At 36.6% G+C, this 69,132-nt stretch overlaps 1 protein-coding gene, 1 long non-coding RNA gene and 1 other non-coding gene across 8 annotated transcripts; 2 read left to right on the forward strand and 1 right to left on the reverse strand.

The window, feature by feature from the left end:
• The first annotated feature begins 15,316 nt into the window (after positions 1-15,316).
• On the forward strand, positions 15,317-15,389 carry TRNAK-UUU (transfer RNA lysine (anticodon UUU)). Its single transcript has one exon. It is a non-coding gene; the product is annotated as a tRNA-Lys (tRNA).
• Positions 15,390-26,689: 11,300 nt separating this feature from the next.
• LOC138130922 (uncharacterized) lies at positions 26,690-28,350 on the reverse strand. The gene is made up of 5 exons (XR_011159674.1): positions 28,217-28,350; positions 28,074-28,162; positions 27,866-28,024; positions 26,930-27,815; positions 26,690-26,823 (listed from the first exon to the last, which is right to left on the reverse strand). It is a non-coding gene; the product is annotated as an uncharacterized lncRNA (long non-coding RNA).
• Positions 28,351-29,656: 1,306 nt separating this feature from the next.
• Blimp-1 (PR domain zinc finger protein 1) lies at positions 29,657-54,363 on the forward strand. Of its 6 annotated transcripts, XM_069047612.1 has the most exons (11): positions 38,568-38,880; positions 39,263-39,525; positions 39,971-40,123; positions 40,846-40,904; positions 45,700-45,888; positions 45,938-46,057; positions 46,133-46,180; positions 46,596-46,848; positions 46,903-47,113; positions 47,167-48,638; positions 52,642-54,363. In XM_069047612.1, the coding sequence occupies exons 4-11, from the start codon at positions 40,896-40,898 to the stop codon at positions 52,863-52,865; spliced, it is 2,526 nt and encodes an 841-aa protein (XP_068903713.1). In that variant the 5' UTR covers positions 38,568-38,880; positions 39,263-39,525; positions 39,971-40,123; positions 40,846-40,895; the 3' UTR covers positions 52,866-54,363. The 6 variants fall into 6 exon arrangements, with proteins under 6 accessions (XP_068903712.1, XP_068903717.1, XP_068903713.1 ...); XM_069047613.1 differs by lacking the exons at positions 38,568-38,880; positions 39,263-39,525; positions 39,971-40,123 and adding exons at positions 40,150-40,260; positions 40,311-40,510; XM_069047611.1 differs by lacking the exons at positions 38,568-38,880; positions 39,263-39,525; positions 39,971-40,123 and adding an exon at positions 29,657-30,191.
• Positions 54,364-69,132: the final 14,769 nt, after the last annotated feature.

Below are 69,132 nucleotides of genomic sequence, written 5' to 3' on the forward strand. Positions count from 1 at the left end.
GTTCTAAGTAGAAACCACTAGGTCAAAGCGGTCAACGACCAACCTTCGTGAAGAAAAGTCCGGAGAAACCGACATCTATTTTTGCTTCTGTCTCTGTTGGACTCGCGCCTCGTCGAAAACAGAGAGTACTTCCGTGATTGGGTCGCTTCATCAAGGTAAGTTATAGAATATCTACAGGAAGGTAACGCAACAGAGTTGTTGACCTCGTTCTTCAAGATCAAGGCGAGAACGCAACTGGTCGTACCGAACGTAACGGTACCGCTTATTATTCTTAAGGCGCCTTCGAAATTAAGGGATGTTGGTTGATCCTCGCCCAATATTCGATCGGAGAGATCGTGTAGCGGTCCAAGACCTTTCGGACTAACTGTCGGCATTGTCTTGCGGTTCCTCTGTGGACTGGCGCATTTTGATCACTGCCGGTACAGTTAGGAGAAAAGTGTTAGAGTTGAGCAATCCTGTTACTTAAACCACCGTTACTGGATGAAAGTAAACTCACGTAGCGGTACTGTCCTGCAAACTGTACCTCTTACACACAATTCGGAGGGACCTGCACAAAATAACTGTTGATCACACTTTAGATAGGATTCACCGTTCGGCTGTGGGTGAGAGGAGCGTCCCGGTGCTAACGTTACTTTCATTTTGGGGCCCCGTCCGATAAATTCAATCAAGCGAGTCCAGTTGCATAAGCACTTCAAGACCAGGCTTGATGGCTCGTTAACGAAATTTATCATCCTCCGAGCTGTCCAACGCTCCCGGTGCGGGATTTATGCCGAAGAGCATTCGAAGACTCCGCCGCCACCGCTGTCTTGTTCTGTTCTCGTCCCAAAGTATCAGTTTCCTTGTGTAATAAGATCAGTTTCGTTCGGGTCGACGACCAAAATGTAGAGTAAAATTTTGAAGACCCGTTATCTGGTATTCGAAGGTGTCCAGTTGGTGGTAACCTCTTATTAGCTGGCACGGGTATCAATTACACCTCTGGTCAACTGTGTCGCCGTAGTGTAAGTCTCTAACGGTTCTTTTCGGGTTGAAAAGAAAATGGATTCCATTTCAGTTACTCAAATGACGCTTCGGAGCGGCTCACTTTTCCTCGCCATTGTCCCGGTCGGGGGAGGCGATTTACCGCTAGGTCCCGGCCCTGATAAATAAAACATCTAACATTTCATTAGTTCCACATTTAAAAATTCAATATTCCAATCCAGATTTTCTATAGACCACCTGACATGTAACTAAATATAGTGGTAAATCTGGGGGCTCTTGAAAGGTCGGGGGCAAAAAACCGACCCGAGCTTTTTTGGGGCCGGCGTAGGTAGATTAGGCGCTTCCTGGGTCGCGATGGTTAATAAACATGAGCACATTTTTATTATTACGAGGTGTACCGTTTGTCGGAGAAAGGGGTGCGTTCGAGGGTACCGTTAGGGGAAGACATGTTTCGGGTTGTTTACCGCAAGCGGTTCTCCGGTGTGGGAGAACAATAAAAGTAAGAAGGAATAGTGCATAACGGGGTAACCCTTTCACTGGCCACAGGGACCAGTTCTTGTTTACCACCACGGACAATAAAATGTTACTTCCGCGCCAAGTAGACTGGCGTTTACAACTAGACTACAATAATTTATGGTTCTAGTTAGTCGAAATTAAGGCCTAATTTTGCTTATGCGTAGATGAAGCCATAAAACTACTCGGATGTGCAATTCTTCGTGCACCGTTTCCTCGACGTTTCTTTGGCTGCGTATCGATTTATTTAGATCAAGGATCCTCAGTATCACGGCGAGATTTCATCTAGTTACCTTTGCATTACCCTTGTAAAAATACGAAATGCCGCTCTACAAAAAAAAAGAACCTAACCTCAAAATATATATCCAAATTCTAAATGTGATTTATTATGAAGGGATGATATGAATGCAAAGTTGAGATTGAAATTGAAAATAAGATAACAAAAGCAAGTCACAGCTAGTGTTGAAAGTGGCCACCAACGTTTGTTAATTCAATTTAGTAAATTGTAACAATTATCAATTCGATTGATGACATTTTTTGACAGAACTAATAGTTAGGCACTCCAAAAAAAAGTAGAGTGGTGCAGGAATATTTACATGTGCAAAAATTCCAAAGCAAACTAGATGACAATCATTTTGTTCCACACTGTACCTATAACGTCACTTTTTACGTTGTTTGTGTTTTTACTCTGCAGACTGACGAGTGGTGCGTTCACAATCCACTCTTCAACGCCAACTTTGACGAGTACCCGATATTTACGTGACGAAATCAAATTTTCAAAACGTTACGATAGTTAACCTAAAATATGCAAATTTCAATTTTCGACAAATCCCACTTGCAGTAGGGGAAATAGCATCCTCTAATCTTTAATAATGAAGGTTTAAAAATTACAACAAAAAAGTTACTAAAGTTACCAGATTTAGTTACCCAGGTCAAAAAAGAAACAAATCCTATACATAATTGAAAAGAATGAAACATATGAGCCTAATATTCGTTTAATAAAAATTAAAAAACATTTGAAAGAATGTAAGAAAAAATATAAAAATTACCGTTTTTTAACTTCACAAATTATCGTTAAAGATATTGGGCACCCTTATTAAATTTAATCATGACTCTAATTACCTTGGTGACGAATTCATCTCTTTCTGGTAGGTTATAACTGCATACATCTATATCGTTTTTGTTTACTTTAATCACGAGTTTAGTTATCGGCAACTTTAATAACGGTGTCGTGATACAGCCCAATGACAGATAAAAAAATCAACAAATTCCAATAAATTATAAAAGTCTTGCTCACATATTTTCCACTACAATGTATGATGTTTAATGTATTTTGTTGTAAGTAATGTAGTAATTTCTTTAGCCTTAAATTTCCAACCAGTATTTTAATTCTCAATTCTCAATTTTAGGTCATCTTATACTCTTTTAGAATGTTTGAAGATCCTACTGTTTTCGACAACCGCTACATAATTTACATAATTTGCAACCAAATGCAAACTCTGCAGGCAAAATCGTTTAATAATTTGTATACGCAAAATATAAGGAAATTACAGGTTGTTCTTGCGTAAAAAATATAACAACGGAATTATTATTTATGGATCAATTATAGTTAATTGTAAATAACTTTTATTTTTTCTTGGGGATTTTCTATTGTTTTGTTAATTTTTAATATTTTATTTAACTGGAAGAAAGTAATTTAGGTAGGGCTTGCCGCAGGGTTCTGTTTTGGGGCCATTATTGTGTGAACAAAGAATCCATTTGTTGGCTTTCCTGAACATCAACTTCTAAGAAACTGTTCTTTTTCTATTTAAAATAATTGAGAGAATTTTTGCGTTGTTGTTACATGTTACTAAATTTATTTATTTAGGTGCCAATTTCAGGAACAGATATGGATACTCTCCTCTTCGTAAGATTGGCAATGTAGGTACAGTCGCGAGCAATAAATTTTGGTCGTCACGGTCATTCTTTGACGCAATCGAAAATGTTCCATTGTAAAACAGTCGTAAATATCATAACCTATCATCATGTTTTATGACATTAATTGCCATTTTTTTCTCATTATTTTGACACTTTGTTGACATGCGCATAATCAGGCAGGGAAATTTTTTAAATTTGTAACAATCTAACCAAATTTTGAAATGACATTGACGACCAAAATTTATTGCTCGCGACAGTACACACTTGAAAAAAACATTGAACACAATATGTTGATACAAATAAATTACAAATTGTTATTTCATAATAAATATACAGGGTGTATTAAAAATGGCGCATATAGGTATTTACATCACATAGTTCTATGTTGAAATACAAGCAAAAAACTCTAGGAGCGATTTACTATTAACCCTCTGCTCACGGAGTTATTAACAGTCAAACTTGTAAATTTGCTTCGATTAAAATGGAGAAATATGTACATACATTTAAATAGTGTCAATAACATACATATAATTCAACAAGTAAAATAAATATTCTTGCAATAATTTTACTATTTTGATTATTGGTTTACTTGTAATTTAATAAAACGTAAAAACGTAATTTTTTTTTGTAAATATACAGGGTGTAACAGAAATAAGTGCATTAATTTTAACTGGTAATAGAACTCATCAAAAGGAACAACTTTTCTCTCTGCCATTTTGGCGAAAAACGTTGCGTAATGGTTTAAAAAAGTAGGAAAGATTTTCCTAAAACCGTTCATATCTCCAAAACTAAGCTACCTAAAAACGTGAAGCAACCAGATTCTTACGAAGTGGATTTTTTACTATACGGGTAGATTTATTTGAATTTCGATTTCGGCGTTAAAACACGTTTTCTGGATGAAAATGGACGTTTTTTTCATATTAGCGCTGATCTCAATTAGCGATTGCAGTATTTAGTGGCGTAGGGCTATTTTAGTGAAAAATGTCTCCAATTTTTTTTGGAATTAAACATCGTTTTTCGGCAAAATGGTAGATAAAAAAGTTGTTCCTTTTGACGAGTGCTATTACCAGTTAAAATTAATGCACCTATTTCTGTTACACCCTGTAGTATACAAAAATGTTAAAAATTATCCAGGAATTATTATTCTGGTAGTTTTTTCGTAACACTAATATATGGTGATAATTTTATGTAATAATAAATCCTGGTATTCACGTTCTGTCAAAGGAACATAACAAATAACTTGTTGTAAATGAATACATACTTGCAAAAAAACTTGTTTTAGTCATGTATCAAAAGATTAGGCAACAGAAAGTGATAGCTGCTTTGTCGTTACCACTGAAGAAAATAACGAATAAAGTGAAAAGGAAATTACTCTGAATTTTTTTTATTCACGTAATAACTAATAAGGAAAATATGGCATAGTATGTTTATTATTATTCTAATGAGTCAACAACACAATAAGACAAGAACCCATCAGATTAAATAATTACAAAGACTCTTAATACTCTTTAATGGAAATATTTGCTTTCCTTCTGAATTTTTCGAAAAGAGCTCGAACAATTTTGCTTTGCAAAAGAAACATTTTCCTCTTTTCTCCGTTTAGGATAGATTAATTTCGGTTTATGTCCACCTACCTGGACCTTGACCTTTAAACTGATGGTTCTTGATATAATCCACTTTTAAAGGTGAAGAAAATAGGGTGGCACTAAAATTCCAAAATCTTGACATTGATAAACTAAAACAACAAATTAAAAATGTCCACAATTCACATTTTTAAAACTTAAAAATCCTAAGTTTCAGGAATGCTATGCTATAATATATTTTTTCCTGGTAGGCGGCTGCGCGCGCCATTTGCAAAATCCTGCAACGAAATGTCACCTCCCTATTGGTTAGTGGAATAGAGTAACCAATAGGGAGATCGCATATCGTTGCAGGATTTAGTAAATGGCGCACGCAACCGTCTACCAGGAAAAAATAGACTATAGATGAGATTTATTGGGTGGTCCGCATGATCTCCCGAACTCACCCCATTAGAATTTTTATGGAGTTATGTTCAATCGGCCAGTTGCATCGAGCAACTAACTGAAAAAAAGGAGATGGAAAAACAGTTAGCGTACCTACTGTCAAAAAGAAAATGGCGATCAATTTTTATTGATTTATTTTGATCATTTGATTTTGTAGATTTTTTTTAAAGAAGTCTGTAAATTTGTTTTATAGTGAAATTTTTTTAATAAACAATTGTCAGTGTCAAAATGAAGTAAAAAACCATACTGTACCACCCTAAAATTTGGACATATGGACCAGCTGTATAACAATTTGACACGAAATCATGGTTAAGGTTATGTTCACTTCACTTCCCGTACCTTTCTTCCGTGAATTCATTTTCAAAACAAATTTAATGAGAAATCAGGAGAAACCTTTTCGAATTTGAAATAAACTCTCGCTCGTTAGGGCGCAGGCTCAGTTACATAAAAAAATGTTGACACTCAATGTGACCAATCGTATTATCATGAAAATCACAGTTGGGCTCATACCAACAAGACAACGTTTTGACAATTGTTTATTAAAAAAATTCAACTATATGTATTTAACACTTATAAGGTATAAATACAAATCTTTAAAAATTTAGTTACAGATGTAATAGTCTATTTCTCCCAGACGTTATTAAGTAGATACTCTGCAAGGATACAATGGATGTTCCTACAATTAGCATTAATCAGGATTTTATCAGCATTATACGCCATCCAAATAGGAATTTGTAATTCTAAGTAAGTAATGTTTCCTCCATTTCCTGCCTTCTCAACTCACTTAGATTTTTTTTATTTCCCTCTTGTACATACCTACGTTCGATTTTCCATTATTAGGTATGTTTCAAATTTATTCTTACACAGTTACGACAAACCTCACTTAAAACGTCAGACAAGACATTTCCGTTTCCTTATAAAGGCCCCGTAGCAAACAAAAAAAAAAAAAAAATCTAGTACCACTCAGCCAATAAAAGCATCCTGTTATTTGATCCCAAAGAATTACATCGTCTCAGTTCGTATCGAAGAAAAACAAATCTCTTTTGATTGTGTTTCGGTCAAAAAAAAATGTCTTTCGCCTACTTCAGCTGCTGTTGCAGGTGTCAACGCAAATCAGCTCAAGCAGTTTCAATCTGGCAAGTCACCTAATTCCCGCTCTCTTGAGGGTGCTGTCGACAGCCCCTTGTTGGAGCAAGCCGCACCAAGACCCTTTCGTGCAACTTTACAACCGTCTGGCCGCATAAAGAATTCAGAAACGGTGGAAAAATTCCCGGAAGAAAAGTTGCGATATGAAAGATGCACGAGAGACGTCTTACGGTGGGTCCGGAGTCTGGCGTCCGGAAAAATCGATCCGGTGGAGACGGCGAAGGTCCTGCCGAAAGTCCGGAGCGCCTTCGGAGGGGACTTGCGCAGACGTGGTTTGCGTATACACTTGCCGGCCCTGAATGAAAGTAGTAACGGGACGCTCACTTATGCAATGCATTACAGTTATATCGCGAAGTTCATAGACCCCCGGTGGGGTCTTCTCTTTCTGGTTTGTTGGTGGCGGGATGGCGCCGTCTCCGTCCGACTCGTGGAATTCGCGGGCGCTGCGCGAATGTGGACCAACGCTCCGGAGTAACCCGAAGAAAGGAGCGTATGCGGAATCGAACCGAATACGAACTCGTATTGTTTATTTCTCGACGTTCTGTACTCACTACTGTTAAATTATCAGACTGGTGGACTTTAGTTCTACTTTCTGATATAACGGTTTTGGTTTCGTTAAGTGCTTGATAAACATTATGCACTGTTTTTGTTTCCATTTCGCGGAGCGCTCGCCCAACTTTCCAACAGGCGAAAATACGCTCTGCGGAGTTGCATCAGAACGCACTAATTCAAAACCACCACTGCGACCACGTGCAGTCCACCCTCGAGCCACCACGATCTAGTGCACTTTTTGCCACTCCACCACCAATAAATTAAATTGCAACTCCTGCAGTGTCAAAACAGAAATTTACGCCAACTGTAATGACGTACGGTTTGCATCCTTGCTTTCTTCTCTTTTTTGCATTCAGAAATTCATATGCATCAGTTCATCGTACACTTCCGAAGCAATGACATGATTTTTTTTCCATTTAATTATTTATGTTTTTTGGATGCCATTCAAATGTTCCACTGCATTTATGTTGCATCAAAACAGAAGTTTTTTGCTGTTGAAGCAGCTGTTTGTGTTTTAGGTGAAGACAGAAATTTCTAAGCACTACTACAACGTTTACACTTTAAATTAACGCAATTACAATACAATTTGTACAAACTGTCTTCTTGTTGAGCATTGATTGAGTACTAACGCGTTTTTTTTGTATCGGGTGTTCATTTAAATTTATCCTCAAAGTTGAAGACTCGATTGTGAACGCACCACTCGTTCGTCTGCCGAATAAAAATCATATTAAAAACACAACCAAAGTAAAAAGTGAGGTTATCCGTGATCTGCAATCACAATCGCCCACTTTGAGGATACATTTAAATGAACACCCGATATTTCTTGCTTTTTAGATGTCATATGATTTCACATTTAACTATTTGTGTTTATATCTACTAAAGCCACGATATCTGCTCTACTTAATGTAATGCGTAATACTAACCAATGATGTCATTTTTTTGTTTACTGTAATTTCTGTTACAGAGAATTTGGACGCGTTGCTGTACTTCCATCGACTTCAGAAACTAGTATGTAGCTGCTAATCCTACTCCAGACAGTGACTTTATATGAAGTTAGTTTTTCGCAAAGATTGCAGTGGTTTCGTATCAGAATGCAAAAGTTTGCGAATACGACTACGACGACTAGTTCATTTTAAAGCAACGACATTACTTTTCTTTACTGCTCTACTTGAAAAGTATATGATTTTCTTTTTTTCACAGTTTTTCGGTGTAAAATCTATTTCAAAACATAAAATAACATGCTTTTTCACGACCGAGAATAAAAGTCAGTTTCTAAAGTATAAAAATTAGGACAGAAATAACAAATTATTCCCTAGGGTAGGTAAATAAAAAAATTAAAAAATTCCTCAAGGAGTTTCCAATATCAATAAAAGACGCAGCATTCGTTGCTTTCTTAATTTCTTTAGGTTCTTCTGCAGAAAAATCTTTTACCACAAAGAAACATCCTGTGTATTTAATTTGTGGAACAAAATAGAAAAACAAAGGTTATGTAAGTCCATTAATAACAGGTTTTTAATACCCTGTTGTAAGATGAAAAGTATTTAGAATATAGAAAATTGAATAAAATCACAAGCAAAACAACTAAGACCTCGAAGTTTCAACTGACGCTAAGATTTAATAATTTGACATTTGACTGTTGACACCTGATTTGACTGCTTTCACGGCTTGACGTAGTTCGACATGATAAAATTATAGAGCTGCACAATTCGGTGCTTTACAGTTGTCGGGCTTCGCCCCGTGGGCCAAATTACAAAAAAAAATATACCTATACAGGGTGTTTCTGAAATAAGTGCGTTAATTTTAACTAGTAATTGAACTCATCAAAAGGAACAACTTTTCTCTCTGCCATTTTGGCGAAAAACGTTGCGTAATGGCTTAAAAAACTAGGAAATATTTTCCTAAAACCGTTCATATCTACAAAACTAAGCTACCTAAAAACGTGAAACAACCAGATTCTTACAAAGTAGATTTTTTGCTATACGGGTAGATTTATTTGAATTTCGATTTCGGCGTTAAAACACGTTTTCTGGATGAAAATGGATGTTTTTTTCATATTAGCGCTGACCTCAATTAGCCATTGCAATTGGAATTAAACATCGTTTTTCGGCAAAATGGTAGATAGAAAAGTTGTTCCTTTTGACGAGTTCTATTACCAGTTAAAATTAACACACGTATTTCAGAAACACCCCGTATACAAAAACCATGCCTTAGATGTATCAGGTGTTTATTTAAATTTATTCTCAAAATACCAGTTGAAGAGTCGATTGTGAACGTACCACAGGTTACAGATCACGGATTAGCTATTTGCAATTGCAGACAAAACAGAAATTTATGTAAAAATGATTTATTTCATATGATGATTTATTTCTAAGATATTATTTTCTTCTTTTAGTGCATTTCTCTATACATACTTTGGCCAGACTTTATCCCATTCCGGATGCACGAAATTCATCATCACTACCATAGCACAATGTACAGTTAAATCAAATTTAAGCAGCGACATTACTACTTACATATTTTAATTAATTATTTTCACAGATTTAATTTAACAGATTCCATTTTCACGAGAATCAAAATGTCTTACTATTACTGGTTGTAGTCTATTTCAAACATTAACACTACTTTTTTCATTTACTGCACTTTTCTCCATTTTCATTTATCATTTTTCACTGCTTTTCCATAACAATGTGGAAATTCCGGAACATTAATTGCAGTCTGTTTGTGGTCTACTTTGAGTAATGACGTTAGTTCCTTTATTTGCTGCACTTTTTCCCTGTTGTTGTGAGGGCTCCCGACAAAAAGAAAACAATTATTCAGCGTGGAATGGGACGCTCCGGGTCAGGTCAGCCAGACCGGAATCAGCAAAGTCGACTCATTTCCGGAGCCAGATAATGATACTGCAATCACGCAATATTTGTCTTTTTTATTTGTTTATTGCGTAATGAGCTTTCTTTCATTATTGTGTCCGAGGTTTTTAGCACCGTGACCTCACCTGTTTACAGGAAAACTTCAAAAAGACATTTCTTTGCAATAAATTATCGATCATAAATTGCACCAAATTGCACATCAGTGCGATGCCAACTTGTCTGGTGACATACAAAGTGCATTTCGTTTTCTGCAAATTCCTACTGGTTTCAAAACATCTTTCTCAATATCTATCAATAAATTTCAAAAAAAACTTTACAAAATTAAAAAATATTTTTGTTTGAAGTTGTTTGTAAACATTTCACAACAAAATTTATTTTTAATCTGAGCGGCCCACGCTCACCTTAAAAGGTTTCTAATACACCTAAGCGTTGTTCTAAAAATAAAAATTCCATTATTCTCTTTCCTTGTTCTCATTTTTTTTAAGTTTTATTGTGATGACCATTTTAATTTTTATTAATAAGTACCCAATATGATTGAACGTAAATGATTTTTGCTTAATTTTTTTAATCAGAGTTGACAAAATCAGAGTTGGGAATTGAAATCGTATCTTAAAAAGTTAAAAATTTAATATGTATTACAAATCTAAAACGTAAGTAAAAATGTTACAGACGAAAGAATAATCACTGACAGAATCTTAAATATTTTGTATTTTTCCTCGATTATCTCTCGACCATCGGTGCCATTTGTCATCGGTCCATTACATAACAGTACCTTGAACCCATCCAGGATTTGGCCACTGCAACCAACCAAAGAATCGAACGTGGTGACAGTAAACTATTGACCCGCGTGCCCCACTATTACGCATTTTTTTTTTTCAATCCTGAATACAGATAAGTCCAGGAAGGTTTACAGCTACGCTATAACTGTTTTCGATTTATGACGTTGGATGGCGGTGACTTAACACATCACTCACGTCAACAATTTTCCATATTTGGGAACGAATCAGAAATTGGGCGAACCCAAATATGCACATTAATGCTCAGATTTGTGTTATTTACACAACTCCAGACAGCTATTTATGCAGAAAACATAAATTTGAAACTGTCAAAAAACTAATTTGTATTTGGTATGCCGCGACTGCCAAAACTCGTGTCTTAGCTTGGTTCGGCCATTTGACGGTTCTCCGCGCTTCAATTTTTGTCCCCCATTAAACGCACGTTTACCAACAAGCGGAAAGGTAAGTTTCACTGATTTTAATCTTATCATAAATCTACCAAGTTACACATTTCACCTGCGGAACTGCACGATGACATGTCGTGCTCCAGGATAATTTCAGAATGGTACCTGCGGTGCGTACAAGATGTACACTGCAGATGGACACCACTATCGAATTTGCACCACAAAAGACCAAATGAATTAAGTGAAACTTGTCTTTTGTTTGGAACGCGCTGCACATGTGCCCCAAGATGTCACTTCGCGTTTTTGCACAGCGCTCCATTATCTTGTGCATCTTTATGCAAATCGACTGCAAAACAGGAAAGCAATCCTAGACGCTACATATGAGATAAATTTCGGCTGCATCCAGATTTTCACATTCTATTTTTGTCTGGGAAAGTAAGATTACGGTGCAGATTCTCGATGGAAAGAATCGATCCGCCACCGCGTCTGTCCATGGGCATCTTCGTCTTTGTTCTTTTGCCGCGTGCTCCTAATCCAACGCAGTCTGCCGGTTTGAATTCCGGCGGCGCTTGCAGATGCTATTTTAGCAGATGAACATAACCTGAAAATACATGAAGTTCAATGCTACTAGTACGTTGGTGTTATGGAGGGGCTTGTGTAGGTAAGTGTGCCGATGTTCGCTGATGACCTCCGCGAAGACAACAGAGTTACGTTCGCGACCGACTCAGTTACTCCAGCCGCTGAGGCTGACTTTGCCGGCCTTCCTCTTCCTTCCATCGGACTTCGGCTTATCCAAGGGCCGGGTTTGTGACCTTCACACCTCTTCCAATCTCACATAATCGGTGCGGGCAGGTCTGCGCCTACTGTTTCAGCAGTACCAAAGCTTGAACCGTCTAAGATAGTCCTGATTTTATCAGCTAAAGAATGTGATCAAAATAAATCGAGAAATAAACCAAACGCACAAGAGCACACAATTTAATTTTGGTTACAAAATATTTATTGCACTTACAAATAGCAAAGTGTGTGATTCTGTCTTTTGTCCATTTATTTATCGAAGAGTTCGCGACAAATCTCGACCTAAACATGGAGAATAAAGAAGCTGGGGCCGAACGGAGATTAACAATTAATTCCGTTTAGCGTTCTCCACTTATTTTTAGTTGTTGGAACGACCGTTACGCCACGCGTGGCAATTTCCGCCACTTCGAGCTGTCAAAACAAACAAGCCAATAAATCCATCGAAGAAAAAATTGCGTTTGTTTGAAGTTCCCGTTAGGTTTCAATCATTCTAAATACATTAAATAATTTCCACACAAAAAAAAATAATTTATTGAACAATTGTGGTTGGCGATAAACAAATTTACCCTTGCTGGAAGCAACCACCAAATTAGCATATTCACATGAAGAACACTAGAAGTGAACACGTGTTCGTCGATAAAGTGGACGGTGGCACCGCCGGAGGTGATAAAGACATATCATTACGGTTCGATTGGGTTCCAGGACTACCAACTGACAATATTGTCAGGATCAGTTTACACCAGGAGTTACCAAGCTTTCCTCATTTCATCGCTAGAAATTTTGTCTTCGCTAACGATTCTGGAGACATTACTATCTATCGGGCACTTCCTTGTGTCTATTTCACAAAACTGTGTGGTGTAAATTGTCTTTTAGAGAAAATCTGTCAATTGTCAATTATCATAAACGTCAAATAAGCTTCTATAAATTGAAAATCAGAAATATTTGAATGTAAAAAGCAACAATACTTAATTAAAGCTTATAAATTCAATTGCACTAACCCTTAACAAATAAAAATTGGTTGCATATGATAACATCAAGACTGGCAACCACATAACGCAGAAAGCACTAGAAGCTAAAACCCTAATTCTGCCAAAAAAAAGCGTCTACTAAACGTGGAATCGGTAATCGTAAGAGCCTCCACCTCTTTGAGAGCAGTTTGTCGTCGACTTCTTCGGAAGCCCTTGGACCAAGATGATCGTGACTTCCAGTGACAGCTGAAGCACCTCTGACTCCCTTTCATTCTTGTAACATGTAGGCTAGCACCGTTTTCTCACTGAGATTCTTGTCTTTTCGTGACTTTAACAACAGCAACACACAGGTGGTATCGCTTAAGAGGTCGATAAAAAGTCCGCCATAATTTATGTTTGCCCGGAAGAATAGTTTAAATAGTGGTGACGTCAGGAATAAGTGGCCATCGGGGTCCACCCAGCTCGTTTGATTCCACCGAGATTTATTTCTCTGTGTTCATCAGCGTCTTAAGTACCGGTAGAGTTTAATATACCGTTTTTTGTTTTGTGCTGTAGTCGTAAATTATTATTATGAAAATTAATTCAGGAATTTTGAAGGATAGAAAAAATGGCAATTAAGCGAAACCTTGAGATGTGTCTGGTTTTGAACAATAATTCATTAATAATTTTTTAAGGAAGCAAACTGTAATTTCTGCCAGGAGATAAATAATGTATGTACCTATCTGTTTTTTCTGCGAGCTGTTAAAATTTATGGCATTTTTATCAAATATTAATTATCGGTGCTGGTAAAAAATCCTGCGCGAAAATTCGACACTTCACATTTTGTTTATGGTATGAACCAGCTCAGACTTTACTTCAAAGACCGATTTTGCCGAACAAATTAACTTAATTAAAATCTAATAAATCTGTTGTGCGGATATAATTATTTCATTATCGTAATGAGCCAGGTATGCGTTATAAAGTGTTAATTTTATTGTACGTCTACATTACACCATGATTATTTATATTACACAATGACATAATAAATATAATAAGTAGCGTTACTCGTAAAAAATTCCAACCTTGTGCAAGTATTTCCTAATTCTCAACGTATGAATACACATCGCAATTAAAATTGTTTTTTTTTACCGATGCTAATCACGAAATGAAGCAAACATAATGAAAGACCGACACTCAGATGTGATTATTATCCGTTATAGCGTGCACTGTAAAGGAAGATCATGTTTTCAACTAATCAGTATGTTAGATGGCTCCTAAACGATAATTAAATCTGATAACTGACGCACAAATTGCACACCTATAACACCTTGAGATATGCACTTCTTACACCTTCCTTCTTCAGTCTGACAATAAGTGTTAATGCAACGCTCCAGTTTTTCGAAAGATGCAGCTAACGACAGGATTTTGTAAATAATGATGATTGGATGGGGATTATTTCTGAAGAACATGTACGGAAAATGGGCTTCTCTCTACATGGTTACTCAGACCAGTTTAACTTCAGGTTTTATGACAATGGCAAAGTAAATTGACACTTAACGCAAATCTGGCGGAAAACTGTTTCTTCATGGAAATTATTGCTACGTTATCAATAGCTTAAAACATGTCAAAGACTGCTTTGGGGACGTTTTGCTCCTCTCCTGATGATGGTTGTTTATTAAAAAATTATAAAGATGCTTAGAAGTCAAATCTTTGGTTCAAGTTTTTTGGTAAACAAATTCTAGAAATTGTTTTATCTTCATGTAACTATCTTTAGAAGTACATAATGAAATGATATACAAAGATAAGAAAATTGGATTGATAACAGACGAGTCAACCATTGAACGACTGTGCTTATAAGTATTTTGTTATGTCAAAAGTAATCCCAGTAGTTTTATTGATTACATATTATAAAAAAAATCAGAATATGTATTAATAACTTGTCTTAAAATGTTTTTAACTTTTGACTTTTTAATATCGTTTGGCTCAAAACGCTAATTTTGTTTATAAAATTGTGGTTAGGATTTTATTTTTTAAATAAGTGAAGCGACGGCCATTTTGATACAAAAATTTTGTTTTTTCAAATACATATCCATTTTTGAAGTAAATAGTACGATTGATAAATATTTTACACAGCATTTACTTAAAAACTGCAGTTGATTAATTAACTTCCTATATTGATATCGAGTTTGTCCATAACAATACATATTAGCAGTTGCTACCACTGGTGAAAGTATTAAATATGTGAATCATTACAAACAACGTAAAGATGATCGCAATGAAATTAGGAAATAGTATTTAAGAATATATATTTATGTAATAAAAGTAACAATTGAGATTAAAAAAATATATATCTTGTGTTATCGTATATTTATATAATAGAACTCTTGACTTGCATCAGCCCGGGTAGCTCAGTCGGTAGAGCATTGGACTTTTAATCCAAGGGTCCAGGGTTCAAGTCCCTGCTCGGGCGGCAATATTTTTTTTTTTTTTTTTTTCTAAACAATCATATTTATTTTTTAGTTCATAAGTAAATACTTGATTTTAACATTTCAACCTTCCCGACAAGTGATTATAATATTATCATTAGAAGAAAACAAAACATTGATCGGTACACTATAGTTACAGTGAATTTTTACAGCAGAGCCATGGCGTATCTTTTGCATGATACAGAGTTAATTATATTTTCATAATTCATTAGAATTAGATTTGGATTAAAAAAGTATTTCTCAAAAATGATCTCTCAATTAAGTTTCATGACCATTAATCAGGACTGAAAATGTCTTCAACGGGAAAAAATATGACAGTTTTTCAAGATTTTGCCATTGATAATTTGCCACCACTGCCTCCCATAATGTCACTTTCCAAATGTTAGACCGACCCTTCAATTCCTCAAAAAGACCCTTGGTGGTTACCATTTATTTTAACAATTAAGAGAACACCTTTTAGGTATTCATTTTCCGGACGAAGAAACAGTGATGATGGAGATAAATGAGAGGCTCGAGGCACAAACAAAAGAATAATTCCAAACCATTTCAGCATCGTTACAACAAAATGATTATCGTCGTTAGTCAATAACTGTTATGTGGCATCTGCTAAATTTCACCAGAGGCAAAAAAAAATTGTTACAATGTTCATTTAAATTTATCCTCAAAGTTGGCGTTGAAGACTCCATTGTCAACGCACCAGTAGTCCGTCTACAGAGTAATAACACAAATAACGCAAAAAGTGAGGTTAGATTTAAACAGCTGATCCGTGATCTGTAATCCGTGGTGCGTTCACAATCGACTCATCAACGCCAACTTTTAAGATAAATTGAAATGAACATCCGATATGACGGAACAATTTTTCACGTTTTACACTCTACAGAGATACCAAAATCTGTCGAGACGTGGCAAGATTTCAAATTATAAAAATACCACATTGAAGCTTTTGAGATGACGACCATGTTATGTCGAAAAATAAAATTGTGTGAACTTTTCTTTGACATATACCTAGGATAAAACCCCTTGATATCTTCCAATTTGTCAGTTATATATGATTATCATTATGGTGGATACCTCAGAATTATAAAGGATGGCAATTACATCTAATTCATTAATTAATTAATAGTTATGATTAATGGTGACTCAGATATGATTATGTAACATTTTAACAGTTTAATAAGTCTTGTAAACCCACAACAGAAAGAAAGTAAAGACAGTAATTTGTCAAGAATTTTTGTTCTTTAATCATGGAAATAGGGCCACAACATTTCTAATCAAATTATCAATATGACAATGGTTTCCCAAGTGTTTTTGTCTTCAATTAGGAAACTGGGAACATCGTCACTAACCTCACGTTAGTTCTCGCTTGTCAGAACTAAATTAGATAAAACTAAGATTTTTTTTTTATTGAATGTAGGAAAAATTGCTCTCCACTTTGATTTGTTTTTTTAAATCAGAGAAAATAAATGTTTATATTATTTAGGAGACTTTTTCGCAGCACGTTGACGATTTATTAGCACTAAAACTTGGACCCATTACTGGTACTAATCGCCTTGAGTACCGTCGTCCCTAACCCTAATAAAAAAATACAACCACTATCATAACTGGCAAATTTCCAAGTCATATTCGCCACCATAAATAACAATTTTACAATTCCGAGTAATCGCTCGTTTCTTCACAAAAGGAACCGTCGTTTACAGTTACGTTTATTGGCGACAACCTCTGCGAAAATATCAATGCAACTCAAAGAAAGTAAACTCCAAGGGTGTTTTTTGTCAATTCGAATTTGTTACCTAGCTCGGCTAAAAAGTAAACGTTTTAAGGACGTTGCACCTTGAGAGTCGCTCATGCACGTCTTGCCATTTTTGCAATGTGAACACTTCACAATAGAATGTCATTGGACAAGGTGGACAAATTTGCGACAAACTGGATGAAGGGTTGTAAATCCACGTCGGTTTGGTGGCAAGAGTTGTGATTTACGGCGCTTTATGGGTTTATTGCGATTTTGGCAATGGTGCAATTTCTTTCAGTTCCAGGAAGGCGGATCTTGCATTTGCGAGGGTTGGGGCGAGTCGTGACGAAAGCGCTTAGGAGTTATGGCCCAAAAGGTGATTACCTGGTGATGGTTTTACGAGCGGTCGTCGGCCTCGCCAAAAATTGCATGCAGAATCTTTACTTTTAAGCTCAGCCAGATGTAACACTCATTTAAAATCTAATCAGAAATGGATCGTTTTTATTGTCTGGAAGCGCCGAATCACTGGAAAAGAACTTCAATCTGGCTGTTTCTCATCAAAATACAGTTAGGACAGTGGGGCCGAAATTACCGACATTAACATATCTTTGGATGAAAATTTAGATGGATCTCGAGTTACAGAGAGTGATGGTATAATAGGAGGGCCCGTGTTTCCTGTTTTATACCTAACGGTACCAGACGTTGGGGATGATATTCATCAAATCACGGCACAAGGTGCATCTGGAACAGATGGTTCTCTAATCATCCGCCCAAATGACCCAGATTCTAACAACGAACAGAATACTAATGGACAGTTTTTAACCCTTTCGGCATCCCCTCATTAGTGAGCTACGACAGGTGCAGGACGGCGGAGTTCTGGAACCCGTTTACCCAGCGCAGCACCAAATGGAGAACTGATTCCGTTTGACCTGAAGTGGTGCTAAGATCAACATTAAAAACCGCTAAGTGGGACCCGTTTCAGGCATGTTAGGGGCTAGTAAAAAACGGTTTGACAGCTTCTTGACCTATATAGATATTACCCAAAAGAACACCACTTTACAAAATTGATAATTATCAATTCATTTCTAATAAATGATATTTCAAATTTTTAATGACTTTATAATAACACAAGAAAACGAAATTCAAATTTGAAAGTTACAAATTTATAAGAAGAATTTTTTTCTAAATACATCTGAAATTTTCGAAAGTAATTAAGTATCTTTAGGACTCTAACAAGAAACAAAAATTTATTATTTTAATTATGAGAAGAATAACAATGTTCTGAGGATTACAGCGAAAATTGTGACGTTTCTGTTTCACCCAAAAGTATCAATATTATACCTAGAAATGATGAAAGTGTAAAAAGCGTTTTAGTAGTCTTGCGGCGTTTTACAATAGTGTGTAAAGAAGTACCGTGAATATTTCACGAATATATGTTTGGTTTAACACTTATCATTATCAATGATTTCAGGAAGTGACTTTCTCCAAGAATGAAATTCTTTTTGAGAAGTAAAAGATTTTCGATGGCACTATTATTGGGTATCAATGGAACTCATATCAATCCTATTTTGTCTCACACAACACTACTGCTCTTGGCTGTCTTCATTGGTAGTACCTACATGTGTTTAAAATACGTGGAAAACTTACAAAGTTAAAAGTAGTACCAATAACAGTGATTCGGACCATTTTTTTTAACTTTATAGCTTGTTCCTCTATGGTTTTCGCAATCAAATAAACTACAGTGAGCGGCAAAAGTATGGAATAAATTCATTAAAAATTAAACAAAATTTTTTTCGAAAAAATCTTTGAACAGGTCAATTTTAGTTTATAAAAATACATATTTTAATATAAAATAAAATTCCAAGCAGTCATTTGTTTTCGAGTTATGACGTCATCGATAGTTTTTTTAAATAGAAACCTCCTATTTTTTTTTCTTGATTCTGATAGACCTTTTAATTGTCTAAATGCCAGTATAAAAATTTTGTTACCTTACATAAGGAAATTTTTTAGAAAAAAAATAATAAAGTTGAAAAAAATAAATTTTATAACGAACAAAAACAAGTCAAAAACTGTGTTAGTAAGTTCTTAAAATTATGGAATTAAATGTTCGAATTGCCATCCCCCAATTTGTTGACAAAAAGCAAGTTTATGAAGAAATTCCCACTGTTTTAGTTTCATCTAGTTTTTTATCTCCGCACCCAATCAAAATTAAAATTTCTATACGTTGTGTTTCTGTTAAATGAGTCATTTTCGAAAACGTTTTGTAAAACAAAAAACACATACGAATGAAATTGACAGTAACATTTGACTGTTTGATTTACCTACTTGATTTTTTGACTTGTTTTTGTTCGTTATAAAATGTCTTTTTTCCGACTTTATTATTTTTTTTCTCAAAAATTTCCTTATGTAAGATAACAAAATTTTTACACTGTCATTTAGACAATTAAAAGGGCTATCAGAATCAAGAAAAAAAATAGGGGATTTCCATTTAATAAAACTATCGATGACGTCATAACAAAAAATTTTGTTTAATTTTTAAGGAATTTATTCCATACTTTTGCCGCTCACTGTATATTTATTTTCACATTTGGATAGGTGTTATCTTGTTTTGATTTTTTTTTTCCAGGAGTTTTTAATACATTTTTCGGTGTGCAATATTTACCTTTGTTCGTACCTAGTACCTAGTAGGTACCTTGAAGACAGTGGAGTACCTATTAAAATAATTTGTTTCAATTTACAAAAAAAAAAAAAAATGATTAAAACTGCTGGAACAAAACAAAGACAATTTAAACTGTAGTCATTACATCTCACATTTTTTCTAAATATGGAATTCCTTAGATGAAAAACAAAAAATTAAACCATTTTTGTAATAATAGTCTATTACTTACTACTTTATTTTGCAAAATGATTTTGTATATCAAGAACTGAAAAGGATTTTAAAGACTACTCGGAATATTATTCTTTTGTTAAAATGTTTAAAATACAAAATGGAATATGATTCAGGATAGTACCACCATATTCCGCGGCGTTATCTTCAGTTTACAGTTTGACAGCTGTTGTAGGTTATCCATTATAAAAACTGACCCGTTTGTGGTTTCAAACACAACAATCAGAAAAGAAAAACGAACGATGTTATCGGTGCTGTTCTAGAGTACTGTCAGGATCTACTTTACCCATTTTTCATTTTTCCAATTATTCAAAAATATTGTATACTAAATTTTCCTTCACGTATTGGTAGTATCCAAAAAATTAAATAGAACTTGAATTTTAATCGTCACAACGTTATTCAGAGTAGTACTGCGAATATTACACATAGGCATACCCATTTCGTTCATTTCTAGTCGAAATCATTTATCACTCATTCTAAAAATAGCTAAATTATGTTTCCAGAAATATTCTCGAAGAAAGGAGTTCTTATCTCTTATTAGTGTGACTGTTCTCAATGAAAAATAAAAATTAGAGAAGTCAAAGTAGAAAAACTGGTGTCGGTGGTGCTCGACAGTGCATTGACCGACAATTCTACCGTAGAGCATCAGGTCTTCAAGATTTTGTGTATTTACCTCATTTTCTCGAACAATTTTGTAAAATATTTGAGAAACGTATTTAATCACGATGACGTAGTCCAAGTGGTACCGCAAATACATATTACAAAAACACTAAGATGGTTATTTGTTTAATTTTTCACTGTTTTGGTTTTGTTTTGTTCCTTTAGACCACTTGGAAAAGTACATGGGAACTCTTATATGCCAAAAACTGCCAAAACATCTTTGGCAAAAATGTTCTGCATCGCCCACTTGGCACTGCCCCTCTAATTAAATTACCGACAATTGGCAGGGCACTTTGGTCTTCAGTCCAGCGACCTCGTCATCTCCTGTATGACGAATAGTCTCGGCTCGTCCCAGATCGCCGAAGGGTCTGGATAATTTCCCGTCTGGCGGATTTCGTTGGGTCATTCCAGCTAGTGCATCTCGTTTTCAAGAACACAGAAGAAGAGTTCGTCGACCGGCGTTGTCTAATGTAGGTAACATGAGAGTGACGTCAGGCGCGTCACCTCCATGTTCCAGTGGTCTAGTTACACTCCGACAGTCTAGTTGGTCGAGCTTCCATCTTCTATGTGTGCAAGTCGACGGGTCGACGAACTCTTATGCATGTCCTCGATGGACACGAATACGAAGAGAAGAAATGAGTTCATCTTCGCTGTGTTGCGTCGACGGCGAATTTGAGTTTCTATTAGGTTAGTCCGGCCAATGGCCGTCCACAATGGAAAACTGAAGATATGGGTTGACGAACGGTGAAGGAATAATGCGCCGTGGTACCTCGCCGGGTACCCAACGGTCCTCTACTTACATGGAGAGGCTCCCATCGCACTCGAGGGACAGTTAAGATAATTTCACTCGTCTTCAGTTTTACTCCTTTGTCTGCAGCATCCGGTTATCATCTGGAAGATAATCTTCCGTCCCGTACTGCATTGTTCACGAACAACTCGTGACTCAGGCATGTCTAAACTTGATTCGATCAGTCGCAAATGTCAAAAATGACACAAGCACAGATACTTGTTCTTGTCATTCCGAAGAAAAACTTGTGCTGAAACGATTTTCCTGTAACAAGAAAATGAATATTCATTATTCTAATCTGCTACATTCCGCCAACACAAATAAATTTTGTTTTACATGAAGGCTTTTCATTACGATGCGGTGGCAATTTTACACCATCGATCTTAAATTTGTTGAGAAAAAATCGTCAAAGACCTTGGCTTCGACAAGTGAGGTTATTAGAACCTTCAAATGTGATTAAACATATTATTATCCTAGGCAAGCACAGGTTCTACGCACTTGATGCCTCCAGGCAGTACTTGTTTTTATCTTTTGTCATTTTTTCAGCGATCATGAATATGAAAATAACTGGTCATCCCGAAAATATGATACCTAGGAATGTATTTAACACTTTGAGAGATATTACCAAATAATTAAGTTTCGTTTAACGGCATTCCTAAATGGGTACTTACAGATAGGTGTGGAATGAGTCAAACCACAAAAAATTCCATTGGTTCAACTATTATTTTGAATTATCAATTATTGTTCTCTGCAAATGTGATCATTGTTTGTCGTAACTGATTCTGATTGATATTTGTACGGTGTTTGCCATGTAAAGAACGTTAGAAATAGCGTAACGGTTTCGATAATGTTATAAAGTGAATGTAGGCAATTCATATCTTCATTTTTTTTACAAGACATTTTAATTTTTACTAGAGAATAATTGTTTGAAAGATCTGTACAATGTTTTCACATGCTGATTATCGAAACGAGCCATTTATACATTTTTGTGTTTTTTAGATATTGCTCTGTTTACTTAAATGTTTCTTTGGACAAAATATTTTCAAAAAAAAAAACAATCAAACTGCAATTAAAATCTTATAAAAAATACATTGGTACGATCAAATACGAATTTCAAAAAATTTCTTTTTAAAATGTCAAATTAGCAAACCTGACGAAAATTACTTCTCCAACTGTATTTTAAAAAATCTTCAAAATGTAACGGTAGTCTGTAATTGGACTTCTACGGTAAAACTGAAAGTAGGTTCAAATACATAATAAGGAAAGAAATACAAATAAATCAGTTTGACAACAGTAGCAAAACTACGTTTAGCGATGAGAGAAGAAACAGCAAAATATTTTCCATTGGTGGCAAATATGGTCTAAAGAAAGGTACAGTGTGGAAATTACTTATGGAATAAATTCAGTAATTTCAAAACTAATGACATTTGCCGAAAACGCTGAAACAGGTCAATTTTTGTTTTTAATAATGCTTATTTTAAGTTACTTCACTTGTTCATGACGTCATCCATTTTTGAGCTATGATGTCATCACCAATTTTTTTAAATGACAACCCCCACTTTTTTCTTCTCTTTCTGATAGACCTTCCTACTACCTAAACGATGAATGAAAGAAATTGGTATTTTACATAACAATTTTTTTTCAGAAAATAAATTTTATTTCAAAAATGTAATTTTATTTTTAATGTACTTATTTTTTTTTCTATGTGGTTATTTAAAATCGAGGGTTTACTTTAATAGACCAAACAATTTAGAAGATTTATGACAAAGAATTCGCACTGAAATGTAACAAATCAGCCCTGACATTATTGAGCGCGGTGTACAGTGCCAAAAGTTGGCGGGGGATAATTTCAAGATTTGCGTTACATTTTATTGTTAACCCTAGATGTTTGTTTGTTTCGGTTTAAGGTCAATTAAAATTTTTACATTAAAAATTAAATTAAATTTTTGAAGTAAAATTTGTCATTTTCTGAAAAAAATTGTTATCTAAGGTACCAATTTTTTTCATTAATCGTTTAGGTAGTAGTAAGGTCTATCAGAAAAAGAAGAAAAAAGTCAGTGTTCTCATTAAAAAAAATGGTGATGACGTCATAGCTCAAAAATGGATGACGTCATGAACAAGTGAAGCAACTTAAAATAAGTACCATGAGAAATAAAAATCGACCTGTTTCAGCATTTTTGACAAATGTCATTAGTTTTGAAATTACTGAATTTATTCCATAAGTGGTTTCCACACTCTATAATACAAACTTTACAGTGAAGTCTCTTTCGCCTTCACATGAGCAGTTAAAAACTAGAGCAAAGATTGTAAAGTTGGTAGAATCTGATGAAAATGTTGTTCTTTCTGTAGAAACATTTTTGGACAATGAATTAAATTTAAACGAATGAATATTCGCAAACTGACCTCTGAGGCAAATTAACCGGTATTGACCAGGATGCAAATGGATTCCTTGAAAGATTAGTTAGAGTGGATGAAGCTTGGGTTTATCCGCTTTGACCGAAGTCAAAAAGTCAAAGTGGAGAGAGTAGAGACATAAGATTTAACATTTATATAGTTTGGTAGGTACTCCGGATTGATTATTTTTGAAAAACGGTAAAGTTATGGAAAAATTGAAATGAGATTTACACAAGAGCTTTTTGTAGAAAAACTGTACATATTATTTTGATTTTGTTAATTGATAGTTTTTTGATAAAAATTTCTGATCAGTAACAGTGGTTCAGTCGTCAAAACAGAAAATTATCTACAAAAATAAGAAGTTCGAGTGTAATTCGACGAGATCATTTTGGGGCTCTAAAATAAAATAATACAAAATATTAGTTTTATTTTACATTCGTTGAAACAAATACTTTTGCCGCAGGAAACAGTCAACAGAGGTATTTATCGCTGTCACAAGGAAGGCTTGTTATAGAGGAACAAAATTAACAAAATTAAAAAGCACCTTCGTTGTGCACATTTTCCGAAGGATGACGCTACGATGGTAAAACCAAACGAGTGGTCCGAGACACAAAAGAAACATTTTTTTCCAAGCATTCCATTAGTAAGTCTTAAGTGAATATTTAAAAAATAAAATTACTTAAATTTTCCTATTATTTTGCTTCTGTCAGGAGGTGAAATTGAAAGTATGTAGGTGGGTTATGTACATATAAGAAAAAATATTATACTGGAGCTTGACAACAATAGCGGGCGTTCTTTTGACAAATAAAAACCAAGTGGTTAAACACTTTCCATTGTTGCCAAATACGATTGAAATAAATAACAATAAAAAAATTAAATCAGTTTTTAAGTCAAGTCAAAACTATCACAACTTCACAACTATCTTCTTACTTAACGCTATGCAAATTCACTTTGAATGCATGCCAATTATTATTTTTCAATGTTATCTTCCTTGATGTGTAAACGTAAACACTTTATTTTGCTAATTTATGAGTAAAGCAAAATATTTTGTAAATATTTCTTACCTAAATTTGATGATTGCATACTGATGAATTACATTTTTTTATTGCAGTATGAAATCACTTTACTACCCATAGCCATAACTTAGAGAGGAAAATAAAGAAAAATAAGCTTAATGGCTACTTTTTACAAGACAAGCGTTGAGGAATTTATTTCTCAGTTTTTCTTAGCAAATTGGTGTTATGTCAGACACGCGATTAAATGTCAAGTTTTAATAATAAAGAACCAATGAACACAAACTTCTTTAGTTTGTTACAAAAACGTAAGATTTAAGCAATACAAGTAAGAAAATATTTAAAAAGTATTAAAGTCTTGTGAGTTATGGCAAAATTAAGTACCTATAACTAAGTACATAACGAAAAAAATCAGGTCAACATTTAGGGATACAAAAATATTGTATTAATAAATCGATTTATTAATCAGTAATTTTTTTAAACAATAATAATTAATCAAAAATATTATCAATATTCAGTTAAACCCTTTTATTTTACGTTTTGCCTCGATCCTAGATCAGATCCCAAGATTTTAACTTCCCTTTCATTGAGCTTTTGACATTTTAAATGTTTTAATAATTTCGTTTTTTGCAACAGTAGCTCTCAAAACACCTGGACAAGGATAAAAAATTCTCATTTTGTGTTTGTTGCCAACAGTTTAGCTCTTTTAAATTTCTTTGAAGCTAAAATATTTATATTTTACATGAAGCAGATTACTTTTAGATACATTACGTTTTATGCAGCTACAATCTTCAATAAGTAAATTTCTTAAAAAATGAAATAAATTAGCTTAAAATCACTTTGTTTTTTAATACTTAATGGACAATAAAATATAAAGAGAAACTTTTCCTTCCTTGAACCAGTAATATATTAGTTTTTTATGGTGATAATATCGGTGACAATTTTATACAATAATAAATCTTAAATTTATGTCCTGTTAAAAACACAAAAAGGGGACTTATTAGTTTGTAAGTTCCACAAAAAAATTGTTGTTTCTCCTTGTATCAAATGTTTAGACAGTAGATAAATAAATTACAGTTTTTTGTCATTAACTCTAGGAAGTGTTAACAAATGGAATTAAACCGGAAATCGCTTTGAATTTTATTCAGTTAAAAGATAATCAGGAAGAAATTAATTAGACCAGTATCAAAGAGACAACCAACAATGTGGATATGTAAAGCAGTTTAGTCGAAAATTATAATTTTACTGTCTCTACAGCCACAATGGAAGACATTTCTTTACTGTCTTCATCAAACCTATTTCATATTATTTTTGACACTTGCGATGTGGCTTTACAAAAATATCAGTGTCAGTAAGCTTAAAGTGAAAATAATAAAAATCGAAAACCTGTTGGAACTTATTTTCTTCTTGAGCTTTCAAAAACTCTTGTCATTTTTATTTTTGAGTTATTTGGATTCCAATTTTATTCCATTTCTGCTGTAGAGCCCCATTTATAACTAAAAATATTTACCTAAATCTCAAATTTGAGACTACCTATCTATTTATTTTTTTTTTGCAGAATTATGTAGATAAAAAAAGTTTTCGTTTATTGTTCTTAAAAATGAATAACTATGATGATGAATAATTTTTATGGTTTATGGTTTTTATTTTTTTGGTTTTGTTCGGTCAAAAGATAGATTTATCTCTGAGTTTCCATAAAGATTAAAAAAAACGACAAATATTTTTATACATAATTAAATGACCACCCAGCAGGTTGCCTACCCATAGTGTGACATAAAGTAAAAGAGAAACTTGTATCTTTTTGATAATGATAATGTACAGGTTTTGGTTTACTGGCGCGTAGGGCCGGCCTTGCTGCCAAAGAAACTGCCGAAGAACTATAAAGTATCGAAAATTCTTCAGCTCCAGCAGTGATGTCACTCTCGCTAATCCAGTGGCCTCCAACTACCTACAACCCAAAAAAAAAAACCTATTAAAAATAGACGCTGATTCTTGTCTATGAGCTGACAGCCTATTAAATTTTGTGTTATTGTATAATATAAACGGTTACTAACCTTTGGTAACAATCACCATAGTTCCGAGTGAAGGCCAAGCTGGAGGAAGTGACGGAATAATAATGATACGGACGCGCCGACATGAATCCCGACATTTCCATCGCCTTCAAACCGAAGCCTCCACTCTCTACCGCCAAATTCGTGCAATTCCACTCATTTTTCCGTCGTCACCTCTTTCGTAATACTGCTCCAAATCGTCGGGTCGTGTGGGCGCCTAGCATAGCCCACGAACCCCCGCCGGAAAACCCGCGAAGAATCTATCCCACTGCCTTATATCCCCAGTGGCGTCCGTCAAAACCCACCGGTGTCAAGACTACCCACATCGATGCCCATGCGAAAACACGGTCATCAACCTCTACCCGTAATGTGTTACGCTATCCTTCGCAATACGAGAGAAATCGCGGACGTCTTTGCGCGTCCTCGAACCTCCGACGAAGAAGTCCCGCGACGGATGTCGCTGCTCTGGCGCGCCAGTAGGTGTAAAAATGCCGCGAATTGAGGGCGAAAGGTAAACCGTGAGGTGTGTTAAAGTAAAATCGGAACGAAACGGAATTGAATCTGTGAATTTCAAGTGAAGAATGACGACCGGAGAAAATGAAGACGGTTACGGCGGGGCAGAAACGCCGCTATACCTATTCTGAAAATGTAGATTCGCGTCTTGGTTTGCGCTTTTTTGGCGGATTTTTTAACCTTGAAATCTATGAAAATCTAAATTGGCCTTGAGATGATCTGCGTCGCTGTTTTATCTACCAAGAGGTAGAATGTCGTGTCATAAACAGTTTGTTGCACCAATAGATAAAGTCATTCAGAGTCGATTAGCATTCGGCCATAAATTAGTCGCGACCACTCTAGAGACTATTCCGCGATCCATCGCCGAAACTCCATCCTGAAAGGCAACCACAGCGCTTAATTAGTCGCTAAAAGTCTTTTAATTACCTGTGACATTAGACAGGAAGCTCGGCCATTTAATCCGACCGATTTTGACACATTTGACACTATTAGTGTCGCGTGAAGTATGGTGCGCTTCCGGTCCAACTATGCCGGCTGTCATTTTTGACACTTCCAGCAACTGTCAAGTCGTCGATTTCTTGGCATCTAAAACCAAACACCAATTGCCGGAATAAAACAATAAACAATAAATTACCACCATTACATGGTCGTTCTTGAGGCGTTATCAAGTCCTCCTGTGCGACTCTCGCACTTAACCTAAGCGTGGATTGGCTCCATTCTCGCCTAAAACAAAGCCAAGTGTCAGGTTCATTGACTTGTGACGTCAGCGGACCTAACCTAACGTAAGTGAAGACTGCGTTCCAACAGCAACTTTCAAATCTTTGTAGGTGTTGCATTCCACCCTACATTGTGCGCAGCGAACAGGAAGGAACGGATTATGTCACCTCCAAGGGCAAAGACCATCGGTCGAGGACTTCCTCGCGTGCGGAAGTGGGTCAGTTTTGGGTTGAAAAGGCAAGGTTCGAACAGGCTCAAGTCGGCCGCTGCAGACGTCAATATTGACGTTGCCTCAGTTGGACGATTTTTAGACCTCTTTCAGTGCGAAATGAAGACTTGTATAGGTGCTAAACAGAATGTGTTACGACCTGGGTTTGTTGAACTCGTGCCGATGTAGAACAGCAAACTCGATTAAATTTTCGTTTCGTTCGGAAGCTTTTGTCTCCACGTGAAAAATCACCCTTCTCTCGATCCGGACATTTTCTTCAATCGCATTCCACTTTAGCATTTTTTCCACTCAATTCGAGCGCAGGGTTGCCGACCAAAGCGAATCTGCCTGACTAATGCACCTTGACAAACATTGTGTAATGCCCTGCTTCCCCCCAATAAAAAGGGTAACGGTACCGTCATTGTGACGAAGAAAGTAATTAGGAAGAGTTTTGGTCCTTCCCGAAACTTTCTACCCCCCGTGGGTGTTGTAAATTACAGTAAAAGGACATTGTTGCGGTTTATGGCAAACCACCCTCTGGTTTTACGTTCGTTATGTCTCACCCCAATTTCTAAGGGCGCTGTCACTATTTTGAAATATGCCACAATTACCGGTTGACCTAGAGAAAAATGTCTTGGAAATGGAACTGTCAGAGCTCTTTTATTCAAATTTGGCTGTTATGGTGGTGAAATTTGTCGAGAATGGTCGTAAATCAGTACCGGTGGCGGTCGTAGAGGAATCAGTCTCGGCTGGGGATTAAGGCGTAACAAACAATTCTTTTTGTAATTTCAAGGACAAACAGGATCGCGTCGTTGTCAGAATTTGTGTTCAAAAAATCGATTGAAATCGTTGTTTTCGAAAGGGATTAATTTCAGGATGAGATTCGTGGTGAGGGGGGTGGTATCAGCGAAAATCCCTCGGAGACTTCAACGGTCGATCAGACGGCAAACTCCCGACCAGACGAATCCTTTTCCTGCGGTGCGATTTTGATAGAAACTGAGTCATAATTCACCTGTCAGGATGATGCAGAGTACTGTTGCGAACCCGAAGAGAAAGGCATTTCACTGAATACCCAAATTCGTCGGTGAACTCGCGTGAAATAAGGTTATATCATTTAACATAAACAAAATGACGCGGATGAGTCAAAGACCTTCTTAACCGTAAGTGGAACTTTTACTCCGAGAAAAATAGTGTTAATCATCGAGTTCTTCTCGGAGGCGGTCCCGGAAGAACTGGCTCGAGCCCGGAAAATCTGTGGATTTTTCGGCCCTGGTCCATGAACCCTAAAATAACGACAAAAAGAACTTCCTCAAACGTGAGCTGCAGCACTGAAGTCGCTGGCAACGTCTTGAGGCCGCTCAGAATTTGGAGGTTGTTGACCGAAGTTCCCGTTAGCGGAGCTTCCAACTATCACCACTTGGCGCTGTGTGAAAACCATCACGGTCAAGTTTAACTCGGATCGGTGTTTAGTTTCTAAAAGACTGCGAAGGTTGAAGAACGTAGTGGTGTGTTTGACATTGGCCCGGACATGCGGCTTTGACAACCGGAGACTCTTCGCCCACCCCCGGTCTGGATTAAGTGAGCCGGCTTCGGTCCGTCAAAATTCCTCGTTGGACTCTCTTGCGCCAAATTCCGTTCGGGCGGTTCTTCAGTGATCCAAAGACTGATTTTAATTAACATCTCGACGACTGATTTTCGCAGTGAGCTTGTTGTGCCTTCGGATTATAGAAAAGTGACTATTTATCCTGGATATACAGTACAGTGACGCTGCCAAAATTTTCTGGATACCTTGGATTTTATACATTCCTCCGAAAGACTGCCACAAAGGTAAGGCCGAATCGCTCCCTATGGATTCTGCCGCGCGCGATTTTTGCCGCGCTTGATCAATCACTCTTCTGGGAACGCAATTATCGAACACCTGTAAGTTCGGATGTGTGAACGTGCGCTCAAGGAAAAATTGTTTTCGTCGCTGACGAATCCGCGGAGGAAATTACCTTCGGGTGATTAATTCAATTATGTAATGACGGGGAAGGCGTAAAATTTTCGGCAGTCATGGTATCGTGGCGATGTTATTGACCTTAAGACAAGACATTCACATTGAAATTGCGTTCTGTAATTCGCCGTACTCGTGTTTACCCGACGATATTTCCCAACACTACTGAATTTCTTGTAGGAGTACGTTTCGAAGGTGTCGACATTGCCATTCCATAATGGGCGCGTGGGAAAGCGGTAGGACGCCCGGAAAATTAATATGTACCTCGACCAAATCTTCGCAAAAGTGCATTTGCACAATCGCACCAGTTTCCGGGTTTTTCCGGTTCCGCGAGCTGCTCGCCATCTCCCCGGAGGATTGAAAATATTTACAACAGAATAGTCGTTGACCCCTTGTTTACCGTCCAGAAAAGCCGCGAAAAAAATGCACAGGACCTTCACGCCAGAATTAGCATAAGAACTCGTCCCTCCGCGAAAATAAAATTTAAAAAACAAACAAATTCGCAGTGGAATAAAAATTCAGCATGTGAAACATTTGTTAGGTTCATCGAACCTAAAAATTTGTTAACCTCAACCTTGTGCGCTCCTCGTATAAGGTCGAAAACTGCATAATAAGGAACCAGTTCCTTTAATGTTGATAACTCGTTCTTTATTTTGCAATCTGTTTTTGTACGACGCCGGATTGCATTTTATTGTCGCACTTTGTAAGTCGGCTGATTAGGGCCGAAATCGAGACGGATTTGGGCAAATTCGCGAAAGAAATTGGACGGCACTCGAAACAATAATCAATCAGTCGAACAATATCACTGATTCATCGAATTCTGATAGGCCTGCGTCACTACTTTCATTGTAATCTAGAATGTCCTCTTATCTCCTAAACAAATTATCGGACGACACGAAAGAAAGTTCGTCGAGAAGCGCTGCGTGGTGATAACTGTCAAAAATGTTGCATCAGGCACTATTAATGGACCCGCTGGGCCTAATGGTCCTGTTATCGAGGCGCGTTTGAATTTTTCATCGAAAAATTGATGATGGCCGCTCGACAGCCACGATACTTCTCGATTTTTCTATGGTTTACCTTCCTTTCGGATTAGTAGGACACTAGGGCAGTTCAACGAACTCGATCCTTTACGTGCTCGCCATGCCACCGACAACTTATTATTAACTATACGCCGCTAATAGTTTTGTTCGTGTATCGGCAAAAATATTTTCGAAAACAATTTCACAATTCCAGAAATGTCGGCGTTATCCGCGCCGCCTTCACCTACCTGCAGCAATAAACAATATCGCCACGCTTTCCGCAGAATGTTTCTATTTTGATCAAGTTTTTGAACTGACATTGACGAACCCATGCCGAGTCCAAGGCCAAGGTTAAAGTTGTTTGAATCATTATTTTACAAGATGCTTAAAATAATAATAAATTATTGATTCAGATAGTAGTTTTCATGGTCACGGCCACGTTTGATTGTTATTTATTTGCATTTGACCGGATTGGAGCGACGCGCCCTCCCTACGCACCTGATTTGAACGCAGTGATTTCCACTACCGTTAGATTTGGGGAAATACCGGAGGGTGCTGCGGCTACCTGTCATACAATAGCCACAATTATTAGTTTGGCCCGAGCCAACAAAAGTGTTTCACCTTGAGAACCCACCTAATTTGAATCTTGGGGTACGGACAAGCTCGTTTCAGTTTTATGGTCGTTGATTCTCCTCGAACGCTCGACAAAATACAATTCATAATTTATTTGTTGGGGAATTTTACAATGAGACTTTGCATAATAAATACGAATTCCATTTCGTTTCATCTCAGTTTAATCCGACTAAACAAAACTGGACGTTTTTGCTCTTATGACTTTAAACTTGTTAATTAAGCGGAAATGAAAGCACGTTACAAAGAGCTTTCTTTCGCGAAAATTCGCAAAGAAGACGAAAGCTTCGGACGTTTTTACTTCCTTTACAAACAACCATTTTATGAGTTCACTTGGAACAAACTTTGTGCTTTGCAATATGTAAATATTGCCCACGATGCAAGATTATAAACAAGATGAGATAGGTGGACAGCTTGGCAGGACTGCTGGAACTGACAAGGTGACAGGACCGCAGGACCGATCTACCAGAGATAGCCAAATTTAAACTGTTTTTGTACGATCAAAGAAAACGAAAGAGACAGAATTATCCTCACACTATTTACCTTTTCTTCGGTAATACAATTATCCGGTTTAAGTCCTTTCGCGTCAAATTCTGAGCTTTCAAAAATGTTTCCAAGTGGGTTCTCCAAATGCTTTGGAGGATTGAAAATGCACGGATTAAAGAGCGTTAAAAGAATTGGTCATGCAACAGAAATAATAAATAAATGGCTGACCCAGTGTTAAAATGTGGAAGATATGAAAGGCATCTTTGATTGTCGAGACGGACAGGAACATGACCTAGAGGTGAAATGTTCTTTGTCAACCGTGGAAGACCTGGTGGCTACTCGTTATTAAACGAAGAAACTTGTTAAAATGCCCAAATTCCGTTACTAATTAAAATAATTGTCCTGTTACGAGATGTTTGCTTTGACAGCGACGCCCATGTCGGAGCTCCACTAATTACAATAATTACCGTCGCAGCAGGTACGGTTGTCGTGCAAGAGGAGCCCCAATTAAAATAATTCTGGGTGTTGGGTACAAGATGTTTGTTTTGACGATTACATCCACATCGGTAATAATTCATCCCTCGGCGAGGTCCATTCATAGCTGGAGGACCGTTTTACAAAGGAAACGCCGACTTTTTATCGTTTTTTCTTCGGCACCACCTGCATGCGGTATGTTCCCGTTTCGGAGTGTTTTTTTTCGTCCGCGGGTCCGATACGGCATAAGCGCGCTATTAGAAGGGTGAGATAAGCGAGCTTTGGAAATGAGGCTAACTAGCGGTGAAGGTCCAGCCCCCTACCCTTATAGCCTTGAGAAATCAAGTTCCGTTTAAATCGTATCACCTGCCCACGCACAACTTGTTGGATGTTCCTCTGTAGATAAACACCGCGTGGAGTCGCTTTACCGTTATGGTGATGCATCCGTTGGGAATTATGTTACCACACGACCTAAAACAAAACCAAAAGTTATCGACTCTTGTTAGTCAGTTCTGGGAAAAAATCATTACCGAAGATATTTTTACGGTCGGTGCTTCCACAATGGCCGACACTCCCTCGCCGGAGCTTTCGGTCAATAATGCTCTTCCTGAGAATTCTTCCTCTTTACCTAACGGATTACTCGGCTTTGAAGTGGCGGCCACCGATGGCCGTTTTGTGTGTTGACAATTTGCACAGGCGACAGCTGCTCCTCCAGGAAAAATTTCATAGCTGGCAAAACTGACCGCCTTTCGGAATGTATTTGTCGCCGCAGAACTGGTTTGCTTCTAATGCGGGTAGCAAATTATCTATGCAAGGATTAACCATTTAATGGAGGCAGCGCAGATACTGTAGTTGCGGCCTGAATACCGTACCTCCATTCCTGTGAAGCGGGATTTTGGCCCAAATCAGACCAAAACAAAAATCGAATCAGACTCTCGATGCTCCAAGACAGCCCAGAAAGGATTCAATTTTGTATCATCGTTCTAGTAATTATTGAATATGGGGTTGGTAATGGAAGTAGAATTACAGTAAATGTCAATGTTAAATGTGATGTCAAAATCAAAAATGAATCGGACTCCATGATTTAGACAATTGGGAGACAATTTGAAATTTAATTTTCAATGAAATGTCATTGCTTCATGAATACCAACCCAATGCCATTAAAATAAAAGTCACTAGATCATTATTTTATATGTTTAATTAAAAAAAAATTAAATTAATCAAGGCGAAATAGAAAAAATAGCAGTTTAAAATATTCACACAGGCAGAATGTATGATTTTGTTTTATTAAAATCATAAAATGGAATGTTATCAAATAAAAATTTAATAAAATAGAGCTAAACTTTTTTTTCACTAAATTTGGGTTCCTGGTCCCCAATCTACGAAGTGGCTAAAATTCTTATTAAGGGAAGCTTTTTGGTTGCTTATTTTCTAAAAAGCTCGATACGAGTCGAAGGAGTCGACAGAGAATAATTTGAAACCATTCTGCTATCCTGTCACCTTATTGGCGCCACAGATCCTGTTTGAGCTTCATTTCATCTTGTTTACAATTTAGAAATGTGCGCATATCAACCAAAATATTTACTCACTAAGAAAAACCTCTTTTTAAAAAGTTCACAAAACAGTTGTTCATAAAGGAATTAAATAACTTCTTTGGGTGCATCAGATTACATCTTGCAAATCTTCAACATACCGTAAATATTATTCGAACGTGAGATCTTAAATCTGCTTGTTCGTGACAGGTGCTGTCATCTTGACAGAACTATCTTCACCAGCGCCGACGAACAAATAACGAACTAATCGAATACACCTTACCCTGATATTTTTCGGTTCTCGTCTAGTAGTTGCAACATTTTTAACACAACTTCTTTTAAACACTGCAACATTTAAGTTGTTTCAGACACCACTGGCACTTGATTTATTTGTAATTATGACGTATTAATTCGTTCAAATGGAAGAATTTGCTTAGACTATTCTACTGATTTACTACGTTTCTATTTAAAACATTGCCACGAAATAATCTACCACTGAAATTTTCTATATTCATCTGTCAATTTAAATTAGGTTGGTACTGTGCGACAAATTTACTTTCACCTTGCATCTGTTGGCGGCACTGGTCGATACTTCAAATTTCAATTTTAGCGTGCCGCACGACGAAAAATTGTTTATTTAAATTAATTGTACCGTCGAGGAGCGACCATTTTGTGTGTGTCAAAAATGACAGCTGTCATTCGGATGGGAACGCAGCCCCTGATTGACGGTGGCGCTGTTGTAATGTTTGGTATAATTCCGTGACCCCGTTTCCTTCAGGAGCCCTCGGCGCCACAAGCAGGAGCCCCCGTCAAGCTACCTCTGCTCGCGTCTTTTCCAGCTTTTGTCCTAACGTTTTGTGTGTGAGCACGCAATGGTCTTTTTACGTGGAAGGAGAACGTGCTAGTGGAACCAGACAGGTGGGAGAAGTAGGGGAAGTCGGAGTGTGTCGGGCGTTGAACCCGTGGTCTCAATGTTGACATCCCGGTTAAGGCTACGCTTCCTCGTCGTATCCACGCGAAATTCCGCCGAGCGTCCTTGTTCTTGTGCGATTATCAGCGCCAAAATCGAAATGTTACAACAGCGGCGTTTGGCGCGCCGGAAATTCCGCTCCTCGCCGGTGGAAAATGAAGGTCACGTGCAGTTTTTAGGCCAAAAGGCCACCTCGCCATCGTCACATGGTGCGAAGCTAGTGCGAAAGCCAAGAACGCGTCGCCATTGGTCGAAGGTGACCCCATTCGAGGTGCGTTGCGATTCGCATCGAATCGGTGCCACTTGTTCGCCATTTCACCGGAAAAAAGACGGTCCGGGGGCGCCCGCCGCACATTTGTTGGTAAACAAAGGGGATTCCCGGGGGTTGATTGAACTCGGTTCGGGAGAACGCGATGCGGAAGGTCCGGGTTTGACCCCTCATGACCTGGGCCAACACTTTCCATGGTAACCGACACGCAAGTCGGGGATTTCGATCGATTCCCGGCGATGGCCCTCCCTCTCAGACAACACGCTACTTTGACAGAAATTACGATGATTATCCTGCACTCATCTTATATCGACAGCCGAATTCGTGACAAGGGGTGGACGCCCTCCGCAGCCGCCGGACCTCGTCGGACCCCTGATTTCACTTTCCACGCACCCCGATCGTACTCTCTTCATTGCAAATTCTCTCCCCAGCTTCACTCGCACCTGTCTCAGGACAACCACCCCTTGTCCCACACTCGCCGCTGCAAGCTTTCAGTTTTACTATCTACACATTCGTAAACACTGGCTGAAAAACGGACAAAGTCCATTAAAGCCTTTAATTAAGTCGTAAATCGACAGAGATGATTTACCTAACGTTTGGGCGACGTTAAAGGCGCAAATTCCGAGTTAGGCATTTCCGGGAGTTCCGGGATTCTCCGGGTTGAACGCAGCAAGAGTACGTTGACCCGTTATTGATTTTGTGCAATTTCACTTTTATTTTGTTTTGATAGAAGTACGGCAAAAGTTGTTCGTCCTGAAATTTCAAATCAAGATCAAATTTATGGAATGCTTTAAGAACAACCGGATTGTTATCCTCACAAAAACATAGATTAATGACATTTGTAAACAAAGGACATTTTTCAATAATAAATGAGTGACTTGCACATGTAGCTACTCCCACATTTGAATATTATTTCTCCGATATCATGTCTAGAAGGCGATCTATATCTCCACAAAAGAAAAACTCGCCTCGGGATTGTTAATTGACCATTGTCTCAGGATCAAAAATATGCAAATATTGTGACAAGTCACGAATTAAGATTAATTTTTATGGCAAGCTACCTTTTTGGTTCTCTCTACATATATTCGTTTACCTGATGTAGATATTCCAAATCAAATCTGACTTACAGAATTTACAACTCAAAGCGGCTAGAGCTTAATTGGTGCTTGGATTTTTTTATGACTTCATTAAAACGCTCTACAACACTTGCTCAAAAACATTATCCATGTGACACTAGTATTTTTTCATTTTTGCTTCAACTCGAGGGGGTGAGTACGATAAGAGTAACAATAATGTTAATAATAACATAGTTGTACTTACACTCAGTTTTTCTAATAAATGTTATCATTACTTGATAATATCCGCAACGATAAATTAATCCGGCCTGAATGTCGTGCCAACGGGTATACATACAGTGTGTCCACAAAGTCTGGAAACACCCAAATGAAAACGTAATGCATAATTTTTGAAAAAAATCGAAAGACAGGTCGATTGGTGTTTTAAAAAAGATTTCTGCTGATATTTTCTTTTTGGTCTTTTCGATGACCATGAAAAAATTATTTTTATAAAAAAAATATGTTTTCAGGAAATTTCTTATGTAAATTGAAAAAATTTTTGACCGTCGGGTAGACAATTAAAAGATTTATCAAAAACGGTAGTAAAAATGCGACGTTGCCATTTAAAAAAAACTCTGATGACATCTCTTTCAAGGTCATCAAAAACAGCAAACAGATACCATCAACAGAAAGCTTTTTGAAAACGCTAGTTCCCCTGTTTTTGCGTTTTTCTCGAAAATCATTCGTTTCTATTTTATTGGGGTGTTTCCAGACTTTTTGAACACACTGTACCTATATGTTTGGGCCAAAACTCGATAACTACAACTTAAATAATACAAATTTATTTCCAACAGACATGTTCAGTTGATGGAACGGTTTATTTTGAATGTCTATTAATGATTTAATAAAAAACTGAAATTTCATTTTTTTTTTTTTTTGTAGAGGGAAGAAGAGCTTTAAACGTGTAACGAGAAATTATATATTTTTGCAACGCAAAAATTTTAAGCCTGAATTGCTCGAATTTATTTTTAGAAGAGCTAAAAATCGTGCACCTGTTGGTAAATGTGGGTAAATAGTGCTAACCATCTGGTTTTGTATTGTTACTTTCCAGTCTTTGTTCGGTAATTATTCTCCGATCAGTTCGTCCATTCTCGGTGCAGAAACGCTCAAGACCAAATTAAATAGTTAATAATTGAATCAGATTCGATTCAGTTTATGTTTAAATTAGAAACCTGCATTTCAGCGTGATCATTCAAATAAAAAAAAAAAGTTTATTCGCAGAAATGACAAAAATTCCGTGGAACTGATCAGATCTGACCACCTCCTCGGGGCCACATTGCAACAGCAAATTTAAAAGTCGGAATTATAGGTTAGCCTGAAGTCGTGAGTCTTCCAGACAATCGTTTTTTAATATCTTAATGAAAATTATACGGCTCAGCCAATCACAATCATTTTTCACTTAAGTCAACTCTGAGAACCTTGTCGTAAAAACTGACAAAAAATATTGCGCAACTCGCTAATCACTAAGCCAGTAAGTCGCATCTACCTGACCTGCGCAACTAGAAACGACTTTGGTAAGCAAAGCAAACACCTTGAGCATTTATGCACTTTATCGTTATCTTTCAACGATTTGCGATGTTTACGAAGATTGTTAAAATTAAGACTGCGTTTTTGCTAAAGGTCAGACTGTTTCGCGCAAACGGCCGGACCCCACGGCGCCCCTCGGGGGACTTTTTAGTGTAAAAAAAATGCCTCTGGTCGTTTTTGACCAATCGCTGACCCTACTTAAATCGCGACTGTCGTCGCGACCTTCCCAATAAATTTTTAGCTTTAGTTAGGTGTTTACTCCCGTCGTGTCGTCAGTTTAGAATAGCGGGACCAATTAGCGGCGGATTTTTGTTTATCAAACGTAGCGTTATCACATGCAGCCGATGTGCACATGGACAAGAAAGTTCGAACGGGATAACTGCACCGCTGCAGAGCCTCACGACAGAGAGTGTTGAGCTAGGTCGGCGTCGCGACGCACAGACCCGCTCGGTGCATATCCGCGTCGCGTCCTCGCGAGTGTCCCGCCAAAACACGCTCCCAGGTGCGTAGCATGCGTGCAGGATGCGTGAGAGTGCGTCCGGAGAGGGCCCCGCGAGCCCCGAGCCCTTAGGCCGCGTCCACACGTTTTCGTCCGGATTTTTTGAATTTCCCGCCGAAGCGCACTTTTCAACCGGCGGCGGCGGCGGCTGGCGGGCCTCCAAAAAATGCACCCGCGGCGAAAAGTGCGTAAAATCCGCAGTCGGAAATAAATGGTCGCAGTTTTTGGCACAAAGTGGATTTTGGAAAATGTGGACGCGGATTGAGTGCGACGCCGTTTCCGGGCGGAGGCCGGGGCGTGGGGGCGGCGAGGCCGCGGTGGTACCTCGAAAAAAATGGAAATGTCGAAGTGATAACGAAACTCTTATTGATTGGTCTATTTTTAGTTCCGGGAAATAATTTCACTATCAAATTGGCAGTACGTACGCTCTAAGTACTCACAAGTGAAAAATGCGCCGAGGTGTTAAAATAGCATCCACTGCACTTTAATTAAACACAAACTGCTGAAAATCACACGAAATCGCGATTTCAGCGTTCAATACAATCAAAAGTGAAAATTCAAAATGGCCGCCTGTCCGTTTCCGTTACAGAAACGCAGATATTTACTCCCTTCGGAGAAGCTATTTTAGACTACTTTTCCATATTCAAGGTAACGTTAGTCGTTGTTAACATCATCCAAAAAAAAACAATCCACTCATCTCTCATCATCCCCCTTTGGAACCACCGAAAATGGTGACGTCTCAACTTTGACCTTTGAAAATTTTCGAGTTTTGTTCCGTGTTTTCGGCCCAAATCAGGACTTTTGTTGGACTTTTACGCTTTCATTTCATTTTTCGCACGTTTATGTCGCGATCTTGAGCTCGTCCTGCCATGACGATTCCTCTTTGACATTCTTGCAGAAAAGTGAATTTCAAGTGCAACTCAAGGATATCTAATCCATCAGCAAATAATCACACCAGCAGTGCAATTATTATAATTGTCGTTGTAGGAGAGGTGTGTGCGTTGCATAGGTTATGTTGTATCATTTTACATTCGCTCATCACCATTTTCATCGTTTTCCACACCATCCCCACTGTGCATTTATGGTTTTTTAGACCTGCTGTGAAAAATGGGCAGGAATTGGTGAATTCGACAGGACAACTCCCGGAATTTGTCCACCCCCTCTTGTCCGTTGCTTAAAATTCCTGCTGGCCGTCACACTAATGGTTATCTTATCAGTCTAATTAAATTAAGCCCCGCACCATTATGTAAGTTATCCTGCAGGTACCTCCCCAGTAGACAAATAAACTGCAACGGTTGCATGTTCTCTAGTCGTAACACTGTTGATTTTTCTTTTTCCTTAAATACATCGAGCTGCAGGATTCCTGCTGCCGTCTCATATTCGGTAATTTTTAGTTTGACTTTTGTAATTGCAATAACATTGAATGTTTAAAGATCAGTCATGGCCTCGTGGTGTGCCAAATGCTCGCAAGGTTTCTTTAAAAAGAGAAAGATAGAGGAAATGCATTCGTTGAATAAAGACCAGAACTGAAATTGACGTCAGGAACATGCAACTCAACCTTGCACTAATATTAGTGCAGAATTAAATAACTTAAAATTGGTGGGGAAGAATTCGGTGTTTCGTATCCAATCAGGTAACCATTTTTTGTTGTATTCAGACGCCACCCCCGACTGTCCACTTTTTTCGTTTTTATCTCGGATGTCACGTCATTTGTTGCACACTTGCAAGAGGTTATGTGCCATGTAGAAACACTCCTTACATAACTGCAGCGTAAAATATTACAGAACGACATTGAACACTGGTTGTTTTGATAACACCACGCGAACAGATCTATCGAGAATATTTTTTGTACATAAAAAATTTCAAAAGTACCACCAGATAAGAGAGCGCTTATCACTGCGATGGTATAAGCGGCGATTTTTGTGTTGTTGTGCTCGAGATGAGACATTAAATCTCCTTTTGTTGCAGGACTTAAATGCCTTGAAGAACAGTTGCAGTCCTCAAAGCAGGCCAAAAACATGAGAGAGGTAATGAACACATATTTTACTACAGTTTTATCCATTTATGTTAATATAAATTACAACTGAGACGTTATTTGTTCAGTATCAGCATAAACATTTAAGAAAGTATCAAAGAGAACAATAAGAAAGTTGTAACAGATGATGCGAAGTTCTTAGAATTGATGTGAAACTCAAAAAGGATGTTCCACATTGATTTGGACAGTTTTGGATCTGAGATTTTTCCACAAACGACTGACATTTTTTTATATACCTAACTATTTAATTAATGCAAATTATTTTATGGACCAATTAATTCGTCGTGGTATTTTTGAAACAGTAACTGATCCTCACGAGTCCTGTTCAATTTGACTTTGACAAGAAGGAATAAAAATCGTCACATTACATTTCGTGAATACAATGCCAGTTCATAATATTGTTGCACGTGTCAAAAATGATCAGTGCTGATCTGCTTCTTAAGACAAGGTTAATTTATTGATTTTGCAAATCACTCTTTTCTCCTCTAGATTCTGTTTGCTCTATTTTTTCGTTTTTCCTGTTGCCGAGTGCAGTCCCACCAGATGATCGATTTTGTTGCACCCGAGAAAAATGTGCATTTGTGCAAACTGCGCTTCCCAGCTGCAGAAAAATCGATTAATTTTCGAAAAAATGTCGCAGACTTGTTGGGACACAAAAAATCGATTACTGATCGAGTCGGCATAATTAATTAATTGTGGTTAAATTAATTTTTATCGACATGACTGCGTTTTGTAGTGGATCATGAGAGACAATGTCGACCTTCATTGGTGCTTCCTCGTGTGCCGGACAAGGACAGAACGAGGAAAGTAATGCTTCACCAATTCGTTCAGCTAAACCGACACTTCCTCTCATTATAGTTAACAGAAGATTTTTATCTGCGATTATTTCACTGATCCGAATCGCTCATCACTTGTCAAAAAGCCGCCCAATTAAGATGTAATATTTAATTTTTATTTGGCACGACGACATTCTTCGCATTAAAATTCTGCACATTTTAATAATTAATTTTCCCTCAAAAACAACAAGTTTTCAATTGAATTTATTCGTAACAGGTGGTTATGTACTCTTTTGGTAGAAATATTTGATCGCATTTTTTACCGGAAGTTTTACAAAATGCACTTGCCCTCCTTCATTCTAAGTTTTCCATTTTCCACCTGTTATATACTTAATCATTATCAGTTTACTCGCCTTATCGCTTTTCAAGGACTTTTGTGCATTTTTGATGTTAGTTACACTATCATACTGTATGTATTAAATGCCAATATTTGCAATTCAGCTCAAGTTTTTTCCTGTTGTCAATGTGCATTCAACAAATCTACAATGTTGAAAATGTCACTCAAGAACCACTTTAAAATAAAATAAAAAATTCGGATTAGAGCAAATACATAATCTATTGGTTTTTTTTTGTGTTCTTGTACTGTTAATTCCTTATGGTTGATTTAAAATATTTGTTAATTTGTTTGTATTAAGTGTGAAAGTGACCAGTATTGTAAGTATTATCTTCAAGGAAAAAATTTTACTCGTACCAAAAGCAATATGATTTACAAAAAAAGAAATCACAGGAAACTATGGAAAAACAAAGTTTTTGATTACGTACTTCGTAACTTAATAAATTCTTGCAAATGAGAGAACACAAAATGTTAATTTAATTACTTAATTCTATTTCCGAAATGAGAACGAAGAAAATGATGACCGAGTTTATTATACCCAGTGTTATCTGTTGGAGTTTCTGCAAAAATCTGTTTGATTTTTCTAACCTCTCTTCATCATCGTTGTCAATATGATTTAAGCTACGCCACACGTTTTCAGAAGATTTCTATAGCCTCGCTTTACCTTTTTTTATTATACAACGTGTAACAGAAATAAGTACATTAATTTTAACTGGTAATAGAACTCGTCAAAAGGAACAACTTTTTTATCTACCATTTTGCCGAAAAACGATGTTTAATTCCAAAAAAAAAAATTGAAGAGATTTTTCACTAAAATAACCCTACTAAATACTGCAATGGCTAATTGATATCAGCGCTAATATGAAAAAAACGTCCATTTTCATCCAGAAAACGTGTTTTAACGCAGAAATCGAAATTCAAAGAAATCTACCTGCATAGCAAAAAATCCACTTCGTAAGAATCTGGTTGTTTCACGTTTTTAGGTAGCTTAGTTTTGGAGATATGAACGGTTTTAGGAAAATCTTTCCTATTTTTTTAAGCCACTACGCAACGTTTTTCGCCAAAATGGCAAAGAGAAAAGTTGTTCCTTTTGATGAGTTCTATTACCAGTTAAAATTAATGTACTTATTTCAGAAACACCCTGTATTATACATTGACACGATTTAAATTTAAGAAAGCTTTATCAACTAAGTAATAATAAAAACATTGAGATTTAAATTTAATCTCGAAAAGCTTCGTCTTTCCTTTTATACCACCTAATTGACCTTTTTGCTTTTTTTGTCATTAGTATTTCAGTAATTTAATTTTTATTTTCGAAAGTATCTTATCATCTCTTTATTAACCGATGAAAGATTTTTCGGTTTTTCTATTGATTTTTAAGTCGTCCCAAAAAACATGAGATGCATAATGTGTTGGTTCGTTTTTTTTTGTGGGTTCGATGTTTGATCCCCCTTAAAGTAAATTTAATTATTTTGGTATGTTGAGAAACTTTCTGAAATTCCAGTCTTGTGCTGAAAAATTCTTCCAACCAGTTTTTCTTCTTCTAAATTTTCTCCTAAGCAACAACCAAGACATTTCATTAACACTTCCTAGTCATGACAGCTATTGTCCACACTTCACTTATTCCATTACTTTATAACATTGTAATAGAAAATTAATCACCGTTATTGACTGACCGCACCTTATAACTAAAAATAATTCAATTTAGTGATTAAAAAACGAATAAAAAATAATTCAAAAATCGATGTATTAAAACTACTGTTCTTGAGTTATATATCGAAATATTTGTTACAAAAATGCTCGCTTACAGAAAACAAAATTAAAAAGGAAACAAGGTACAATTCAAAAGTGTCTCTGAAATAGTACAAGACAGTTTTGGAAGATTTGGTTTGCTTAAATTTAAATCGGATTCTTCAAATTAAAAATGAGTGAGTGTATTGTTTGTTTTCAATCACATGCTATCTAAAAAATATTTTTGTACGTGGGTATTGAAGTTGTGACATTTGACGCAATTAAATAAAAAACTAGGTGGGAATCGTTGCCACATTTATAGCATTTCAATATCAAATTATAAATGGCCATCAATCAGCTTGTGACGATTTTTTTTGTTTTCAAAATTTTCTGGCTGCATTAAGAGACTTTATTCTCCGCCAGCCATAAGGTCACAGGATTTGAACCGTTGACATTTCGCTGGGTCAACTGGTGCATGTTCCACCTGCATTCATCCAACCCTTCAACTCGCAATGGTGATATTTTGCAACTTTTCAGACAACAATCCATGCAACTGAAAGGTTACGTTTATTTACAATCGGTAGCGAGCATTAATCAGCTCGAACGCCAACGGTCGCGATTAACATAAAATCGCTAATTTTCCATTATCTGAAAGCATTTTTACGGTTATCAATTAAAACAGAAATTGATGAAACGGTCACGGCTTTAACAGTGCATTTGCGTGCAGTTTCACACTTCAATAAACATCTCGAATGTAATCGATCGCTTTATAAATGCAAATATCTTGCAGGAATTATTATACATAAATATTTAGCCGAAACCTTGACTCGGTGACGGCCCAAAGAAAATAACCGTTCGCAAACATCGAATTTTCCCGGAAAATTCCTGCAACAAGATCTACAAATAAATTCCTGCAGATTTATATCGTATTCGTGCGGCTTCACCGGCTATTAATTTAATTAGGGGACAATTCGCGCCGTGAATGAAGCGACGGCCATTTTGAGTGCAACACGATGACGTCACGAACGTGATGACGTCGAATCGGACGCGGTGCATCCAGACGGCGGCGTCGATCGATACAACACACTGACCCATATATCCTTTCACTTAATGTTTGCATCCCCATCGATAATGCAAACCGAATGCAAATGACCCCCGAGGTGCATCACGCACCCTACGCATTATTTATGCAATTAATGCGCTCATCTTCGGAGGGTCAAGATGTCGTCAGCTGAAAATTATTCAGCCCCTAATTATGTGGAAACGGCGTCGGAGCGAATAATGGCGGCGGTTGTGCAGAATGCAAGCGCTTTGATGTCTCTGAAACGTGGTAATTAGCGAGTGCACTTCTGCAAGCATCGATTGCACCCCCGCGTATACATAGAGGTCACTACTGTTGCTTTCATTAAAACGACCTTGTCGGCGGTGCACTTCGGCCGAAGTGGGGCGGTGCAGTCAACCCCCGAACCCATCGAAAAATTCGAAAAATGGATGACAAAGTTGACAGTTGTGAGGGCGCTGCTGCGGCGAGTTTAAAATTGAGGGACAGCACAGCCTTCTGTATTTCGTAATGTGTTATGCAAAATGGTGTTTAATTCGGCTCGCGGACGCCATTAAATGCTAAAGGCGCAAAAAATTAATTGCAGGATGTGTGCCGTCTTGAAATTTAACTTTCAAATGAGCTCGCCCTGTGCATTTCCTCCGCGTGGCGCTGCCCCAACTCAACATCTTCCAGCTAACTAAATGGTTCAGTTACGTCAAATCACGATGCTCACCTTCACGGCTCTAACTTTTAAGACGTGTAATTCGTCATAAGCGGATGGTTTCGTCGGAGAGTATTGCACTTGGGCCAAGGTTTATCTAGTTATGATGAATTTCTGTTCCAGGACATGATGGATGAGGTGGCAGTTACGTCCGCCAGCGAGTACGACCTGGCCAACATCCACGAGGAGGAATTCGAGCTGCACACGACGTACATAGTGCCGGATCTTCCGGTCGAGCCCGGAACGCCGAACAGGGCGGAAGCCACCCTTCCCAGGAACTTGGTTCTCAAGACATCTCAGGCGCTGTCAGACGTGAGTCCCCGCGCGACCGTTCGACCAGTCCTAACACGTCCTGTTTCAGGCCCAAGGCGTCTGGAGTACAGGATACATCCCACGAGGGACGCGCTTTGGGCCTCTCGTGGGAGAAATTTATGCCAAAGATGCTGTACCGAGTTCGGCCAACAGGAAGTACTTTTGGAGGGTAAGTACCACTCTCCCGTCCAACTCGCTCTCTCCTGGTGATGGTTTTTCCTAATTTTTCTTTGCTTTGGTTCAGGTGCAGATGAGGGAGGGCTTTTATAGGAACAATCCTAGCGACACCAAGGTACCATCTTTAATTATGTTTGCGAAAATAACTCCAACAAGACATTTGTTGTGCGAGATCCTTGGCAAAAGTTCAGATTTTAATTGCAAGGTTTCAATTTGGTGACAAACAAATTTACCTTCGTCGTAATTTTAGAAGGCTATATTTTATTAACAACTTCTTCCTTAAAATTGGCCACGCTTTTGGACCGTGTTTGTGGTTATTTTCGGTGGTTGGTTGTAAAATGCCGGACACATAAATAATTATGGTGAAACCGAAAGGAAAACGTTGCTCAACACGATCTTTATTTAGTTTATGACCAGTTTTGTTTCCAGTTGCGATTGTACATGCTCACAAAACAATTCTTTTCCGTCAAATGTCTTGACATCAGTCTCGTAGTCGATCGCATCGTCTTAATCCAGTCTTTTTCTTTTAGATATACAAAGATAACGAATTGTACTACTACATTGACGGGTACGACACCTCCAAAGCGAACTGGATGAGATACGTCAACCCGGCATACTCCAGTGAATCCCAGAATTTAATCGCCTGTCAATACAAAATGAATATCTATTTTTACACCATCAAACCCATCCTCCCTAACCAGGAGCTTCTGGTCTGGTACTGTAGGGAATTTGCCGAAAGACTCAACTACCCCTTGACGGGAGAACAAATGTTACAAAGAATAAGTAAGGAAGGATCGAGACATTTACGAAAAGAATTTCTTACACCAGTGTTTTTAGGACAACAGGTACAACAGTCCTCCGAAGTGATCACTGTAAGTACCACAGACCAACCTAAAGACGGTCCTTATGAACACCAGTTAACACCAACTGACGGAAGCGTGAGATCAGACGAAGGATACCACAGCAATGGCTATCACGACGATGCTTTCACACCTCCCGAAGACTCGAGTGATTCCGATAGTGAGAATAATTATGTTCTTGATTTTAGGTGAGTCAGATGTTTTTTGTGGGAAGTGTAATCGACGGGATTGTTTTTTGTAGCAAAAAACCAAATTCTAAGGAAACAGCGGTGATCAAACCGGTGTCTCCAGAGACTCAGAAGAACGAGTACAGGAAAGTGAAAATAAAAATCTCCAAAGCTTACCACTACAAGTCCACAAAAGGAGTGGAAAGTGACCACGAAATGGATAAAGAAGCCCTCACTGACGCTGCAGTACCTGAAGTAACAACACTAACCCCGAGGATAATCACACCCCCGAGTACAGTAATCGTGATTGATTCTCCCCCACCTGAAGTTCCTAACAATAAACCTTACTACGAACCTGAAGTGAAGTCGCAGAACGTGATTTCACGGTACACGCCGCCATCTTCTAGCATCTTAGAGAACATATTGTTGAGGAATAGGATCGACACTAATAACAATGACAACAACCAGAGACAACCCAACGCGACTCCTCCCCCGAGTTCCCCCACAGAAATGGCGTACTCGTACAAGAAGAGTCACCGGTACGGTACCGTACCTTGCAGTCCCGACTCCAGTTCAAACGTCCAAGTTCAAAACATGCTTCCTCCTAGTCCCGCCATGATCAAGAACCACCCCCCGAGTCCAGTCCAGCCCGCCACAATCTACGTACCCCACAACAGCGAGAACTACTCGAACCACATCCAACCCGCCAACTACTACAACATCTACCCGTCCCCCAACGGCATCGTCCACAGCACGATAACTTCCGCCCCCACCAGCACCTACTCGCCCCCGATCACGACGAGCTTCAGCAACAACCACCACCCCAACGGCTCCAGCCTGATGATCCCCGCGTCGCACATCATCAACTCGAACCTGACCCACCACTTGCTCACGCCCCTTCCGCCGTTGCAAACGAACGGGCGCGCCTCCCCTTGCTCGCGGAGTCCGGATGGATTGTCCAGCGGCAACCCGGGGAGCCCCAATTCGACCCAATCCCGCGGCTACCGCAGCCTGCCCTACCCCCTGAAGAAGAAAGACGGCAAGATGCACTACGAGTGCAACGTTTGCTGCAAGACTTTCGGCCAGCTGTCCAATTTGAAGGTGCACTTGAGGACGCACAGCGGTGAGCGGCCTTTCAAGTGCAACGTCTGCACCAAGAGCTTCACCCAGCTGGCGCACTTGCAGAAGCACCACTTGGTGCACACGGGCGAGAGGCCGCACGAGTGCGGCATCTGCAAGAAGAGATTCTCCTCCACGTCCAACCTGAAGACGCATCTCAGGCTGCACAGCGGACAGAAACCGTATGCTTGCGATTTCTGTCCGGCCAAGTTCACGCAGTTCGTCCATCTGAAGCTGCACAAGAGGCTGCACACGAACGAACGGCCGTATATTTGTCAAGAGTGCGGCAAGAACTATATCAGCGCGTCGGGGTTGAGGACGCACTGGAAGACCACGAGCTGCAGGCCCAACAATATCGACGAAGAACTGAACGGGGAGGGGTCACCCAACGGGTACTACGATTACGCCGGTTCTGACGGCAGTCTAGGTGAGTCTCGGTACAATTAAAATATGTATTTTACACGGCCAGCGTTGCTATTTTCTATGATAAAACAATGTGACTAAGAGAATGCTGAAGTTTTGCGCAGACTCAGATGCTAGTGAAAACTACTTGGTCAATTATTTTTTCATTTCGCATCAAAATGATTTGACAGGAAAATTAAGACTTTATAGATGGTTAAATAACATTTTAAACTACTCGTTGAATTGTTTTTTAAGATTAAAAAAACTAGACGTTTCAGCATATTTTGTAATAAAAATAAATCAAATTAAAGAAACTTCTAAAGTTTTTACTCTCAAATCTCTCACAAAGTGATTTGTTCGTTGTTAAAAATTAATAGAAAATTAACGGAAACTCGTCGAAATCAAGCTGTAGCTGTCAAAATACCAAACGTCAAGCAGTTGTTTCATGTCTTATTTGATTACATAAATTCAACTGAATGTAATGAAATATTCAGTGTTCCAAATCTAAAAAATACAACCTCAGTTATGTATATCATATTCGGTTATACAAAAATTTAAAAAAAATAAAAATATATGGAGAGGAGCTGGCTCTCCCAGTCAGACAAATCGCAATAAATTTTTTAGTACAAAAAGCGATCCTAATTCTGTTACTACGTTAAGGGATTTTGCTAAATAAAATTGGTGAAAATACAATTAATCAAATAAAGTTTCTCGCTGGTCAAACATTAATTTATTAATCATAATAAAAAATAGAAAAATACAACAAGAAACGCCAAACGCATCCCTAACAGGTTACAAAGCGGCTTGAAGGCTACAGAGTCTGTCAAAGCCAGTCCAGAGTCAAAGACGAAACAAAATGACGAAGAAGAATTTAATAACATTTTTGATAAATCTGTCTAATAAATAATGGCACTAATTGATATCGCCGACAAAAATCAAAAAAATTATACCAAATTTAAAAAAAAAACAGAATGTGTGGTAAAGACGCACGATAGAAGTGAAACTTTTGTATTCCAGTGAAACATTGTAATTATTCATCAATCACTTTTAAATAGCATATTCACAACAAAATTGTATATTTTAATGAAGAAAATAAATTATAAACAACGATAACACTAAACAATATCGAAATGCGTAACTCATTGTTCATTTTTAAGCCTCCAAATCAAAGAGAGGACATTATCGATAAATGCCGTGAGTGTGACAAAGACAGAGACACTGCTTCCACTCGAACTGCACTCGACCCAATAGTGTTTATCCCCACCACTTTTCGTCACACAAAAAGGTTGCCGATCAGAATTTCAAGACCCTCCCATAAAAAGTTTCACTTAAAAAAAAATAATAATTAAATTAAATATTCGGGCCATTTTCAACCCTTATGTAGGTATATGGTTTTAAAACTGAAAGAAAACCTAACAGTAGTATATTATTATACAGTGTGGAATAAAATGATTTTCATCTAGTTACCTTTGCATTACCCTTGTAAAAATACGAAACGCCGCTCTACAAAAAAAGAAGGCCTAACCTCAAAATATATATCCAAATTCCAAATGTGATCTATTGCGAAAGGATGATATGAAAGCAAAATTGAGATTGAAATTAAAAAGGGGCTAACAAAAGCAAGTCACAGGGTCACAGCTAGTGTTGAAAGTTTGTTAATTCAATTTAGTAAGTTGTAATAATTGTCAATTCGATTGATACATTTATTGACAGGAATATTTACATGTGCAAAAATTCCAAAGCAAACTAGATGAAAATCATTTTGTTCCACACTGTATTACATGAGCAAGGAAAGACAGTTTTATCTACGAAAATGAAGGTTGTAATCATTTAAGTGGATAAAAACCTTTACTTGCGAGTATAATACTATACTTTATCTACGATAATATCTACATTGACATTTTTTGAATTGACATAAATTTGACGTCTAAAATTCCGTGTCAGCATCTCTCCTTTTTTTTAACCACTGAAAGCCTTCCTCGACATAAAAACCTACCACTTGTCACTTTTGCAAGATAGTTTTTACGCGCATTTTTACTTCTCACGTGTAAATGAAGAATGTTTGAATGTTTAAATCACGACTTGCTGTATTATAACCGGCCTGTTCAAAAGTGTAATTTGAGTGATCCCCGCAAAGCGCTAATGTGCGGGCGCTTTGTTTTTCTCGTTCAAATGACATTCGAATTTAAAATCAAAAATACAAAAATACGATTGTATTCAGTGTTGTTTTCGAAAGAAAATATGAACTTACTGTACTCAATCTTAACTCCAGAATCATGTCTAAACATATTTTTCCGCATTTTTATTCTTTAGAAGCGCCCGTACTGTGGCGCCCTCATCGGCGAAAATTGGCTCTTTCTCGGAAACATTTTCGCAATGCTTTTTTAATGTAATGAACAGGCCGGTTATTATACAGCAGGTCGTGGTTTGAATTTAAGATAATAAAATATTTTTGAATAGGCATCTATTAAATTCGTTGTCTTTTGAAATCACTAACTGCATGTAGGTACCTACTTGTAAAAAATGTCCTCTTCCTCCAGTTTTATTCTTGCAATCTAACAGACTAAGCTGGTCAGGATCATACAGACAAATTTAAAGATGGCGCATGGCATGAAGATGGTGCTGCGAATGATGTAAATAAACGTGTACTTATTGTAAAGTAAATCGATCGATCTAGTGCTCACCACTGCAAAATGTGATTCCTTTATTGTAGGGAATATAGACATCCGTATATAACGCTGTAAAATGATGGTTGCGTTCAAGAAGTTCAAATTAAATCTTGTTGATTGACAGAATGACAGATGATATTTGTTATGTCGATATTAAAAATAAAAATACTTATTGAAAAGCGCAATTTTGGAGTGGTTTTGAAAACACACCTATTTGTCTTTAATTTCATGATCAAAGATCAAAGAAATGCGCCGTCTTAAAAAATAAATAAAAATGATAAAAACCAGTTGAAATAAAGTTAATTTTTATATCTTTGAAACGGGTTGAAAATCATGTAAAATTTATTATCAACTAACCCATAAATTCGTTATGAAATAATTTTCCATTTTTTTTTTCTATTGGTTTTTCACATTGTCGTTTGTTTGTTTTGTCTCTGCGATAGTGCGGTTGTTGCATTATTAAATAGGTAGTTCTAAAATTTAAATCGAAATCAAATGAACCTAATTTGTTAGCTGATAATGTTTTGTTGGCTGCGTGTTTTCCATTTAGATAAAGAAAAGATCTTGAAGAAGTTGAAAATCAAGTAAAAAAAATGGTAACAAAATATTACGGATATCTTCTTACAGTTGACGTTTTTGCCTTTGTGATTTTAGAGATTTAGCGTTGTTAAAACATATTTTAACAGCATTTGGGACATTCTCATTGCCAAAGAGCAATTTCAATTACATCGGGACGTTTTTACCCTGATTTTTCAGATTTGGAGGTGTAAAAATATATTTAGAGAAGATTTAGCGCCTTCGAATCACAATTTCAGTTGTAATTGGGACTTTTTCATCACTAGAGAACAATTTCAACAACAAAATTACGATTGGGACCGTTTTTGCCTTGATTTTAGTGATTTGGCGGTTCAAAATCAAATTAAGAGAACTAGCGCCTTAAAATCACGATTTCAGTAGTATTTGGGACATTTTCATTAACCAAATTTAAAAAATCAGTGTAAAAACATGCCAAACCGACATTTTGTCGTGGAACTTGCTCATTTGTAATTAAAATGTGACAAAAATGACAGAGGTCACTGTTTTGGGGCGGCAAATTTTCTATGAATCCGTTTACACAACAGCAAAAATCAGTTTTCATTACTTGTTTCGTGTATTTTTTATTTCAATAACATTTTGGATTATTCTTTCCAAGTTTCTGCTAATAAAATTAGCTAACATGTGACGCCGTTTAGTCAGAAAAAAGTTTGCCTGTCTTGCCATTTAAAAAAATGTGTCTGCAAAATTTCAGCATCCGTTTTATTCATAATAGCAACTGATTGTTCGAAGGCGATTTATTTGATAAATCCGGTGTTGTTGCAGGCTCCGTAGACATGAACAAGGAAATGCACGAGGACTCGAAGGAGTTCCTGGAGGTCCACTCGCAGCAGCAGTCCCAGATGGGTCACTCCGTTCTCCACCCGGGACTGTCCAGGCCGCTGCCCCCCGGACTGCAGAACAACCAGCGACAGCCCCCCCATCCGGGAAAAGAGACGAGACCGAGCGTGATCGAATCGTCGCAACCACACATAATTGAATGTACCTAAGATGTATTCCTGCTCATGTAGCGTAGTTTTGTTAAGTTTTTTAAGGTTTATTTATTATTAGGTGTAGTACTGAGGTAATACAGTGTGTTCAAGTTGGGACTGGACACGCGTTCGATCAAGAACATAATTTAATTTTTCTAAAGATACTCATTGCGATTTCGTTGAGATAATTTATTGATCTATTTATTGATAGTTATTTAATGAAAGTATTTTATGGAATTAACCGAATTTTGACTTAGACTGATCACGTATAAAGCAATACTATTTATGACTTGCACGAAATTGTCTAGACTTGTGTGTTTCATTTTTGTATTTGAATGTTTTAGGAGAACGTATAGATCGTTCTCACGTTGTAGATTTTGTATTGAATGTGTTCTGCAGTTTATATACATTAACGTTATCGACATGTATCGATGGTACTCGACTGGACGCATCTTTAACTTCATATTGAGAAACTACATCCTCGTTCACGCCAAATTGTGACATTTCGGTTCGATTCGCTGCAAGCGTAGTTGCTTGATATGCTGTTAAATCCATAACTTACTTATGTTAGAATATATCCAAATAAGTATAAACCAAATAAGATCATCCTCTTCATGTATTGCTACTATTTATACATGTAAAGTTCAATGTATGTAATTGTATAAATCTAAATGGTGCTTGTGACTTGTTTAATTTAAGTGTGTATGAAATTCCTGGAGCTTAGCAGTGGAAAATTATTTGTCTGCTTGCACTTGAACAAAATCAGTATTAATTAAGTTGATTCGAATCGTAAATACTGTACATCATTGATCATTTCTTTATTATTACTATTGTAAAAACATATTTTTGTATATTCGCCACGTGTAAATATGATTTATTTCAATTTTGGGTACCTACTTGAAATTAATGTAAATTTGTGTAAATTTCGATTGTGAATATTTTTTAATTAGCGACGACACTTGCCTTGTACATAAAATTCATTTGTGTAGATTACATTTTTGCCTCCACAACACAACAACAGATCCTTCACGTTTTTTTTTTGACAGTCTTGTTTTCGAGTTATTCCAGATAACACGCAATAGTATAATACGATTATTATTAATGTAGTATGTACTGTGTACAATAAGAATTGTTTTTTATTGTTATTTAGTTGTATTCTTAAGTTATTTATTTCATCGATCCATTTCAAGATGCCTTTCTTTGTCTCGGCGGTTTCCAAATTTTCTAATCGAATAAATAGCGGTGTTTGCACATTTTGCATTTCAAAGTGGAAATTAGTTTAGGTGGGTACCTTCGTTTTGTTTTATTACAAAGGTATGATTTTATGACGTCTCATCATTTCAACCCTCTTCATTTCCTCCACATTATTTAAGTCGTAACGTGTTAGTCTTAGAACTGTTCGCTATTTATTTGTCGTAGTTGTTTATTTATTCATTTGGAACTGTTACATTCAAAATATTTTGGTATATCTCGTGCATGTAAAAATGTTCATATGAGTATTAAAACATTAAATTTGCCAGTCGTATTTTTGTCAGGCCTTGCTCAATTTCAGACAATTTAAATAATAAAAAACTGTTGCATCATTTTGTGATCAGTTTTTTGCAACAGAGTAAAGAGCAATGAAAACATCATACGATGGAATGAAGAAAATCTATTCTTTGAAGCTGAAAATGTAGGTACTTTCGGATTCTCGTCTAAATGACGAAGAAAAGGAAAAGATAATGACTCAAAATGATTTATAAATTTGTAAATACGAGGTGTGTATATTATTAATTGGGTGAAACCATTTTATTAGTTATTTTTAATATTTTTAAATTTGAAAATTCAGGAATAAGAAATTTACGATAATTAATTTAAAAAATGAAAATTATTTTTTCACTAATTTGAGACTTACAGGTGGACGACAGAAGCCACCTCGAGCTCTAGAGCGATGATAATTATTATAAAATATAGTTGTTTTTTTTTGTCAAATATGAAAGAGTTTTTATTCTGTGTTAAGCGATGTTATAACAAGTCATTCTTTTATGTTCCAAAACGTTCTTTAAAAAAATATAAATTTACGGGACAGTTTGAAAATTAATTGTTATTTATCAGTTATGTGAAACAGTAGGTTGAGTTTATAAATTTTAAACCTGTCAACGTGACATTTCAATGTAAAATAAATTATCCGTGTCATTTTGATTTAATAACTTTGAACATATCTAAGTATTGAAATATCAATAAAAATGCAAGATTAATCTAAGAAAACAGCACTGACAAGTTTAAAGTTTATTAAGACAGAGCCACTTGCGCAAATAATACCGCCTGAGCAACAATTACTGTTTGAATTGGCAATAAAAAATTTTACTTGAAATTGGCAAGACTGAGTTGCACATTTTCCTTGTTATCACTCGTTTGTTTTTTAAAATTCCCCATTTTTCAATAAAATGTTGCTTCGCATCACACAATTTTCAATTTTCGGCGATATATCAAACACGTCACCCGGTTATGTGACAAATTTAGCCAACAGGGACGCAAAAAAGTCACCATAGTTTTATTGCCAACTCAAACAGTAATTGTTGCTCACGCGGTATAAAAATATTTGCTAGTATTTCTAATATCATAATTTTACTGCAAATAATTTGTTGAGCCTTTTCTGCTACGTATTCTACGCCCATGACGCAACCGGTATTGTCCAGTTTGACCGGTTTCTTAATCTGGGTGCTGCCATCTAACAATCAGCACTTCACCATTTTACAGTTTTCTATATTAAATAACAAGAAATCACGACCTGCTGTGTAATAACCGGCCTGTTCATTTCATTAAAACACGACCTGCTGTATTATAACCGGCCTGTTCAAAAGTGTAATTTGAGTGATCCCCGCAGAGCGCTAGTGTACGGGCGCTTTTTGGGGATATTATTCATCTTAAATCATATCTAAACCTATTTTTCCGCATTGTTATTCGTCAGAAGCGCCCGTACTGTGGCGCCCTCATCGGCGAAAATTGGCTCTTTCTCGGAAACATTTTCGCAATGCTTTTTTAATGAAATGAACAGGCCGGTTATTATACAGCAGGTCGTGCATTAAAAAAGCATTGCGAAAATGTTTCCGAGAAAGAGCCACTTTTCGCCGATGAGGGAGCCACAGTACGGGCGCTTCTAAAGAATAAAAATGCGGAAAAATATGTTTAGACATGATTTTAGAGTTAAGTCTGAGCACAGTAAGTTCATATTTTCTTTATAAAACAAAACTGAATACAACTGTATTTTTGTATTTTTGATTTTAAATTCGAATGTCATTTGGACGAGAAAAACTCTCGGTGACAAAAACTTAAGATGAATAATATCCCCAAAAAGCGCCCGTACACTAGCGCTCTGCGGGGATCACTCAAATTACACTTTTGAAGAAATTATTAAACAAAAAGAGTCCTTCAGAATCTTGTTCTAAGATTATTATGTAAATAACAAAAACAACGTAGCACCATCAAGCAGTTGCCTGTCAAAACGAATAAAACTTTCAAGAGATGGCGGCACCAACTTTCAAAGTATTGATATTTTCCCGGAAGCCGCCATTAATGGCGCCGCATTCCTTAGCATATTACCGTAGCCAACAGGGTCAGAATACCGAAATAAAAACTCCGACAAATATATTGTTTCCATTTGAAAATTTTTTTATCACTTTTTAAAATTCTCTTTGAATACAATTCGAAGATTACAGTACAGCAACCTTTACAGTGTGACTAAAATTCCTTAACTTTAACAAACTATGTTTACAAAACTTGATTTATTTAAAAAAAAAAACAGTACTTCAAAAATGTACACAAGTTGCTCATTATGTGCAAAATAAATTAAAATAAGGTTTTCATTGTTTAAGAAGTAAGGATTGGAAATTGTTTTTTTTTTCCTGTCAAGCTACAAACGCACTTATTTCGTGTGCTTAATGTACTTAATCAATTAAAAATCTTGAACAACACTGATCTTAATAAAATTAAGAGCACAATAGCTTAATTATGATATAATTAAAATGCTGATGGTGCCCACTCAATTCACCCAACCGGATCCCGCCTACCCTGGAAATTTTTCGTGTGTCCATTGCACCATTCCAAGCATTACACATCATATCAAGCTTGACGCTTGCATCTCTTTGGAGAATTAATAGTTTAATTCCCGCTAATTTTCGGATCCTGTGAAAACCAGTAATTTTGGTGCGAAACTTGTGGTTATGGTCGGCGTTCGAAATCCGGTAGTGGCGGTCAATTTGTAACGCTTATCTACATCAATGTTAATTCACATTGTTAATTGTGTGTTGAGATAATAGAAGTATGGCGATTAAAAGATGTAAACGATACGGTTTACACGAACCGCCATACATTATCCTCGGAATTAATTATAAAATAAACCTGCGACTGGGTGGTGTGATTTTTTTATTTGGAATGTACCTGTCGGGATCGACGATTTCAAGTGAAACGGGGAAAGTTTCGGCGAACAGAATAATGGCATTGGTCGACTAAAACAGTTAAAAAACAGGGGGAAACTTTTCACCCTCTTTTTACGAACCAATAGCGATTTTCAAAAGAGGGGAATTTTAACCAATGGAATCGGCTTCTAACCGATGACTCAGATGAAATTATTATTTGATATTGATTGCCACAAAATCTCATGATAGATAGTGGATCCAGATAAAATCTTGGAAATAATGGAGAGACAGGGATGGATTCCAGGACGACCACCCCCTTTAAAAGTACAAGAGGAGCTGATGACGTACCTAAATGTATTTTCTCGAGACAAATTATAAATTTATTATTTAGGCGAACTAATCAAGGCGAATATCACACGTACAAAGAATTTTTCAAACAACTATTTGCGCACAATCAAGCACTCAAAATGTTCTTGTGTTAGGTAAGAAGCGCTTGTTTACGTACGTTGCACCGAAAGTCTTTGCAATCACTATTGAGTTCGATGACGACAGTCCTCAAAGCAAAAATTAGATTCCTTTTGACTTAGGTACTTCAGAAGCAAAGTTTTTAACACTGATCTGATCTAGGAAATAAAAATATATCGCAAGGTGCCAGCACTAATAATATCACTTCTGAAGCCTTCAAAAGATCCCTTGTTTATGAAGCAGTATGAGATGAGACGTTGTCTTGCAAGATACTTTAAGAATGGTACTAGGTACTAGGACTAGGGGCGTTTCCTGCAACATTATCATGGTTTGGAGGTATCTTTATATTTTTTTCAATTTCCATGGTAAATCTTATTCTACAGGTGAACCACTTATTCTTCCAACAGCGACTATGTTTTCTTCAGCAACACCAGAAATTGCTCTTCTTTTAGTTACAAAGTTAGTAAAAGCAGAACATTGTTTTGGTCTCAGAAATCTTTTAAAATCATAACAAAAAATGATTCGAAAATCATTTCACATCCATTTGTCTTAGTTTCTTAATTTTTAGTGAGCAATGATATTTCTTTATGGACTATCTTTTATACAGATTGTATAGATATAGATAGACTGTATAGTAGAAGGTCTTTTTGTGCTTTACCCAATTGCCGACCTCAACTTCATCTCGGTCTTCAATCTCTGGGCTTAGCACAAAAAAACTCACTTCTACTCTTAGTGATAAAATCTACAATTGTTTTCTGTCTATTTTCTCAGTAAGATTAAATTTCAATTTAGTATTAAGGAGATGTTGTTTTCATCACAAAGAAAAAATGATTCATTATAATAAACTCAAAAAAAAAAAAATCCAAACAGAGTTTATTGATCAACAAAATTTCTGAACTAGGTACGACCATTTTACAGAGCCAAATATCTAATATTTTCTCGCATTTAAATATTCCAACATTTTTTATTAAAGATACTTACTTTATTGGATTCATTTCTTCAATAATAATGTTATTTCCTTCGCCTAGTTGTAGTATCCAATTAAATTTCCCTCTTTATATTGATATAAATATTTATATAATAATATAAATTATCTAGACAATTGTTCTTCTGCTTGCCCGAGCAGCAATTTATTCGAAACCCGTAACTGCAGCTAATGAGCAGATGTCTTGTTATTTTGTAAATTATAGTCGCACACGTTCCAGGAAAGAGCCTCAGCCGGCCCCGGATTATCTCCGTATATTAAACAGCCAATTCTGATGGACATCAAATATTTGCTGGAGCCTGTGCGGCTCGTGCCCCCAAAACCCCATAAAAAATTGCACAGGGGGCAACGGTCAAACCCATGCACAATGCGTTTTTTGCCGGGCGTAATCCGAGGGATCAAAATATTTTTTGTGCGAATCGTAATCTTCCCCATTCTGCTAATTTCCCGGATGTTATCTGGTGGGCGCTTGGCAAAAAATATCGCCGCATAAATTAAGTGCCCCGATGAACCCATCAAACTTATTTTTGACAGATACACGACTGGCCCAACATTTATCCAAACACAATCGTAAAGCCATCACTCATATTCCGCTCTCCATGTTGCGGTTATTGGTGAAAACATGAAAAGCCCATCGCCGCTTTGTGGAATTTGTCGAGGCTTGCGTCTCTGACTTGCACGTTTGCGGATTCAGGTAAAGCTCGCCAATTAGGGCGAGCTTTCGGAGCTGGACCGGTGCATCCCAGCTGAATCTTCGCTGTTTGCACCGAGGTCACCTGGTCAGCCTCGGCCATCTGCTGTCATTGTGGCGCTGGAATGACCAACAATGCACCAGAATGCAAAATGGGGGACCGATGCGGGGACAGACGCACCTCGGTGCAATAAAGACTCTAGGTGAGAGTCCAGACCTGGGGCCTTCAGCTTTCGTCGGCGCTTTGCGCATACAAATGCGGCGATTTAAAGTGAAAACTATTTCCGGAAACCATTACTTTTTATCTGTTTCGGCCGGTTCGGGTTGGGGCACGTTCCGAATACATTTTCTGAAAAGCTGCGAGGCTATTGTTGCAGAAGCTGACCACCCCTGATCGCTGATTGACAGGTCGCATTGTCGGGGTTTGCTCGGCGAAAGTGGAGGCTAAGTGCTTTTGACGTGCCACTAACAATTAGACGGATTTTTGCATATTGTTTAAGATGTCAATCAACATGTTTTTGTTGCATTCTGCGTGGTGGATGGGGGACTTTTGCACAATCATTCCACCCCAACAGATACCACACTCATCCAAAAACTACAAGAAATCATCGACCGACAAAATTGGAGCTTCAACTAATTTATAGCTACTTCGACTTCCAGAACTAGGTGTCTTCTTAATGAATATTTTAATTAACATGGCCATATATTTTTTCCCAACAAAAAACAATTATTCTGAACCACCACGAATGGATGCTGACCGATGACGATTTTTCTTTCCAGGTTGATTTTATTTGTGTGTTCTGGAAATTTAAGTTGGTGGAAGTGCGTTTGCTGTTAACTAAAATAGGGTCGTGCTACTAAGAGACGTTTTGTTTGTTGGATCTGTATCCCATAAAACGAGTAATGGGTCTTGCTACATTCTTATCTAAAAATAAAGCTGATGGGTGACTTCTTCACTTCATGAATTAATCGTGAAAAGTCGATCGACAACTTAACACGTACGAATATTTTATGATCAATTAAAACGGGGAGCAAAGTGATATCTTAATGGTGACTGGAAAGAGGAGCTTTCGGTGTTGAAAAAATATTACCAGATTTGAGAAATTTTCTCTGCAATTTAAGTGAGATGAACGCTGCTACGAGAATTTGAACGATTCGCTTAAATTATGAATTAGAATAAAATTTTGTTTCACCGCAATAAAAAATTATTGGACAAAATAAAATAGTTTTGTTCTCCTTTCCTGGTAAAAAACTGTCATTCAGATAAAAAGACATGTATTAGGGATTCTTTGTGAATTGTAATAAGAGGAAAACAGTTTACAGGAAATAATAATAAGAAAGAGTTGAAATTATGTTTCTCAAAAAAATCAAATAAATTAGATAAAGCGCATTTCTATAAGCCGTTCACGATCTTTTTGGAACCGAGTTATAGATTTTTTCTTTTTATGTTGGAGTAACTGATTCATTGATGCAACGGATGCTACTTTTTTTTTCTGTCCGTATCTGTTCGACATTTTCTTGGCACCGCGTTGCCAGACTTATTATTAATATTCGTAAAAAAGTAAATGATCTATTAAATGTGTAAAAATAATTTTGTTACAACAAGAAGTTTCCATTAATCGATGCTACTTCCAATTTAAAAAGGAGAGACCAGATTTAAGAGAAAGAGATCCGGCAACAATGTACCTATTCAGAAAATATAACCTTAAACTGAAAACAACCTCACCTGACACAAAAAGTGTCAATTTCCTTTAGGGAATTTTGTTAAAACCGAGGTACTGCCAACAAATATAGCTAAAATTGTCATAGCCAATTCGGTCCCAAAAAGATCGTGAACGGTTTTTATATCGCGCGTTCCTGAGCTGGGAAGGCGTTGGAAACCGTCAATTGTTGTGCTTTTTTAAAGCGTAGATTAATTGGAGCATGTTGACAGCTAACCTAAAATTTAAAGCCAAAAAATTTTTCTTTTTTTCTTTCTTTACAATGTTTTACATTAAAAATAGAATAACTTAACGATTCCTATTCTCGAAACAAATATCTAAGGGCACCCTTTGCTGAAAACAAACATGTTTAATTATGTCCCGATTAAACATAAACAAATGTCATTCTTGTCAAACGGCGGGAAATTCAAACTTTACACTGTTCTAAATGCTTTAATTTTTCCAACGCCTACTCAGCCCAGGATTTCATTTGAACACTAATAATTTTATACCATCTGGAATGGTACAATATGCGAATAAATTACAGAAAAATGTTATTTAGAATTAGTTGATAATCATTTTCACATACCTAAATGAAAATAAAATAAAATTCAAAAATAAGTAGTCAAAAATCTGCTTCTATTTCGATAAAAATAGTTTTTTCAATGAGCTTATAAATCAACAAAAAATATCATTTATCAATTAATTGCTACATTTTAATTTATTTTTTTTAAGTCCTTATAGAGAACAAATCAAAAGGTATTTTAAAATCTAACCTCACTTTTTGCGTTGTTTGTGATTTTACTCTGCAGACGGGCGTTCACAATCGACTTTTCAACATCAACTTTGAGGATACAAATAAAATTAAATGAACACCCGATACATCAATGACAAATACTTATTCATCAGGAAATCTAGAAACAATTTTTTTATAAACAAAACAAGTAATGAAACATAATTCACTCTCTTTGCTTTACAACATTCCGTTTTTTTACAGAATATGCGGCACAGTATATTTTAAACAATCGCTACAAATCTGATTGTTTTTCGATTTCTCTTTCTGTTACACAAATAACATCGACCCACCTAGGCCCTTCAGCTGCATTTTGTGTTCACTAATCTTAAGATTGCTATTCTTTTGCTTGACTTACTGCTATTTATACTTTACTACAACTACCACTCGATATTCTTTCGCTTTTTCCCAACAAATGCTTCTCCCAGATCTACTTTCTGCTCTCACGTTTGTTTCCGGAAATATGTCAGGTTATTTATTTGTAGGTAGGTACTCCACGCCATTTCTTATTTTTTAAGGAATTTTTTGTACTTAACTGTTTTTTACAAAATGACATTACGGTCTTATTTCAAAAGGTTCAATGAACAATACAAAAAATAAAATGAAGTGTTATAGGTATACTTCCATTTTGAAAAATATACCCCGCACAATATAAAATATAAAATAGGTATTTCCTTTTCTCATTAAAAAGGAACAATTAATTTAGAAATGTAGGTAGATTCTGTAACGACTGATATAAACGCAAACATATAGAAATTTTGAAAAGTCCAAAAATGAGAAATTAGAATTCTTTTAAAAATTCTTGTTAGGTATTTGTTAAAGTGAACAAATTTACTGTATTATTTAAACAGCTCGGTTTCCAGATTTTATATTTATTGGCCGTTTTTCGCAATACTAATGGACATGAACGAAATATTTTATGTAATAGGTAAAATGTGGTACGAGAGGCAACTCAGAAATGTAAGAAGAATCTTTAGTTGAATCGTAAGGATATCCTAAAAACACGAAATGTGATTTTTTAAGGGATTTGAAAAAATACGGATATAATAATAGGTCCATAACGAATTGTGAGCTTTCTGAAATAAAAATAATTTAAGGGCTAGAACTATGTAGAAAAATACAAAATGCAGTTACGTGTATGTACAGTCGATGGACAAATAAAACTGGGACAAAAATGACAATCACATAAATTCAAAATTTACAAATTTCCATCGTTTAATGACGGCTTTATCACAAATGGTTAACTTTGGTATGACATATTATATAGAAACTGACAAATATATTGACAATTCAACAATAATGTGATTTACATAGCTTAAATTTTAAGTGTCCCAGTTTTATTTGTCCATCGACCGTACCTACATATACTCAATTTCATATAAATGTGCATCTAAGCAACCCATGAAAATCTGATTTTCTGTTGGTATTAAAGCTAAAGCTAGTGACTTTGACTTGCAAAGTTGCTTGCTCTGCGCGAACCCGATTTGACTAATTTTTCAGTTTTTGTCCATTTTAACATTGTTGATTTCAAAAGCAATGTTACGTCTTTTTACTGATTGAATTAAAGTAATCCTTATTTGATTTTGTCTTTGTATTTTTACCAAGTAAAGATTTATTGGACATGACCTTCATAAATGTGACTTTTGTAATGTAACTAAATAAAAGGTGCTTTTACAAATGCACAGCTCACTTGATGAACATTTATATGAAATCAATTATATAGACGGTATTATTTACAAAGCACCAGAAAAATGCTTTGAATGCTTTAAAATACGATAAAAGAAACCCATTTAAATGTTTATTAGTCGTAATCAATTCCTTATTTGGCTTTCCCAAATTTACCCACAAGATTTTCGATATTAGAACAATTGAACATCTACATGAATTTCTCTATTGCTGATTCCATTCTTTTTTTTTTTTTTACTTTTACTTAAAAAAAAACTACAGTAACATTATTTCTACTATCAGGAGACATTTAATAAATATAAAACTTCGATTGGATAGCATTTTTCTTCACTCTTTGTAATGTCGAAGTAAGCAAAACAATAATTCATTTGACAAATTAATTGTCTGCCTTTAAGCAAAATTTTTAAAGCATCATAAAATAAAATATTCACTGTGAAATCGTAAAAAAAATAAATTGTAGGTACAATAAAATGTCGATCGAGAGGATTTTGGAAGAGCTTCAGTTGGTTATTCATGATCGGACAGTTATTTTATTATTTAGTAATGCATGTTTCAGTTGCATCGAAACATCGTATTTGAGCAAGCATCGTGTAACTTACATAGTTTCGGTCCAAATATCATCGATAAAAAGTGAAAAGCAGGCATTTAAGTAAATGAGCGAGCACTAATGAGGCATTTCTTTAATAATTTGACCTCTCCGACACCGTTCATTCAACATGGAAGTGTGAACGAACACAACAATAATTCAACGTTAGTATAGTTATCAACAGTTTAATGTTATTCCGGAGCAGTTCTAAACACGTTAATCAATACAAAGATAAATATGAGGGGTAGCGGAAATGGGGGGCGGAGTTTCTTCCCGTCCACACCAAATTCATATTCCCACAAACAGCCGAGATAAGTGTAAGTAAATAAAACGCATTTATCTAGAATTCCACGAAATACGAAAAACGTTCGAACATTTCTGATCCGCCTATTAGCACATCGGCACCCTTTCCTGTTTGCGCTCCTGCTCCTCGAAGCGCCACCTCTGCCTCGCGCGGCGCCTCCGTTTTGATAAAAATTTTCGTGGAAATTTCCGCCGCACCACGAGAAAGCCGACTCGCAAACAGCTCGCTGTTTACATCACGACCTCCTCTCCAATTCGTCGAAATCTCTCCCACCAAAGCCGGCTTATTATTCGCGACCTCTGCTGCTCACCATTGCAAATTTTGCGCGGCGATCCGCGAATGAGTAAAAAACGGGGGGACGCCATTTTGTCGGCGCTCGCCGCCGTCCTCCCGGAGCGGGCCCTTCGGTCCGGGGCCGAGGGCCAACGTGTAATTTAGGCGGCGGTTCCGATTCAAATGAAGACCTGTCAATGGCTAATTGCGGCCTTTGGGGCGCACGAGATGCGATTCCGCTTCCGGAAGGCGTTGTGGCTTTGTCTGGAAGCCGCAAGAAAATGTGGGACGCGGAGGACAGACGGTCGGGTAATAATTAACTTTGGGCCGAATAGACAAATTATTCGGATGGGGGTTTTGACGGGCGGGTCGCGACATACAAAATATTTTCTCTCGACTTCGTACCGAGACCGGAAGAGACGTTAATTTCATTTTTATCAACGGCGCACTTATCGATCGCCGAAGATTATTTATGGCGAGGGCTGGACGAACGCGATGGCCGTTTGATTAATTTAGACCATTTCACGTTATTTAAATAGAGACATTTCTTTTTATTAACCCAGCCTTCCTAAGATATACCTAACGATGCGAACGGTGATCGGTAGATGGTCTACTTAATAAAATATTTTTCACTCTTTTCGTAATTAACTTGTAAATTGGTGTTTCTTTACGTTTTAATTATTATGAAGATTTTAGTGTCGAATACATAACGAGAAATTACGATAGGAACACTTTTTTATGGACCAATAAAATATTTCGAGTGACTTCCGTTTTTTATTGGAGATTTATGTAAATCTAGTACCTACAAAATTTTGACAATTCATACTAACTTGTGTGATCCTTTGCAATTTGTTACGATTCTTGCGATTTGCAAATTGTTCCTTTCTACGTTATTTATTTGCCAGTTTATAATAATGCAACATGTGTTGTTTTACAAATGTTATAAATATTATCTACATAATTAGATATCGTGTACAACAGAGGGAAAAACATCTAATTAACGTTTTTTCGGCAGATACATATCTACATGGGATAGTTAAATATTTTTAACAAAAATGTAAATTTCTACTTTACGACTGTATCTGTGTCTGTGGAATGCATATCTTACTTTCTAGAAATACATTTAGGTATTTTCTTACTAGGTACACTCGTATAATGCACTTGATTGATTTTTTTCTGTTCATAATTATTTAAATCTAAGTAATTTAGACTTGCTAGGTATTTAGATTACATTTTTTTGGTATATGCAAGGATATAGATTACAAAATTTTAAATATGGAATGTTCTTGCACCAAAGCAAGTACCTACCTACGTATTTAGTGAACGAGTAAAAATAGAACAAACACTTATTCACATTTCATAGTAATTTTACATTGGGCAGGTGTCAGAAAATGTTGGTAAAGAAAACCGAGGGTTTTAAAATGTTTGTCTTAATTTAAAATAGGTATTTATTTTGAAATCTGTCAAGTAAATAAATAATTTACTTAAAAAAGATCAGGGCATGGTGTTAGATACGGGGTGATTTTTTAAATTTGGCCTTGAAGTTGGCGTTGAAGAGTCGATTGTGAACGCACCACCAGATTACAACTCTGATCAGCTGTTGAAATCAGACCTCACTTTTTCCTTTTTTTTAATATGCAGTTTTTTTCAGACGAATGGTTCATCAGTTGTTTAAATCTAACCTCACTTTTTCCGTTTGTGTTTTTAACCTGTAGTTTGAAAAATCAATGCTTTTAAGACGAGTGGTTTATTCACAATCGACTCTTCGTCTCTTCAACGCCAACTTCGACGCCAAATTAAAAAAAAAAAACACCCTTTATTGTATTTATATACCTAACAGATTGATTGACATCCGTTATATTTCTCCAATTCAACATTATCAAAATTAATTAGTGGATAAGTACTTCTTAATTAAAAGGCTGAAAACGAAAAAAAAAAACTACTGCGAATTTGCATTACCTATTTTAACTATTTTTAGTTTGAAAATTCAATAAATAGTTACACAAGTACTTGTTTAAACAGTCATTTTTCAGGACAGAAGACTTTTATGGGGTCTATGAGAAACACGGGGCCCTCTAGCATTATTAAAAAATTACAAATCGTCGTTCTTCTCCGTAGTATGTTAGCCAGAAGAATTAATAAGAAGCGCAGAAGAGTTTACACTTCACCATTTTTGTAGAATTTTAGGAAGAAATCTACTTTCTATTCAGTAAAATGTGTAAATAATTTCTTAAAGAGATCACATTGGGCCGTATCACGACATCGATATTAAAGTTGCCGTTAAGTAGAGTCGTGATTAAAGTAAACATAAAACGATATAGATTTATGTAATTATAACCTGCCAGAAAGAGATGAATTCGTCACCAAGGTAATTAGAGTCATGATTAAATTTAATAAGGGTGTCGTGATGCGGCCCAGTGAAATAAATAAGAGATTAACTGAAATAAATCAACAACAAAAAAAAGGTGATATAATATTTACCTATTAGCATTTTGTTTTGTTTTGTTTGTTTTGTATAGGTATTGGTAGGAATTTTTCCTAGTGACAATAATTAGTAGGACAGAAGTAACAATTACAATACAAAAATTTAAGGAAACATGATTTACGTAGACACAAACAGCTTCCCTTTTGGAGTACTTTTTTATAGAAATTGTATAAAAGTACCTACTTGAAGAAATTATGTTTCATAATATTAATAAATCGAGCAGCAAAAGTATAGCGAGATGTTTTTTTACGAAAAATAGACTTTTAATAGTACATTACTTAACGAGTTCGTGTGTAAATTGAGCTCTTTATGGCATGAGTGGACCAGCTAAAAATGCGCATTTTAAGCTGGCCTATTCATGCCATAAAGAGCCCAATTTACACACGAACGAGTTGAATACGACGTTTTTTTTTTGTTCAACGAGCCCCTTGAAATCGCTTAAAATCTTTAAAACTAGCTTGACGTTTCGTTGTGACATTTATCAAAATCCGTTCACACAGGAAAAAATTCTCAAATTTTGAGTGTCGAAAAAAAAAGTTTTTTTAAAGAAATATAAAGATTTTATGTTTAAATTGTAGTGAACTGAAATACGAGCAATCTTCTATTTTGTAAAAGATGAGGTAATGTGCTCAGAACGAAGTATTCTCTCAATGAGACAGTTTGATAGTAAGAAGACGCACTTTCACCACATTCTTCACTAGGTGTACGCCACCAGTTTTTAAAAGATAGTTTGGCCAACACAAATTTGGAAGATATTTTGCCTATATTTTTCCATCGGGCAGTAAACAAAAATATGGAAGAAGGATCTTCTTAAAATCTGTCAATACCAACATACAAGCAAACTCATAAACACTGCAGTTGGCATCCTTGCATTTGTAAATTTTATTTGACGTTAAATTTGAAAAATCCAACAAAACTATTTTCAGCTATAATATAAACTAACTAGAGGTATGATTATTATCGATGATATTATGAGTGAAATTGAGCTGGAGATTTCACGAGTCCGAAGGACGAGTGAAATGTCCCACTTCAATTTCACGAATTTAATATCATCGATGATTAATCATACCACGTGTTATATTCGATAAGGCAATATAATGAATGAAATACAAAATTATTCATTTATTTGTCAACATGACAAATTTATTTCAATCAAAAATCGTAACGACGAAAGTAAACAAGATAATATTTTTTTTGTTTTTTATTATCGCTGTGATAGCCATGCAACTAAGGACTTTACGCGTTTTCATTGGATCATTGATGATCACGTGATACATGAATTGTATTGCCACATATTATATCCCAAGTGCAACATTTTTTATCGGGTTATTTTTTGTTTTCTCGTTTTGATTGGTCAATATTTGTCACGCAATTGGTTGCTAGACACATGAAGGAAATAATCCTTTTAATTTTTTCAATTTTGGTAACAATTTTACACTCCCATTTCACACCAGAAAACCAACTTAACCTAATTGTTTTGCTATCACTTGACTGTCAAAAATCATCGAGTGACACATGTTGTGTGACTTGCAACGCCTACTCGCATTTACATTTTTTTGAGTTCTGGTAATACCATTTAATTTTTTATTTGCGATTCTAATTCCTAATTAAGTAAATTAAAACTGTCTCACTAAATCGATCAAGCTCAGTTTTCATTTTCCACGCACGATTTATACGATTTTAACCGTTTTCTTTCTTCATCTGAACATGTACAACCTTTTTTATTGAGACATTACAGCTTACCACCTGCTATATTTTTATTTCAACGAGACGGTGACATTTTGAACTCGATCCAGATCCTCGAATTATTATTTTCACAGTTCATCTCGTCTGTCGGCGTGTGATGATTTCACCTAGATATTACGTATCACATACTCGTAAACACGAATTTAAACATTTATTTTCTCTCATACAATCCTG

Source organism: Tenebrio molitor, chromosome 5 (genome assembly GCF_963966145.1).
Source record: "Tenebrio molitor chromosome 5, icTenMoli1.1, whole genome shotgun sequence".
NCBI classification, from domain to species: Eukaryota; Metazoa; Arthropoda; class Insecta; order Coleoptera; family Tenebrionidae; genus Tenebrio; species Tenebrio molitor.

Bases quoted from the DNA above. Each gene is read 5' to 3' on its own strand.
- Blimp-1 (XM_069047611.1), top strand. The intron at 46,181-46,595 runs GTACCATCTTTA...TTTTTCTTTTAG, and splicing joins ACAATCCTAGCGACACCAAG to ATATACAAAGATAACGAATT. The intron at 46,849-46,902 runs GTAAGGAAGGAT...CAGTGTTTTTAG, and splicing joins ACAAATGTTACAAAGAATAA to GACAACAGGTACAACAGTCC.